Source organism: Artemia sp. Qi Xiang Cuo, chromosome 9 (genome assembly GCF_049724085.1).
Source record: "Artemia sp. Qi Xiang Cuo chromosome 9, ASM4972408v1, whole genome shotgun sequence".
Lineage (NCBI taxonomy): Eukaryota > Metazoa > Arthropoda > Branchiopoda > Anostraca > Artemiidae > Artemia > Artemia sp. Qi Xiang Cuo.
Genome location: NC_142802.1, coordinates 37,360,789 through 37,432,877, shown reverse-complemented (window position 1 = coordinate 37,432,877; position 72,089 = coordinate 37,360,789). Strand labels below are relative to the sequence as shown.

The following is a 72,089-nucleotide window of genomic DNA, read 5'->3' as shown; positions in this document are numbered from 1 at the left end:
TCCTGTGTTGTTTTTCTTACTCTCCTATTCAGAGATCCCCTGACAAAATAAATTTTATCGAAAAATTACATGCAAGTGCTGACTTTGTACTTTCAATATACCCAAATGCAGGAATTTTCCTGATGGGTGACGTAAATGATATAAAACTTGATTCTACATGTAATGCTTTTAATTTAAAACAGGTCGCTAAGGTCCCAATTACATAAGGCAATACTACTCTTGATTTAATTTGCATCAATCTTTCGAAGTTTTACAAACCCGTCTCCACTCTGCCCCCTCTAGGGGGTAGCTACCGCTTTAGCGTTCTCCTATCTCCACTGGCTAAAGTTAAACAGACGTTTTCTATAACTGAAACCGCTTATAGACCTCTTATTGACTAAGGACTACAATTTTGGCTCCTGGATTACTACTGAAAATTGGTCCACTGTGTATCAAACAAATGACGTTGACTGCATTGGCTTTGTCCCTCCATAATTTATTGAGGGATAATTATGAATCCCACTTTTCTGAGAAAAAAAAAATAAAACGTGTTCTACAGATAAGCATTGTGTTATAGAGTCTTTTAAAAAACCTTATAAGAAAAAAATATCAGTTTTTTCAAGGCAGTTTGTATTACTGAAGCTAATAGTGTTAGGAAGTTCCTATAGAAAAAATTAAGAAAAACAGCTTCTGATTATTATAATAATAAAGTCAAAGATTTATATTCTAACAAGCCCAAACAATGGTGCAGAAAAATTAAAGAAATATGTGGAGAAGTCCTTCTGAGGTTAATTTTCATCTCCCTGAACCCCCTCATAAGACTGCCAACGATTTGAACTTGTACATTGCTTCCATCGTTGAAAGTATCCCCCCTTTCACTGTCTCAACTCCAACTAGTCCTCCCAATACCTCCTTCCCCTTTATTTCTCCCTCTGGTGTTATAAGTAAAATCCTAAAGCTTGTAAAATCAAGTACTTGTCCCTTGGACATCCCAGTTGACTTAATTAAAGCCTTTTCAGACAAAATTGCTGAGCCTTTATCAAATATTTTCAAACACATCACAAAATTCGGTAAATTCCCAAGTTGCTGGAAACAAGGAATTATGACACCTGTCTAAAAAAAATGCACCAGTCTGACTTTCGCCGACATTCACCCCATTACACTCACTTCAGTTTTTTTTTCAAATTTTATGAAGGTTTCCTCTGTGACTGGCTTAAAGTTAAAATTTATCCACGTATTGACACCCGGTAGTTTGGTAACTTAGGGAAAACTTCCACCACCCATTACCTTGTGCACTTAATACAAACAATCGTAAGTAACCTTGTTAAACAAATGTTTGGCAGAACCTTGTGTTAGTTTATTTCCAAAAAGCTTTTGAGCTGGTTGACCACACCACCCTAATTCGTTCACTACTGGTTAACTTTGAACTTTATCCTCTGTTAGTAAATATTGTTATATCGTTTTTTTCAAATAAATAAAATTGCAAAATACAAAAATATTTTCTCTACCCCCCTCCCTATATATTGTGGAATTTCTCAAGGAACTTTATTGGGATCACTTTCATTTCTAGTTATTATTAACCATATTGGTAAGGATTTCTCCCAAAGGTGGAAATACGTGGATGATTTGTCGATCCTTGAAGCATGTCACAGGAATATTAAAAGTGACCCCCTCGAAATTCTAACCCATAGTTCGGATAAAGCTAAGAACCTAAATATGAAAGTAAATTCCACTTAATCAAATATGATGACGATAAATTTCTTGAAATGCTCTCCTTCTTTCCTTGATCGTATCCCACCCGAAATGCTTGAGAAACATGTTAAACTCCATGGTTCCACAATTTCAAATAATCTTAAGTGGGACATGCATGTTTCAAATATTATTGAACAAACAAATGTTTCATTATTCTATGTTAAAACCTTTAAACAAATTTAATTGGCCTAAGATGCATTCCCTCCGTGTTTATTTATCATTTATCCGAGGGGCTAATAACTTACCGTCACAGGTGTCCCTTCCTTCGTGCCTCCGGCTGTGCCTCCGTGCCTCCGGCACACCTGAAACAGCGTGTTACTGGACGCGAAGGAACACAGTTTTATCTTTGGCTTATGGAAAGCGTTTGGCGCGTTTTTTACGACGCAAACTTTATACTAGTTACAGGTTACTTTTAACTTGTCGTTTTATTAACTTTGTTTAACATTTTAAATCCTTGTTCGTTAAAAGCAAAAATTATGCTTTTAGCAAGAAAGCTAGAACCAAACGCACTAACCATTGTCTCGAGAAAAATACGCATTCCCTAGTGCTTCTCATTCGTCGATTCAAACGGCTTGGGCTCGAACGTCTTTTCAAACTCTCCGACATGAATAGCCAACCGTGTGAAGATTTTTTTAGGTAGATGCGGTCTCAAACCAGCACTTACAGCACTGTAATAAACTTTTAGTTTCTCCAACTTCTACATCGAATTCGTCGATATGAAAGTATAACAGATTTTGAAGCTCAATATTCTAATGAACAGTTGTCCTTGCCCAAGGCCAAACGAGTTAGATCTATTGGTGTTGTGTCTGTCAGTTCCGATTTTTCTTTGCCCAGGAACGATGAAATCAAGCTCGAGCTAGGGCGAGTTCGTATTGAAAGCCAGGGAATAATGAAAGCCTTGATACCCGACGACGTACTTTCTGCTTTCGGTCACCAAGTACCGAATGTTCGTCTTTCTGTACTTCACGACAGTGACTCAGACGCTGACTCAGAGGAAAATACTCTGTCCGATAAGCAGGAAAAGGCTTCCGTGACTGACACTGATTCGGGCTCGGAAAGTGACGGCATCTTTGAAGATTTGCCAGTGATTGCTCAGTGTGTGAAACACCAAGTTGAGAAAAATTGGGTTAGTGAGCCTGTGACAAACATGAAGAATTGTAGGTTTTGTCTTGTCAAGACTTCTGACGGCTCCATAACACCAATAAAAGAATCCACGCTGTTGTGAGGGAAAGCTCTGAGAAGCTGAGTAGTGACCAATTAAAACGGGTGATGGTACAGGGCCGACAAGTAGGACTAGGTGAGTCGCCACAAACCAATGCAGAGGTTGGTGTGAAATCGGAATTGCGTATCGGTGAATTGTGCGTTTACAGACCGGTTGGCAGGGGAAAGAAAGTATTAGTTGGGCGGGTCACACAGTTTGGCTAATTGTCTGGGCGAAGATGCCACTCTGTTGACACGCACAATATGGCGATGCCGTTCCCTGACGACATAGGAATTCTGTGCCAGTGGTTCCGGCTGAATGCTGATCTCACATTAACTGCCGCATTGGTAGACCAGGGTTCCTGTGACTCCAGCCTGTATATCATGAATTCAGCAGAACCCGTTTCTATGGAAATCAGCACCAACATTGTCTTTGGCTTTGACTCAGACGTCTTCATAAAGCTGAATTCATTTATCCAGAAGAAAGGATTCCACTTTTTTGATGTCTTGTCAGCATCACAATCATCATGTTAAAAATGGCCCCTAAACACAAAACTAACCTCAAGACCATAACCACCACCATCGCCATGTTCTGTGTGTCAACAGAAGGAATTTTGTTTAACATTTTTCAGAGGTAGTTGTTATTTTTTTTTCCTCCCCTCTTCCTCTCTACTCGGTGATATTTTAATACAAAAACATATAAATCTTACAACTTTATACATTATCATATTACCTAAACTTCAAAAAAAAAAAAATTATTATATACTAGTCAATGTATTAGTGGACATGAAGGCATACTGCCCTTTAACTTTTTCTTGCCAAATATTTATCGCTCCCCCCGTTCCAGGGTGTCCTTCCCTCTCTAGGAGACGCTTTTCCGGTGGCATTTTTACTTCAATTTCTTAAAATTCATATCCTTCAATTTTCACGAATACGAATTCGAATTTTAAAGGTGGTCTTCCAAAAGGCTTACTCTTACACCTTTAAAATTTTTTAACACAAAAAAAAACTATTTGCTCTCCCGTAGACGGGGCGTCCTCCGTCCACAAGAAACCCATTCTTGCGGTGGCACTTTTTTCCTTCTTTTTTTTTTTTTTTCAGCCCTTTTTACGACCAAACTTAATCAACAAAAAAAAAAAAATATAACCAACCCATCAACAAAAAACCAAAAATAACCTTAATACCGACGTGCATGAGGGCACAGAACTGAACAGAATCTTGAACCTTGTCTCCTACGGACGAGGAGGCCACCCACGGCGGGGCTGGTCTTTCCAGCTCAAGTGCGTGTGCCCCTCGTCCCCCATTCGCTTGAGTTCTTGATATAATTTTATGAGTCTCAAATACATTCCAAAATCTAGGGCAGCGGAAGTGATGAATACCATCGGAAAACTTGTTATGCTCAGTAGAAGACTTAGTAGTAGAAGACTTAGTGTTTATACTTGTGCTAACCGAGCTTAGTTGGATTTACTGAAGCTCATTTGTCCATTTTCTTAGGGTTGTCATTTGAGCTGTGATTATCGATATGATTACTGAAACGTACCAATAAATATCTGAGAAACTAGTTATTTTTTTTAGTTGGTTGCTTTACTTAGCGCTTTTTACGAATAACTCGGTAGTAACAGTTTTTCTGACCGTTGCTTTGCAGTTTTCTCTTCAAATACCCAAAGTCCTGGGTTTAACACCAAGAAAGTTGGATTCTAAATACATCCGGGAAAAAGGCATCTGTGTTTCTTCCGGAATCTTTCGTGTCAAAGCAGCAGATTCCTTTTTTTTAGTATAATTAAGAATCCGAGATCCAACGGTGCGTCATGGCACAGCCTCTAAACAGAAAAGCAGGTATGATAAAAGGGAAAGGGACGTGTGAAGACGTGATAAAAGGCAACTTTTACCGCTGGCCAAGCCATATTGAATAGGGCTGCGAAGCGTGACGTCAATTCTTGGGTGGGAAATTCAAATAACGATGAAACGTGGATGCGTAGACACGTTTTTTCGGAACTTTGGCGAATTGTTTTGGCCTAAAATATTTGTCGTAGATCCTACTAATCCACCAGAACGTTTTCACGCCGAAATAATACTAGGAATATTGACAATCAGTTGTTAGTTACAACTAGAAACCACTTTTCACGGTACTTTGAATTTCGCACCTTGCTTTTTACGTCATCACCGCGCAGCCCTATGTTGCATAACTTAAAAACCGTGTCCCGGGATTTTTTTTTGGAAATTTCGGGATTTTTTTGAAGAAAAATCGGAATTTTATTTTTGAGCTGGTGGCAACGCTTCATGTGTAATAGGAAAAAGTGACACCATCAGTGCCATCGTAGGGTTACCTAGTTTTTGCATGGATATCAACAACTTGCAGTCCTCCGTTCTTCTTCTTTAGGTATATATCAGTTGTTTTCAGTCTTGGGGGTTCTTTTCCTTGCCAAATAAACCCGTAAATGATTTTTTCCAAGTTTTAAAAGATCGCTTTTGAAGGTGCTGAAATATTCGACAGATACCGAATAACAGGCAAGCTGTATATATTTACATATTGCGCCCTTTGAAATATGCCTCCAGCGTGCCTCCGGAGGCATGCCTCCGGCGTGCCTCCGTGCCTCATGCCTCCGGGTGTCCCTCAAAATGTCCAGTTGTTAACCCCTCGCTAATAAATGAACCCCAAAACAAACTGGAATTACAATGTTTAACCGAGTCAAACTCAAAACGAGCAAAATTTAATCTGAGTAGGGCTGACAACCCCCATGCCTTCTCAAGACCAGAACATAATTTGCTCTTTAGTGAAAACAAAATACATTTTAGATAATTTCACTTGTCAGATTTTAATAAGTAAAAATTATTAAAACTTTAAGGAATAAATATCGGTATATGTATAATAAACTGACAATCCACGGTCATTTCTTCTTTTTTTTTTTAGTTTAAATTATGTTCTGGTCTTGAGAAGGCATGGGGGTTGCTCGTTCTGATTTTGAATCGGTTATTTATTGTTATTTCTGTCCATTTTTGGTTTCATTTATTTATTGATGATGATGTGTGGTAGTTTCGCGCTTGGAAGACTATTTGACTGAATTTCTGATTGTTTTGGTTTAATAGAACTCTTTACTTTTCTTTAAGACACTTTTTCGCGGAATTTTTTTTGAAAATTTACTTCTGTTCGTTTTTATTGAAATTATCTTTTTCATGGAAAAATTTATTTTTATCTTTTCGTTTTTTTAAATAGTGCGTGTTAACGAACTGTAAGTAAGGAGCGACTCGGCTCAATTGTAACCGAAACTCTAAAACCTGGAAATTTAATACCAATAGATACATCAAAAGAATCAGATTTTATTGTTGATTTAAAATATAAGTTTCATCAAGTTTACTCCTACTCATCAAAAGTTACGCGCCTGAGAGAATTTTCCTGAATGTCGAGAAAAGTGGAAAAACCCCTAAAATTCAGAGAACCTTAATGAAAATAACACCAACAGATTCAGCATATCAGAAAACCCTATCGCAAAGTTTTCAAGCTCCTATCTGCAAAAATCTGGAGTTTTGTATTTTTGCCAGAAGAAAGATCACAGAAGCGTGTTTATTTGTTTATTTTTTTCCCAGGGGTGATCGTATAGACTCAGTGGTCCTAGAATATTGCGGGTGGGCTCATTCGAACGGAAAATAAAAGTTCTAGTGCTCTTTTTAAGTGACAAAAAAATGGAGGGCAACTAGACCCACTCCCACGCTCATTTTTTCCCAAATTCACCCGATCAAAATTTTGGGATAGCCATTTTGTTCAGCATGGTCGAAAAATATAATAACTAGGCGTATGTCCTTGAGAATGATTTCATCACCCACAGTCCCCGGGGGAAGGGCTGCAAGTTATGAACTTTGTTTAAATATAGTATTGGTTATTGGGAAGTATACAGACATTTTCGGGGGGGATTTTTTCTGGTGGGGAAGGGGACGAGGTACGTGGGAGGATCTTTCCATGGAGGAAGTTTCCATGGGGGAAGGGGCATTGATATGAAGGGGGTGCTGGATTTCCCAGCATTATTTTAAAAAAAACATCAGAGATCAAATGAAAAAAACAACAAGTTTTTCAACTGAAAGTAAGGAGCAACATCAAAACTTAAAACAAACATAAATTAATACGTATATGATTAGTTTCGCCCCCTAGTCAATACCTCGCTCTTTACGCTAAGTTTTTTAGTACTTTCAGAAGAGCTATTTATTCAAATTAGCGGCCTTTGTGATTAAGAGGTCATTTTTAAAGAATTGGAACAGAATTTGAACTTTAGCGTAAAGAGCGAGGTATTGACTAGGGGGCGAATCCCCTAATATACGTATTAAAAATATATGAATATAGAAGTTCGTTACGTAAGTTAATTCGTAAGTTACGTATATTTATTACTAATAAAAACGTTCGTAAATAAAATTAAACAACTTTCGAGAAAACCATTTAACCAAAAAAAGTAAAATATAATACGCAAATTTCGTTTTAATTATTCATGTACGGTGAGCCAAAATCAAAACCTGTATTAATTCAAAAACGTTCAGAAACTAAATAAAAAAGTTTTTTTTAACTAAAAGTAAGGAGCAACATTAAAAGTTAAAACGAGCAGAAATTATTTCATATACGAAAGGGGCTGTCCCCTCCTCAACGCTTCGCTCTTTATGCTAAAGTTTGACTCTTTCTCAAAACTCTATTTTTTAAAACAATAAGAAAACTTTAGCGCAAAGAGCGGGGTGTTCAGGAGGGGACTTCCCCTTTCATATACGGAATAATTCCTATTCGTTTTAAGTTTTAATGTCGCTCCTTACTTTCAGTTAAAAAAAAACTTGTTTTTCTTCTATTTAATTTTCTATAAGATTCAATAATTCGAGTTGCTAATTACATGTCAGAGAAACTTTTCAAGAATTTTTAATCCTGACACAAATAGTATTGTTTAATTCAATTTTATACCTCCTCAAGCTGACCTGGAAAACAAAACTAAACACTATTCCCAAAATATTATAAGTATGATCTTTGACAATCTGGATATACTCACGTGCTTTTGATTTGTTTAAATTTAATGGGCGGAAGTAGTAATAGCAGTAGCCCTGAAAGTTACAACTTAATATCCCCAGTCGTTCTCAATATATTGCTGAGGTGTTTTATTAGCACCAACACACACAGTGCCTCTGTATTTGATTTTAAAGCAACATTTAGTTTTAAAGCGTAATGCACCACATGCATAATTTAGGGAGTTGATCCAATATCCCTAGAGACATAGTTACTGGATTGTTCTACTGTTCTAAAAAAAAGGCTGTCTCCAAATTTTGACTGGAAGTGATTGGAAAATGAATGGGGTTGGAAGAAGCGCTGCTCGATTTTGCACATTTAAAAGCTTCAATGATGTTTTTCGTTATTATAGAGTGGTGCTGCCTATGATAATACTTATATGCTCTTTTGAAAACCTGCATGCATATAATTTTTTCGTGTAATTAAAATCCCTCTATACGTTCCCTAAAAGTTTTAAATTGATACCCTAGCGTCATTAGTTACATTAACTCTAGTTGTAATGTTAATAGTATACACATAGTGCCTTCTGGCTAGTTCAAAATCCGGGACAGCTTACCCTTAAAGGTCTAACTTAATAATGTAAGCCGTTATTGAGATATTGCTTTGTCACGCTTTTTAATATCTACATGGTCATAGTTTTTTTTTTAATTTAGTTCAACATCCACCTAAATATTCCTTGAAATCTTCATCATAACACACTTAGCCTGTATAGTACCAATAGTTGTAGCAGCATTAGTGGCAGTACTTGCATAGCACCTTTGATTTCTTCTTAAGTTTCAACTTAATACCATCAACCGTTCTTGAAGCATTTCTGACACGTCCTCTTGACAACCTGTGTGGGCATAGTGTGTTTCATTTTATTCCCATACAGTTCCTATATTTCCTAAATTTTTCACCTTAATACCCTTAAGTTTGGTAGCAACAGTAGCAGTATCAGCAGTAATAGTAGTAGCAGTAGATTCAATAGTAGTAGCCTTTCCTTTAATGGCAGTAGTAGTAGTAGAAGTAGTAATAATAGTAACAGTAGTAGCAGAATGAGTAGAATCAGTAGCACTAGGATGCAAATACTTTCATTTGGTTAGTTCAAGATTCCCTACAACAAGCCCTGTTAGTTTCAAATTCACACACCTAACTGTTCCTAAGATATTGTTGCTACGCCTTTTTGAGAACCTGCATACCCAACCTGCTTATGACAACCAGTAGTCGTAAATGTAGTAATGACATTAGCATTACTAGTAGCGTTGATATTGTCTTTTGGTCACATGATCTGCCCCTTTAAGCATTCTCTAAGAATTCCAAACTAATACCCAAATCAATTCTTGAGATACGCTATTTTGACAAGGTGGATCCACATAGTGTCTTTTGATTTTGTTTCAGATTTCTCAATATTGTAATTGCAGTTTAGTAGGAGTAGTAGTAGTAGTGGTAGCAGTAATAGTAGTGGTGGTTGTAGTAGTAGTGGTGGCATGCAAATATTGCCTTCGTGATCATCTCCTTTATCATTTCCTGAAAGTTCCAAATTAATATACTCAGTCATTTCTGAGCTACGCCCTTTGACAATCCGTATACCCATTAAGTTTTTTGATTTAGTTCAACACTGTCATCAACATTCCCTGAAAGGCTCACCTGAATGCCCTCCTTTGTTTTGGGACGAGAAGTTCAAACATGTATCCCTTTGTCAATAACATGTACTATATGAAAACAATGAACGAGCTGCCTAAATGACATTCCTTGCCATGAAGACTGTATGGAGGATGACGTCCCCAAGGACATAATTACTGGACTTTTCAACAATGCTAAACAAAATTAATCTCTTGAAATTTTGATCGGATGTGTTTTGGGGAATGATTGGCTTGGAGCGGGGGACTGGTTGCGCTCCATTCACTTTTGACTCTGAAAAAGAGCACTAGAACTTCCGATTTTCATTAAAATATGCCACATACAAAGTTTATCAAACCACCCGTTTGATAAGAACCTTATTTGCCCCCGGGCATAACTTACACGATTGCCCCTGGGCTTTGGGGGGGGTATCCACCCTCGAGGCATTGTTGTATGTTCTTTGAACTATTGTGAACAAAATGGCTATTTCACAATTCCGATCAATTGTTTTTAGGAAAAGAAAGGGTCGAGGAGGGTTTGTTAGTTGCCCTCCATCACTTTTGACTCTTGAAAGGGAGCTAGAACTTTACATTTTCAATCAAACGAGTTTAACCTAAAATTTACAGAACCATCCTTCCATAAACAACTTTACAAGTCCCAGGGTATGACTTGCAACCCCTGCTCCCAGACTTGGTGGGGGGGGGGTGTCAACCCCCCGAAAGCCTTGTTATGTGACCTTTAGATTATTTTTTGAACAAATGGCTCTTTCAAAATTTCTATGTGATGCATTTCGAGAAAATAGGAAGTGAAGGTGAGGGCTAGTTGCCCTAAAATTACTTTGACTCTTAAAAAGGGCACTAGATCTTGTGATTCTCAATTCAACGAGCCTCAGCCGAATTTTAGACGACCGCCCTATCCCTAATAATCTTGCATGCCCAGGGGCATAACTCACAATCCTTTCCCTCAGGACTGCGGGGGGTTGTCACTCTCAAAAACATAATTTTTGGACCTTTCAACTATGCTTAACAAAATGGATATCTCAAAACATTGATAAGATGTGTTTGGGGAAATGTGGGGCGTGGGGGGCTGGTTGCCCTCCAATCACTTTGACTATTAAATTATTATATATTATTAATTAAAAAAAATTTCTGAAAAATATGTTTTTCAAAGAAAATTAAAGGCCGTTTTAAGCTTAGGCTAAGCATATAACAATAAATTCTAAAATTCAAACCCGAAATGACCAGGAATTTTTATTAAAAAATACATGAAGCCAGAAATTAAGATAAATTAGATAAACAACCACAGCAAAAAACATACTACAAGTAATAATATAAATGAATAAATAGATCTTAAAGCGAGTAATGCTTAGATTGAATATGAAAATAAAGCTTAAAACGAGGGCAACTATAAGCTAGTTGCCCTATATGAGTCTTGAACAGTCTTGGAGAGTATAAACAAAATAAAATTGAATATTTCATATATAATTATATTAATTGTTGAAAGATCCATCTGTTCAAGTTTTTTTTTCCCCTGTAATTTTTATTTTCATTTTCAATGCTGTAAGAACTGGAAAAGAATAAATTTGTAATATACGAGTAATTCGTTTTCAGTGAATCGCCAATGACGCAGAAGGCTTTCGGTTTTTACAGTTAAAGAAGGGGGCAGTATCCAAAATTTGTTTGTACTGAAACTATATTTGTCTTGACCAATCTTGGAAAGAACTAAAAACTTAAACTGAATATTTTATGTATAATAATATTAATTGCTGAAAGCTCATCAGTTCAAAATTTTACTGTAATTTTAATATTTATTTTCAATATTATGTGCAAAAGAAAACATTTGTAATATAATTCGTTTTCAGTAAAGCGCCAATGACGCAGTAGGTTTTAGGCTTTGCAGTGAGGCGATATCCAAACTCTTGTTTGTAGTTATTTTTATTCGATTCAAATTTGATTTGCATATTCAATTTAAGTTTCACTTGTTTTAAGATTTATTTATTCATTTACATTAATATATACTGTATGTTTGTTCGCATTGATTGTTTTTTTAATTTCTGTTCGTTTTAAGTTTCATTTATACTTTAATAGCAAACTATTTTTTTTCGTTTTAAGCTTAATTTTCAAATTCAATCTAAGCATTACTCGCTTTAAGATCTATTTATTCATTTATATTATTACTTGTTGTTTGCTTTTTGCTATGATTGTTTATTTAATTTCTGTTCGTTTTGGGTTTCATATATTCTTTAATAGTAATTTCTGGTCGTTTTGAGTTTGAATTTTAACAGGTATTTGTATCTCCTGAGCTAAAGTTTAAAATGACCTTTACTTTTCTTTGAAAAACTTATTTTTCGGAAAGTTTTTTTTAATTAATTTTTGTTCTTTTTTGATTGCAAAAAGTTTCAAGTTTTCATGGCATAGGGAGGGGGGGTTGCTTACTCTCCAATTATTCTCGACTTTAAAAAACAGAACTAGAACTTTCAATTGAAATCAAATGAGGCTTTTTTTTAAAGTTTATACGATTACCTCTTTGATAAAAACCTTATATATGAACAATAGACAGTTTGCATAACTTGTGGACAGCGATTGACAACAATGAATGGATTGAAAAAATAGCAAGTTTAATTAACGCAATCTTGCGTTAATAAAGTAAATTACATTACTTTAGACTACGTTAGGGGGGCCCCCCCTCACCCCTCCCCTGGATCCGCCACTGCCTTACACTCTCTGTGTCTTTCCTTGTTAGGGAGAAGAGCAGATGCCTATTAAGTGTGTGTTAATACCAAAACAGTCCAACTCTCATTCGGCCTTCAGGTATAAACAGAATTAGTTCAAAGGAAGGTGTGGGGAAAAAGGGCGTGGGGGGTTTATTTGCCCTTCGATCAATTTTGACTCTTAAGAGCTGGACTAGAACTTCAAATTTCCAATCAAATGAGCCCTCTCTGAAGTTTATACGAGAATCCCTTCCTGCCCCCGGGCCCTGGGGGGTTTTGTCGACGCCAGAGTTTTGTTACTTAACCTTTCAACTATTTTTAACAAAATAGTATTTTTAACCCTTGCATATAAAGCAGTTCTGGGGGAAAAATAAAAAAAAAATATTGAAGCTATATAAGATTTATTCATTTATTTATGTTTGCACCGGTTATCTTTATCTTTGTAAGATAGTTAATTTTAATCTCTGTTCGTTCGAGGTTTTGTTTATTCTTTAATAGTAATTTCTGTTTGTTTTTTTTAGTTTTAACCATTTTTTTTTTAGTTTTATAGGAATTAATTTCTGCTGGTCCTGAGTTCAATATGGCTATTTAATCTTCTTAGAAAACTTATTTTTATGTAAGTTTTTTTTTTTAATTAACAATAATAAAACATTGAAACCTTATGACCTTTGCTATAGACAGCTTAATTACATGCCTCTGAAAATCAAACCTGATTTTTTCACGCAACAATGAATGGATCAAAATAATAGCTTCTAAAAACAATAGCTAGATTATTCCATTTGTTGATGCAGATAGAACAGTTGGTGTCCCTGTATTTACTGATCTTATTGCAAAACTAAAACCATTACAAAATTGAAACCTTATTGCCTTTACAGCAATAAGGAAATCCTTTTATATGGAGGAAAAATCTACAAACAGAAAAAATTCTTTTAGTATCTAGAAAGAATTATATAATCGTTGCAGTATATAAACCTATCCTCCTATTTGCGCTGCAAATGGTAGGATATTAGGGGGTCAGGTTTAATGCTAAGGGGTGGGCGAGCAGGGCTGGCTGTGCACAACAAAATGAGGAGTTTTTGGAAAAAGACCCAATAAAAAATTATGGCCCTATGGTCCTTACGACCTTTGGTTTTCTATTGTCTAAAACTTAGTAACAGAAACATCTTAATTAAAATAAACTAAAATAACTATACGAAATACATAACCATTAACAAGCAGTGTATAGAGCAATCCTCCCATTTGCGCTGCAAGTGCGGGGATATTACGGGGTTGGACAGACCTATCCTCCCATTTGCACTGGAAATGGAAGGATATCAGGGCGTCGGGATTAATGCTAAGGGGTGGGCAGTCAGGGCTGGCTGTACACAACAAAATGAGGAGTTTTTAGAAAAAGACCCAATAAAACATTAAAGCCTTAAGGTCTTTTTGACCTTTTGTTTTCTATTGTCTAAAATATAGTAACAGAAAAAAATTACTTAAAAAAACTAGAATAACTTTACAAAAAATGTAAAAATTAACAAGCACTATATAAGGCTATCCTCACATTTGCGCTACAAATGGGAGGATATTAGGGGGTCGGGTTTAATCCTAAAGGGTGGGCAGACGGGGCTGGCTGTGCAAAACCTTAACGTTGGTGGCCCTGTTTTCACTAATCTTAGTGCACAACTAAAAAACAATAAAACATCGAAACCTTATTGCCTTTATGACCTTTTAGTTTTCTATTGTCTAAAACTTAGTAACATAAGAAAATTAATTTAAAAAAATTAAATTTATTTATTAATTTACATTAATATATATGGTATGTTTGTTTGCATTGATTGTTTATTTAATGATTGCTTTAACGTTTATATGCCCCCAGGGCATAACCTACAACGCCTACCCCCGGGCCCTGGTGGGCTCTGTCGACACCGGAGTTCTTTGTTATCAGAACTTTCAACTATTTTAACAAAATGTCTATCTCAAAATTTTTATCTGATGCATTTAGGGTGTGGAGGAGGAGGGGGGGGGGCTAATTGCCATCTAATCTCTTTTGATTCTTAAAAAGTGAACAAGAACTTTCAATTTCCAATCAAATGAGCCCTCTCTAAAGCTTATATGAACAACCCTTCCATAAAAAATAAAATGAAGGATTTGGAGAATCCTTAAATTACAACCCTTGCCCTGCGGGCTGTGGGGGAGTTGTCATCCTCAAAGACCTAATTTCCAGAACTTAAAACTACGTTTAATAAAATGGCTGTCTCAAAATTTTGATTGGATGTGTTTGGGGAAAAGGTGGGCGTGAGAGGGGGGTTAGTTACCCTCAAATCACTTTCGAATATTAAAAAGGGCACTAGCCCTTTGAATTTCCAAACGAATGAGCCTTTTTTCATGTTTCTACGATACCGCCTTCTATAAAAACCTCATATGCCCCCAGGGTATAGCTTAAAACCCTTGCCTTGAGGGTTGTGGGGGAGTGTCTTCCTCAGAAACATATTTTCTATCTTAAAATTAACTACGCTGAACAAAATGGCTATCTAACAATTTTTATTGGATCTGTTTGGGGGAATGATGGGCGTGGGGGGGCTAGTTACCCTCCAATCACTTTCGACTATTAAAAAGGGCACTAGCCCATTGAATTTCCATTCGAATGAGCATTTTTTTAAGTTTCTACGACAACGCTTTCTACAAAAACCTTATATGCCCCCAGGGCATAACTTAAAAACCTTGCCCCGACGGTGGTGGGGGAATGTCCTCCTCAAAAACATATTTTCAATCTGGAAATTAACTACGCTGAACAACATGGCTATCTGAAAATTTTGATTGGTTGTGTTTGGGTAAAGGATACGCGTGGGGGGGGGGCTAGTTGCCCTCCAATCACTTTCGACTATGAAAAAAGGCACTAGCCCTCTGAATTTCCAATCGAATGAGCCTGTTTTGAAGTTTCTACGACAACGCCTTCTATAAAAACCTTATATTCCCCCAGGCCATAACTTAAAACTCTTGCCCTGAGGGTTATGGAGGAGTATCCTCTACAAAGACACATTTTCTATGTGTAACTCAAATCCGCTTGACATAAGCGCTATATCAAAATTTTTAGTGGGGAGGTATGGGCAACTTATGGGCGTGAGTGGGGGGTCGTCGCTCTACAATCATTTTCGAATATGAAATAGGGCACTAGAACTTTCGATTTCCAATGGAATGAGCTCCCTTTGAAGTTTCTACGATGACCCTTTCCGTATGAAATGCCTCTGGGGAAAAAAATAATAAATAAATAAATAATAAAACATTGGAGCCGTATGGCCTTTACTATAGGCAACGCTACAGCGTTGCCTCTGATAACCTATTTGACTATTAGATTTTGCCCACATCGCTCTTATTTTAGGCAGCACTATGACGCTGCTTATCATAACATTACTGGTTTGTATATACCTGAAAGATTCCCATCCCTGCTCACAACCAAGTGTGGTACTGTGAAGTGGCGTATGAACAGAGACGTCCGAATAAAATTTTTCATGAGAGGTTTTCTCCTCCCTAGGATGATTCAGTAGGTTCTAAGGACTTAACTGTACAAGTCACAATTTGATTACGTTGTTTTACTTGGAGGATTGAAATATAGGAGTCAGTAACCCTACACTCCATTATATTGCCATTCAATACTGGTGGCAACTTTTGATGCTGGGTCATGTAAACAAATACCATTAAAAATAGCATTAATGGACAATATGAAACATCAGTCACTTTTATTCTAACCGCTTGCACGGAGATTGATTTGGAGGTGAATGTGAAAAAAATTTATTATTTAGAAATTACGCACTAGAGATTTGTACATTAGGCCCGTGTCCTTTGGATGTGGTGCTACCTGTTTGCTCAAGAAAAGAGTTAGACCTTAATCGAAAATGCTAAACCTAACCAGTAAATGATCATGCTTAATGTTATTTGACGAAAACTTTCAAAATTTATTCCAAGGCAACTCTGTCCATTAGAAACCCACAATTTTCGAAATGAAGTTTACATACTGTTTGCTTAGAAAACTAAAGCCCAATTCCTATAAATATGCTAATTTACCTGAAAGGTACATTGAAAGAGCCATGGAAAAGGTAAATAATACAAAAATTATTTTAATATCCAAAGTCTTCAAAATTGGCTTATTGTAAATGAAAGTGATTTTAAAATAGTCCTAGCCTAAAAATTAAAAAAACTGGGATTTAGGTCAATTGTATGGAAGAAATCTGGAGAGAACAAAGAAATAGGCTAAATCATTCAGTTTTCCATTCAATACTCTTTCTTGTTCTCCTGATAAATAGGGAGTTGTTTTCATTACTCTGCTGAGCAGAAGGTGAACAACTTGATGTCTCTTTTTGTACTCTGTCCAGGTATACTATTTGCTTTCTTTGAAAATTTCATTTTGAGCCCTTAAAAGGACATATTGCTCCTTAGTCAGGGGTGTCCCAAGGTGAGGTGGGGTGAGGAGGGGCATGCTGCCCCTCCAATGTTTTTGGCATTTGGTAGTTTTCACTAAAGGCAAAAATTTTGGCAGAAATTTTGCAAAATTGCCTGAAATCTAGCAAAATTCTTGATTTCTGGAGAAAATTTAGCTTAAATCAGGTAGCATTTACAAAGATTCAGTAAAATTTACAAAGATTGCCCCTCCAATGAAATGAGCCTTGAGACACCCCTATCCTTAGTAGGCTATTTTACAGCAAAAGAGTGCATTATCATGATTGTAACTATTATGTTTTGAAAGGGTATTACTCTTTTGTTGTTATAATGCTAGGCTATCTTAGAAGAGCCTATGGTAAAATTCTTGACATTATTTGCCTAGAGAAACAACTGGAGAGAATGAACCATGTTAAGAAAACAATTCCTACTTCACAATATGCAGAATAATCAAGGCCTACTTCACACATTTTGCATACAGCCTGGCTATACTTACCCCAAATCACCTTAATATACAAATATATAGCCCAAATTATGTATTTCCTGTCATAAGAAACCAATTCTTACTTCATAATAGGCTATGCAGGATAGGGTAAAATTCTACCTTAGCTACTTTTGGCTATCTTGGAAAGGGGTTAGCCTAGGTTAGGAAAATAAAACTTTAAGGGATGGGTCTACAGGCTAAAGTATGTCCCAGGAAGGTATTTTGAAGTAACTACCCTCTCTCTTTCTCCCTATAGTGGGTCCTGAAATTTGCCTACATGACAGGTTTTCTTATACAAAAACAACATTTTACCTATATTTTCAGTTATCAGTCTCTTTTTCTCTGGTTTTAGTTCTGAAAGTGCAATTCCTGTTGTTTGAGTAGAATTTTAAGCCATATCAATATTTTTTTTTCAAAATTTAGGAAATGTATTTGTATATCTTTTAAACCTTATAAATCAGGATTGAGCTAAGTTGTGAAGCTGAAAACAATTTTGTTGTACTTCATTTAAGCAGAAAACCTATTTTGCAAGGTTTCACTTTTGTAACACACAGATTTTTAAAGGTCATCAAAGGTAGGACCCTCTTGACAGAGAAGGAGTAGAGGTAGGTACTTCAAATTACTTTCCCAGGACACACTTTAGCCCGTTGACCCATCCCTGAAAGTTTCATTTTCCTAACATAATCCCTTTCCAAGATAGCCAAAAGTAGCTAAAGTTGAATTTTACTGCAGAATCAGCCTAATCATAGATAACACATTTTGCATGCAGCCACACTATATTTTGTACCTCCCCCCCCCCCGGATGTGCCAATATAGCCCAAATAATATATTTGCTACCTTTCCAAAGTGTCTCAGTTGTTTCAACCCATATATTTATAAATTAAATGTTCTGTGACAAAATGAAAATGGGAAAAATAAATTATGGGTGGCAGAATGCATTGAAAATTTGTAACTTGACTTATATATTTGCACATTAGTGGGGGGGGGGGTAAGGTATAGCAAGGTTGCATGCAAAGTTTGTTAACTATGATTATTCTGCATATTATAAAGCTCAAATTGTTTTCTTAACATGCTTCCTTCTCTCCAGTTAGTACTCTAGGAAAATGAAACTTTCAGGGATGGATCTACAGACTAGAGGGTACTTGTGCATTAATGGGTACACACCCCTATAGACTGTGTCAACAAAACCAGACACAAAACCTGCAAACCAGTATTAGCAATAGAGAAATAGAATGCAAAGTGTTGTTTTCATTGAGATTACAATATTGAACCTGTTGTTTTTTGGGATTTAGGGGGGGAAGTTACCTAGGTTGAGTTAGGTTACACATTTAATATATGCCATGCTTTACATTGTTTTGTCAAAAGTCCAATAGGTGTAGACCAGTCAAGTAGGTAAATTTTCAAGGCTTAGAAATTGGAGAGGTTAATATAGTAGCTTTGTGGAGTATTTTTTTTGCCTTGGATTCATTACTAGAAATAACCAAAGCATGAAAATTGGACTATCCAAAGTTATAGGGTAACATCTGGTATGATTTGAACCCTAGAGAAGTGGATGGAGGTTCAAAAATATTAACTTTTCATTACTAAAAATCAAAAACGCATCCTTTCCTATCAAGGACCATCTGATAATGAACACACCCACCTATTCTGTGGTCTCCATCTGCATGAAAACGTTAACCTCAAAGACGAAAGGATTTATGACCACTTCTCTGAAAACATGCTTTAGAGGAGTGATGCTGGAGAAAAATGGTAAGTTTAAAAAAAAGTCTCATATTTAAGTCATTTGTTGTCTTTTCAAAGTTTTTCGTTTTGGATACACCTGATTGGTGGGTGCTCAATGTAAGGGAATGAATGATCACATAGCAGGTGCTAGAATTGCAGAAAATCTTGATTTTCTGGAAAAGGTTTGAATGGTCTGCTAAGGTTTAAATTTTTTTTGCTCTCAGATTCATAATTTTAGCAGTCTGTGGAAGGCTTAGCTCAAAATTTTAATGAAAGTAAGTGATGAATTTAACATTTTTTGTCCAGTAGCAATTACCAGTTCTCTTCTAGAGAAGTGGACCCTGTTTAAAAAGTTTTGGACAGTTTAAAATGACAGAATTTGAACTTTTTATTGCTGTTTTGATCTGTTGCTGACAGGTTCAAAAAGGGTTCGAATAAATACCAGACAATTTTACTTGAAAGAACAGCATTCTGGAAGGTTTTGAAATTTAGGAAGGGTTCAAATCTTGGGTTCGTTTTTAAATTTGCTACATTGTTTTCTCTCTTTATGCTTGTGCTGAAACTCATTTTTCACAATTTTCCTACCCTCAGCAAAAAATAAGTGTTGTTAAGAATGTAGCCCAGTGAAGATAAAAAGATTGACCCACTTTGTATGGAAAAGAAAACTTTTGTTAAAGGTTACTGAAAACAGATTTGACTTTGACTTTATTGACTTTGTTGTTTCTAATCTGTTTTTATTTTGGACAAACTAGACTGGGGCAAACTAGAATTTTGGTAAACTATTAAAGAGAATAGTGAAGTCAATTGAAACACGCTATATGGATGCAGATTATTAAAAGGCCATAACAGTTACCTCTCAGGAACAGCTTAGATTATTAAGTTGAAACTTTTAGTGCATGTTAAGGGTAATGTTGAACCAACCAAAAGGTGATATATGTATCCTACCCCTACCATGCTTTCTGAAGACCAGAACATAATTTGCACTTCGCTGAAAGCAAAATGCAGTTTAAGTGTTTTCACTTTTTTAACTATAATAAATCCAAGATTATTAAGACTTTAAGGAATAAATATCAGTATATGTATATTCAACTGTCAATCCACATTCATATGTTGTTTTGTTCAATAATCTTGGTTATTATATTTTTTTTTTATTATGAGAAATTTGAACATTCAGCTCAAAATAAGGATTGTTTTCAGTAAAGTGCAAATTATGTTCTGGTCTTTAGAAGGCAAAATAGTTTTTCCAAGGAAAAGTAAAGAACTCCATTAAACAAAAATGGAGAAAAATAGAATCAAATAATCTACCAAGCATATAACAACCAGAAATTAGCATCAATAAATAAATGAAACCCAAAACGAATAGAAATTACAATAAATAACCAAGAACATAACGTGCACTTTACTTCTACTACTACTACTAACAAGTCACCACAGCACTAAGCCGCCTGAGGCCATGACAGCTACACACGCTCCTCCTCCATTCCAATCTTTTCAAAGCCTCCTTTTTGCACCCCACAGGAAGTTCCCATTTTCTTTAAATCTTTCTTTATGAGGTCCTTGCACCCCAGATGAGGGTGACCTGATTTTGGATTAGCCCTAGACGTCTGGCTGAAAAGGGCAATCTTTGACAATCTGTCATCCTTCATCCACAAAACATGCCCTAGCCACCTCAACCTTTCTTTCATTATAGCCCTTGAAAGCGGAATTGAACCACATTTTCCTTACAGCCTACTGTTTGACATACCGTCAGTCAGCTGGGTACTCAGAACAATCCGTAAGCAATTTCTCTGGAAAATATCTAGCAAAGCTTCATTTGCTTTTTGGAGCACCCATGCTTCAGAGCCATATTTGACCACTTTCATTACTGTAGCTACTAATATTCTAATATTGGTTTGGAGACTTATCTTCCTATTCTTCCAAACTTTTTTCATCTGTGAAGAAACACCCTGAGCCTTGGCTATTCTACTTTTAACATCTTCACTGTTACCACCATCTTTACTAATAATACTACCAAGGTAACTGAAGCTGTCCACCTGATCAATCATTTCGTTACCCAACATCACCTTTTCATCTTCACTTATTCCTAGCCTTAGTGACTTAGTTTTCTTAACATTAATTTTTAAGCCTATTATAGCACCCTGAACTTGCAAGACCTCTAAAAGTTCATTCATTTTGCTCACACTTTCTTCTAGGATGCTTAAATCAATAGCATAATCTAAGTCCAGGAGACTTTTCTCCCCATTTGACTCTGTGGTCTCCCATTGCCTTTCCTGTCCTCCTTAAGACAAAGTCCATCAAAATAATTCATATAAAGGGGGATTGAACATAACCCTGCTTAACTCCTGATTTAATACAAAACCAGCTGCTAACGTCATTCCCTACCTTAACTGCAGCAGTGCTATTCTCATACATAGCACTAATCACTTTAATGTATTTGTCTGGTATACCATACAAGCATGGGCACCCATAAGCTGAATTCCAGGGGGGGTAAATCTCATCTAATTGGCACTTTTAATGCTATATAATAGAAATCTCAGAACAAAAATATAAAAAGACGGCAGCATCCTTCAGCCCGGGGGGGGGCGGGAGCCCCCCCCAGGCCCCCCCATATGGGTGCCCATGCATACAAGGATAAAACCTTTGCTAAAGCTTTTCTATAAACAGAATCGAACGCTTGCTCATAATCAATAAAACTGAGGATCAAAGTTGTTTTACAACTCAGGCGCTTCTCAATTGTTAACATAAGAGTGAAAATTTGGTTGACACATCCTCTACCTTTACTAAAACTGCACTGTTCTTCTCTTAAAACTTTGTCTACAGCATCTCTCAGTCAATCAGTCTCATATTTCTAAGTGATTTGCTACTTACAGAGACCAGACTAATGCCTTGATAATTACCACACTCACTCTTATCATGTTTCTTATAAAGAGGCTTAATTAAGGTTTTCCTAAAATCGTTAGGTACTCTCCCTTTTTCAAAAATCATATTCATAATCTTCAGTAGCTTATTTCTAACCTCAGAGCCACCATATTTAAGAAATTTCACTTTACTGAAAAAATACAAATGAATGTGCATTGTCATTGTCAGTATACTTATGCTCACATTTTTTTTTTTAAATCTTAATTATTTTTGATTTATTAAAGTAATAAAAGTGAAAACATTTGATTTTTGTTTCAGTAAAGTGCAAACTATATTCTGGCCCTCAGAAGGCATAGGGGTTGTGAGCCCAGATCATGTTAGTTTTTGCTTGTTTTGAGTTTGACTCTGTTATCTATTGTAATTTCTGTTCGTCTTAGGTTTCATTTATTTATTGATGGTTATTTTTTGGTAGTTTTACATTTTGAAAATTATTTGACTTTATTTCTGCTGACATGTGGTCAAAAACTAGCGCCGGGATTTTTAAGGAGCCCAGTTACTACAAACAAGTGCTACTTACTTAACTGCACTACTAAACATAACTTGTTTTCCAAACATACCTCATATTTGCAAGGGAAATGCACCCCGTTTTTTCTTGCATACAAAATGTGCTTCTTTGCATACAATGTATTTATAAGTAGATTATCTTAATTTTGCTGTCCAAAAACTGTTTATCATGTAAACTAATTATGGCATTCTCAATATTATGCTAAAGGAATGTTTCTGCTCGCCAAAATTTTAAATTCCTGCTTGATTACGTTCATTACGCCCTATTGAATGAATTTTAAGAGTGATTTAGATAAAAGTAATTTTTTTGATCCTAATAAAGTAAGAATTCTTGCTATTAGAGAGTTTAGTTCGGAAGAGACAATCAACTGCATTTTTTTTTTCAAGAAACAACAGATAATAATGAATATCAGTGAAATATTTTTGTTTTTGCAACAGAATTTTTCAATTTGAGGATGCCTTACAGGGGGTTGGGTGGGGAACTCTTTAGCCACAGGCCTGAGCATGGCTCTTGGCAGCCAAAATCAAAAGAAGAGCTAAATTTGCCGCTCTTTAAGTAGCAAAATGTCATCTTTGCCAGTTGTTTTTTTTTGGCTTGTTGTAATGACAGACTTTTGCTTAATGATGCACTTTTGTTGTAATAAATAATACGTTTTCTAATTTCTTTTTGAAATAGAATAGATATTCCACTTTTCGAATAGAATGGATACAACATTTTTCTTTTTCTTTCTTTTTCATTAAAACATGATTTGGGTTTTGGGATTCTGTGTTCTGTTATGACCAATTATAAATCAAAATTGGAGTCTGGAGATTTTTTTTCTTCTTCTTTTTTTGCTTTGAAGGAGTATGAATCTGCCATTACTTTGGTCGAAACTCTTAAGCAATTCCTGGAAAATATTCAGATGTCTGCCATTCAAGCTCAGCCACAATGCTGTTTTCAGCAAACCGTAGTTCATAGGGCATAAATTTTGTGGAAAAAAAAGACTCAAGACTTAAAATTTGAAACTGATCAAATTTGAAAAAGCAAGAAACTCCTCAGCTAATGTTGGATATTAGGATAATTGTTGGGGAAAAACTTCCTTTATGTGAGCTTGGCGCAATAGTACATTTTGTCTTTAACTTTCCTTACAACTTTAAAGAAATCTTGTCAGAAAAAAAAAGCAAAGATATGTTTATCCACCAAGGGAACAAATATTTACAGGACAAGATGTCCAAATATTTATATTTGGGGATGGTTTTCTTTTCCTTTTTTTCAATTTGGGGTAAATATCCTTGGATTCTTCATTTTTATCTCCTTGCAAAACTATTAGAAAGACGCAAATACTCTGCAAATTTGGGGTTTTAGCTTAAAATTATTCTGTTTGTATATATCAGACCCTAACCTTTGGAAAATCCTTTAGGATTTCCTCCTAAGGTTAAAAGTGTGTGCGCTTATTTTTGTGGTAGATTTCACCCGCTACCCTCTGTGATTAGCAGTGGGGCCAAGAAATATTCATGAATATTTTTTCTAAGGTCAACTCCCCCCCCCCCTCCATCTCTTCTCCTTTATTATCGTAGGATATGTTGGTTGTGTTTTTTGTTTATCAGGTACTGCTTGGGGTTGTTGTCCTACACCTTGCAGAGTCATCGTTAATGGTAAAGAGATGTCAACAAATACATTAATTTGGTTTGGGAGATTATATTAGCTAAAACGTATCAATTATTTCAGGTCTACTTTAGATCACCAAGAGGATTCCCACAATTTAGAGAGGTAGATCACAAGAAAAAAAGCTTCTGGTTTACTATGAACCGGCCTTGGACAGAAGAATTTCAAAGAGACAATAATGTCCATCATGACATCCCAATTCAGCCTTTATTAGAGTGGTCATTTTTTAGAGGAGATCTTGTGAGTTTTTTTCTTTTTCTCCAAGACACGATTGACATTTTGTATGAAACAAAATTCAGTTCAACCGTTGTCCTAAAAGAATACTTTTCTTGGGCTTTTTATTTGAAAATGGTAAGAATCAAGCCATTTTTATCATAAGCTGTAAAAAAAAACCTTGAGTTTTATCTTGCGTTTTGTGTGTTGTTAAGTTTCTCTGTCAGTTTAAATTTGCTTTGCAGATTAATATATAATATAGTTAAATATAGACCCCGGTGCCACGCCGGCGCATCGACCAAACGCCGCCAACGAGAGGCCAGGTTGACCACCGCCAAAGTGCCGCAACGCCACCGGTGCGCGGCATGCCTGCCGTCGTCGGCAGAGGCGGCAGCGTTTGGCTGACTGAATTAATTTTGCGGCAATTCTTTATTGCGTCAACCGCAAAGTCGGAGCTTTTCTTTTCTTATGTGTTTAAGCATTTTGATTTTTCACGGCTAAACTCAGTCAGATCCTCCGCGATTCTCGAATGATCGGGGATTTCGCCAAAAACATATGCACCACCCCGAAAAAAAATTTGATTCCCTGAATCCCCGAAAATTATCTAATAATGGTGCCACCCCTATTGGTGTATCGCTAGTGACTATACATTCAAATTTTACTTTGTATACCATAATAATTCTTCACTACTCTCTTGTTCGTTAATTTTCGTCTCTTGTGTTACTTTGCATATAAACCAGACAGATACAATTGCAATATACACGGTTCTTCATATGTTGACAAAAGTATTGTCTTTATGAAATTAAATAAAAAAAACAAGTTTTTTTAACTGAAAGTCAGGAGCGACATTAAAACTTAAAACGAACAGCAATTATGCCGTACATGAAAGGGGCTATCTCCTCCTCATCGCCTCGCTCTTTACGCTAAAGTTTTTATTGTTATAAAAAGTAGAATGGTGAAAAAGAGTCAAACTTTAGCGTAAAGAGCGAGGCGTTGAGGAGGGGACAGCCACTTTCATATACGGAATATGCTGTTCGTTTTAAGTTTTGATGTCGTTCCTTACTTTCAGTTAGAAAAACTTGTTTTCTATTTAATTTCTGAACGTTTTACAGCTAATACAGGTTCAAATTTGGCTAACCGTATAAGAAAAATTAAAACATAATGTTTATATTGATTAGGATAGATTTAATCCGGATACGAAGGATCGCCCCCTCTTCAAGACCTTGCTCTTTATATTTAAGTTGTTAAATCTTTTAAGAGAGCTTCCAATAATAATCACGAGGCCCCCGTGTTTACATTTATGCGACCGGAAAAAGTTAAGTGCAAAAAGTTAGGCATTGAAGAGGGAGCAACCCTTCATATATGGAATAATTTCTGTTCGTTTTTCAAATAATACCGGTAAATCTGGCTCACCCTCTATGAAATATACCCCTTCCCCTCACGGAAAACTTCTCCATGGAAATGTCATCCAACGTAAAGTGCACCCGCCCCCGTCAAATTCCCTCCAGACAGTTCCTGCCTTGCTGAGAATTCCCCCTCCCTGTAAAATTGCTTGTGGATGATTCAGCCTGAAAAATGCACCTTAGTATTTATTCATTTGAACAAGATTAATATCTAATCGGTTCTCGATCACTCCAGAAATGCACCCTTCCGTGGAAATTATTTCCCTGAAAACAAAAAGAGCAGAAAAAAAACCCGGATAATTCCCCCAGAACATCTTCATATAAAAAATTTGGCAGAGAAAGTGTAAGACAATTAAAAAGGATTTCGTATAGTAATTCTGTCAAAACCCCCAAGTGTAACATTTCCCCTAGAATATTCACTCATCAGAAATTTCTCTCCCAAAGGAAGATTCTCCCTATTTGAAATCTACCCCAAGCACCCCCCCCCCCCCCCCCCCCAAAAAATAAAATGGCTGTATACTTCCCAATAACAAATACTATATGTAAATAAGGGCAAAGTTCACAACTTGCAGCCCTTCCCCCGGGGACTGTGACGGGTCATTTTACACCTAAAGACATAGTTATTATATTTTTCGACTATGCTAAACAAAATGGCTATCTCAAAATTTCAATCCGTTGACTTTCGGAAAAAAATGAGCGTGAAAGGGGGCCTAGTTGTCCTCCATTTTTTTGGTCACTCTAAAAGGGTACTAGAACTTTATATTTCTGTTCAAATGAGCCCTCTCGAAATATTCTAGGACCACGGGGTCGATACGATCACCCATCGGAAAAAAAAATAATAAACATGCATCCGCCAGCCGGTGTCAACAGTGGTTTCATCCAAAACGTGCAGGCATTTCTATTGAGGAGAGAAAACAATGCGGTGAGTGGCTATGTTGAAACTGCCAGTCCCCCCGTTCTTTGAATGATGACCCTGAAACACCTTTAACACCACTTTCTCTACCCCCTGGCTCTAAACCACGCTCTACACCCAAGTCTGCCACAGAACCTACAACCCCAAAATCAGTTAAAATAAAATCAAGCTTCCCAAGTCCCCCCTTTTGTTGACTGTGTTAAACAAATCAAACAGCTGGCTGATTTCCGAGCTAAATACAATTCCCAGTTAGAGAAGAATTCAGAGCATGAAGTAGCCATAGAAGATTTGAAAAAACAAGTTGACATTTTTCTCAATGACCAAAAAATTGGTAACGATTTACTCCATGAATGTGATCTTGAAATTAAAAATTAAGTGAAAATATCAAATCCCATAATTCCCATCGCCTCCTTATGAAGATGAACTCTACAATCTAGAAAACAATCAAGTGACTCTTAAATCGAAAATCACCAGATTACAAGAGGACTTAAAAAACAACGAAACACTTATTACAACACTAGGGGATTAATTATCAGAGTTCAGCAAATCCAGCATTAGTTGCAAAGTATCCCATGAGAGCCTACAGATACCTTCGTGTAGTATGACTACTGATGACGCCCTTGAGTTCGGGAATAGTCCAGCGCCTTCCAGTTTTTTACATAAATTATCAGGTGATAATAAACTAAACAAAAGGATTAATAAGGTTATGGAGACGTCATTACCAGACGATGACATTGTTATTTTTTTTGAAAAAAATTACGATAGTGATGGATAAAAGGGAAACAAATTTAAAAATAAGCAGACAGGAAAATGTGATCTGCAAGCATTTTGATAGTGGTTTCTCTAAGTTTCGCAAACAATGCAAGTTTCTACATATTTGTCGTCATTTTATTTCGGGAGTTTGTGTGTCTGATAAGTGTATTTTTGACCTTGTTGATCTCAGGGGTGGCTCGAAGGGGGGGGGGGGTGAGGGGGGTGATACACCCCCTGCCTCTTGCTAAGTTGTATCAGTCGTTTATTTTGGCCTCATCCAGGTCCCGGGCGCTCATCTCAGTCAGTGACAGTTCGAGTCGTTTTTCTTCCTCTTGGAAAGACTTTCACTCAGAGACAAGGTCGTTTAAATTAAACCAGATTTAATGACCCTTTCAGGTATCTGGTCAAATGATTCCCAAAGGAACTGAACTGGCAGCAACTCGCTTTGTTTCAAAACATCTTCTTACTCACATCTATATTTTGTAACATGGTTACTGTACTGGCAGCATCTCGCTTCGTTTCTAAACCGATTCTTGCTCGTATAGAGTGTTTGTCTTTCTCAGATAGTTCATTCAGATTTAGCCTGTCAACATTATTGTAGACTAGTTGCTAAAGTTAAGTCTGATTGGATAACATGAATAAACAGAAAGTGAGAGACAAGGTTACGTGCATGGACTATGGGTCAAACTTTGACTACGAGTGGAAAAGAAGGCATGAAATTTCTAAATACAATGGAAAAGCAATCAGAATTCAAATGACAGGAGCCCCGCGAAACCCCTTTTAAGCAAGTGTATCTAGGACAGTGAAAAAAGCTCGATCACAAAACGAGTCTGAGGTTGAGGTAGATACAGCGCTTGAGAAGGACAAGGAAGATTTGGCCATGTACCCAGAATTTGTTTCCCAGGGCAGGGGTAGTTCTGAAGACGCTGGAATAGCTCATTCAAATCGAGAAGTAAGTTTTTGGCTACGACTCTAGTGAAATATAGTTACAAACTCGGCTTGTCTGCGAAAATTTCCGTGGAGATGTCCCCATAACATAATTTCCTCTTGGCAAACGCCCCCATGGCGAAACATCACCAAACATAAATTTAGTACTTCGCCTTGGTCTTAAGGTGCATTCTCGTTAAATAGCAGCCTAATTTGTTTTTAAAGTGAAAAGAAGAAAAGGTAAATTTAAAAAGTGTTATCATTATAACTTTCTTCGATGTTTTTTTTTTTTTTGTTTTTGCGTATATATTATGGTGGTTTCTTGTGTTAAAGAAAGTTATAATGATAGAAATCTTTCTTTAAGTTTTGTTATTGTTATTAAATTTAATAGTTTGCTTTAGTTCCTTTTTTTTGTGGGGGGGGGGGGACATGACGGGTAACTATTTGGAAAAGTTTTATGAGTTGGTAAGAGATAGCCACCGTAAGAAGAGTTTCCTGTGGGGGAACGACACCCTTTTCTACGGTTAAGGCAATTTTTTTATAATGGAAAAGTTTCAGGTAGTGTATGGTGACTTATTGTGTGTCCAGTTCGGCTGCTAATTGATATTTAAAAAAGTGTAGGTGACGCGTAAAAGTTAAGAATTAGATTTGTTGCTTAAAGTAAATTTATTGTCCACTTTAAATGGAAAAAATAATTAGCTTTTTGGCATCCCTGCTTTGAATTAAAAAAAAATTGAGGTATTATCATTTAGAAATTATAGCCCCCTATCCCCCCCCCTCCTATAGGCAATAACATATAATTTTCTTATAAATCGCATTTTTGGGGTCACTTCCGTTTCAATTTTCATTTCCCCAATCTTGTACATAGTCTATAGCTATTTTGTCTCAATTGAAGGTTTTTTTTTTTTTTTTTTTTTTTTTTTTTTGGGGGGGGGGTAAAATTTTTTCAGAAAGAAGATTTTATTTTATTTAATCTATCAGGCGTTCAATAATTATGTATTAAAAGTTAATAAAATTTATCTAGAAATAGCAAAAAAAAAACAACAGAATTCTTCAAACTTACAATTCAGCTGTCGCAATAATCTGTGAGCTATCAATTTCAAAATCCAACTGAACCTGTATAGTGTATAAGTTCCCTTCAAATTCAAATTAAAATTCTTGACTACGAATGATGCAAGAATCTTATAGCAATTGGGAAACTGCATTCGAAATGGTTTAATCTCATCTAAAAGTTCGTGATAACGAACTCTAAGTAAGGAGTGACCCGGTTTGATAGTAAACGAAACTCTTAAAAACGGATACCAATTTGGACACCAATAGTTGCATCAAAAGAATTGGATTTTTATGCTGAGTTCAAATATATAAATTTCATCAAATTTAGTCTTACCCGTCAAAAGATACGAGCCTGAGAATATTTGTCTTATCTTCGAAAAAGTGAGAAAACATCCCCTAAAGTCATAGAATCTTAATGAAAATCACACCATCAGGTTCAGCGTATCAGATAACCGTATTGTAGAGATTAAAGCTCCTATATGCAAAAATTTTGAATTTTTTTCTGCCAGAAGAAAGATCACGGATAAGATAAGATATTTATTTAAAAAAATGACTATCACAAGCCCCGAAGGGCCGAATTCGTTTTTCGGGGTCATATAATAAAAAAAAGACATAGAAATAGCACAACAACTAAAAAACTGGCTAAACAATACCAAAAACAACAATATCAGAAAGGCAAAGACGTTCATTAGTCTAAAAAACAAAAAGTGTCAAATATAAGGCAGTTATAAAGGCACAAACTAAAACAAAACCAAAAAAAAAATGAGATAAAAACAGTGTTGAAAAGGTTTAAAAGAGACCATATAAAAAGGGGAGGGAACAGAAGAACCAAACAGACACAAGCATGGGTATCCCCAGTACAACAAAAACAACAACAACAAAAAAAAAAAAAAAAAAAAAAAAAAAACTAGTGGTTTATTTGATCAGTAATGAAGGGGACAACGTTTTTTTCATATCTGGAGGTTAAAAAACGGATGGGGGACAAGATAGGGACGGGTTCAGAAACAGTACGTGGCAGGCGGTGTCTGGATGCGGAGTGTCTTTTGGGGAAAATGTTTTCCGTGCGAGGGTTTATTATAGCATTTTTTGCAAAACGGAGGCCCAGCGTTCCTCTCCTGTGCTCAAGAGTTTCCAGCTTGGACTTTTTTTTAGAAAGAGTGAAGGAGTGAACCAAAGTTTCTTTAAAAATTATTCTTAGGGCTCTTTTTTGAATAGATTCAATTTTATCTGATTCATCACGGGAGATGCCAGGATGCCAAACTGGACAAGCATATTCAAGATGCGGGTGGACAAAGGAGGTATAAATCCTTAAAGAATGGGATGGGGGGACGTTAAATTCATTCAAGAGCTTAAGGAGAGACATGGACGCATTAGCTCTACGGACAATTTTTTTTTTCACGGGGATATCCCACTTTAAATTAGAGGAAATTGTAACCCCAAGTAATTTAAAGGAAGACACATAAATATCTGGGGGGATAGGGTCAAGGAAGGCGGGAGTAGATTTCAAGAAATTTATCGTCATTATATTTGATTTTGTGGAATTTATTCTCATATTTAGGTTCTTAGCTTCATCCGAAATGTGGGTTAGAATTTCAAGGGGGTCACTTTTAATATTCCTGTGACATACTTCGAGGATCGACAAGTCATCCACGTATTTCCTTACCAATATCGTTAATAATGACTAGAAATAAAAGTGATCCCAATAAGGTTCCTTGAGGAATTCCACAATATATAGGGAGGGGGTTAGAGAAAATATTTTTGTATTTAACAACTTGAGATCTACTTGAAAGAAACGATATAAAAATATTTAATAAGAGAGAATCAAGTTCAAAGATAGCCAGTAGTGAACGAATTAGGGTTGTGTGGTCAACCAGGTCAAAAGCTTTTTGAAAATCAACCAAAACAAGGTTCAGCCAAACATTTGGTTTCTCAAGGTTACTTACAATGGTATGCATTAAGTGCAAAAGGTAATGGGTGGTGGAAGTTTTCCTTAAATTAACAAACTGCTGGGTGTCAATACACGGACAAATTTTATCCTTAAGCCAGTCACAGAGGAAACCTTCATAAAGTTTGGAAAAAACAGAGGTGAGTGTAATGGGGCGAATGTTAGCGAAAGTCAGACTGGGGCATTTTTTAGGGACAGGTGTTATAAAACCTTGTTTCCAGCAGCTTCGGAATTGCTGAGCCTTTATCAAATATTTTCAACCACATCACAAAATTTGGTAAATTCCGAAGCTGCTGGAAACAAGGTTTTCTAACACCTGTCCCTAAAAAATGCACCAGTCTGACTTTCACCAACATTCGCCCCATTACACTCACTTCTGTTTTTTCCAAACTTTATGAAGGTTTCCTCTGTGACTGGCTTAAGGATAAAATTTGTCCGCGTATTGACACCCGGCAGTTTGGTAACTTAAAGAAAACTTCCACCACCCATTACCTTGTGCATTTAATGCATACCATTGTAAGTAACCTTGATAAACCAAATGTTTGGCTGAACCTTGTCTTAGTTGATTTCCAAAAATCTTTCGACCTGGTTGACCATACCATCCTAATTCCTTCACTACTGGTTAACTTTAAACTTGATCCTATGTTAGTAAATCTTCTTATATCGTTTCTTTCGAACAGACATGAAGTTGTTAAATACAAAAATATTTTCTCTGATCTCCTCCCTATATATTGTGGAATTCCTCAAGGAACCTTATTGGGACCACTTTTATTTCTAGTCATGACTGACGATATTGGTAAGGACTTCCCCCAAAGGTGGAAATACGTGGATGACTTGTCGATCCTCGAAGTATGTCACAGGAATATTAAAAGTGACCCCCTTGAAATTCTAACCCACATTTCGGATGAAGCTATGAAGCTAAATATGAGAATAAATTCCACAAAATCAAATATAATGACGATACATTTCTTGAAATCTACTCCCGCCTTCCTTGACCCTATCCCCCCAGATATTTCTGTGTCTTCCTTTAAATTACTTGGGGTTACAATGAATTTAACGTCCCCCCATCCCATTCTTTAAGGATTGATACTTCCTTTGTCCGCCCGCATCTTGAATATGCTTGTCCAGTTTGGCATCCTGGCATCTCCCGTGATGAATCAGATAAAATTGAATCTATTCAAAAAAGAGCCCTAAGAATAATTTTTAAAGAAACTTTGGTTCACTCCTTCACTCCTTCTAAAAAAAAGTCCAAGCTGGAAACTCTTGAGCACAGGAGAGGAACGCTGGGCCTCCGTTTTGCAAAAAATGCTATAATAAACCCTCGCGCGGAAAACAATTTCCCCAAAAGACACTCCCCATCCAGACACCGCCTACCATGTACTGTTTCTGAACCCGTCCCTATCTTGGCCCCCATCCGCTGCTTAGCCTCCAGGTATGAAAAAAACTTGGTCCCCTTGATTACTGGTCAAATAACCTACTAGATTTTTTTGTTTTTCTTTTATTTTTTTTTTTTGTACTTGTGATACCCATGCTTGTGTCCGTTTGGTTCTTCCGTTCCCTCCCCTTTTTATATACTCTCTTTTAAACCTTTTAAACACTATTTTTATCTCAAATTTTTTTTTGGTTTTGTTTTAGTTTGTGCCTAACTACCTTACATTTGACACTTTTTGTTTTTTAGACTAATGAACGGCTTTGCCTTTCTGATATTGTTGATTTTGGCATTGTTTAGCCAGTTTTTTAGTTGTTGTGCTTTTTCTTTGTCTTTTTTTTATTATATGACCCCGAAAATCGAATTTGGCCCTTCGGGGCTTGTGATAGTCATTTTTCGAAATAAATTTCTTATCTTATCCGTGATCTTTCTTCTGGCAGAAAAAAATTCAAAATTTTTGCATATAGGAGCTCTAAATCCCTACAATACGGTTATCTGATACGCTGAATCTAATGGTGTGATTTTCGTTAAGATTCTATGACTTTAGGGGGTGTTTTCCCGCTTTTTCGAAAATAACACAAATTTTCTCAGGCTCGTAAGTTTTGATGGGCAACACTAAACTTGATGAAATTTATATATCTGATATCAGCATAAAAATCCAATTCTTCTGATGCAACTATTGGTATCCAAATTGGTATCCGTTTTTAAGAGTTTCGTTTATTATCAAACCGGGTCGCTCCTTACTTAGAGTTCGTTATCACAAACTGTTTGATGAGATTAAACCATTTCGAATGCAGTTTCCCAATTGCTATAAGATTCTTGCTTCATTCGTAGTCAAGAATTTTAATTTGAATTTGAAGGGAACTTATACACTATACAGGTTCAGTTGGATTTTGAAATTGATAGCTCACAGATTATTGCGACAGCTGAATTGTAAGTTTGAAGAATTCTGTTGTTTTTTTTTTGCTATTTTTAGATAAATTTTATTAACGTTTAATACATAATTATTGAACGCCTTATAGATTAAAGAAAATACAATCTTCTTCCTGAAAAATTTGTACCCCACCCCCCCCCCAAAAAAAAAAACAAAAACAAAAAACAAACCTTCAATTGAGACAAAATAGCTATAGGCTATGTACAAGATTGGGGAATTGAAGATTGAAACCGAAGTAACCCCAAAAATGCGATTTATAAGAAAATTATATGTTATTGCCTATAGGAGGGGGAGAATAGGGGGCTATAATTTCTAAATGATAATACCTCAATTTTTTTTTATTCAAAGCAGGGATGCCAAAAAGCTAATTATTTTTTCCATTTAAAGTGGAGACGGAATAAAATGATATCAGATTGACCCACGGCCCCCATTGGGAATTTTTCATTGTCTTGGGCATTTTTGGATTTCTCATTGGCTACTGGCCTAATTTAGTTTTTGTATGTGGTCCCTTTTAATTAGATTCCATGGATCTTATTGAACGCCACGGCGAATCTATTATCTATTATTTCAACTATTATGCAAGGGTTCTAAAACACCACAGCCATTTCGTTTTTACCAGATTTCTACTTCTCTTGATGAATAACGAAGAAGACCAGCGTCCAGCCAGCGACTTGCGAAGTTTGTAACTCATGAATAGGGCCGAATCTTTTGTAGATTCAAGCTGGGATTTGCGAAAGACTGATGAAAACATTAATGTTTGCGGTCAACATTGATCGCGCCGGCGGCGCGACGCCGCTGCTAGTTTTTGGTCCCGCCGGGCTTTCCTTATCGGTGTGGCGCCGGGGTCTAGTTAAATCTATCAGTGGTGATATCTCAGGCCTCTCTGGCTTGAAGTTCATCCGTACCTCTAACTCCTTGAAACTCCAAAATTTAACCAAATTTTTGCCTTTTTGTGCAGCTCACATTTTGGTAATAGTCATCAGTCCTATTAAGGAAAATGAGAGATAAAATTTGTCACCATAATCAGCATTAGTACATGCAATTAACCTTCTAGAAAAAATTATCTGAAGGTTGTATTTGTGATGGGAAGGATCATAAACAGATGACCATTCAACGGTCCTTCAACGGATCTCCTCCCCCCTCCTCCCCTGTGCATATGTCATAGAAGCACGTCTGGATGGTCCTCCCCTGGGAGCCAAAGACGAGCAAAATGTATTTTCTGTAAAGGTAGCTGTCAAATTTGAAAAGTCCATGACAACATTGTCTTTGTTTGGCACTATTTAAACTTTGCTTGGCTTATAAAAGTTTGACGAAAAACCAAGTATTATAAGAAAATCAAGATGTATCCTCAGTGCATGGAATATCCCATAGTCAATTGATCAACATTGTCATGCAACTCAACTAAAAATGTACAAACTAAATATGAATTTGTTTGTCTAATGGTTCATATTTCAAGCTAAAATGCCATTCATGATTGTAGAAAGTAGAAAAATTGCGTTTAAAGTAATTGTTTTGTATTACGATATGTTTTTTCTTCTAAGGAAGAATAAGTAAATAAATCTGCCAATCACTCTATATAGACTATTCTCTGCTTTCTCATGTGTTTCCGTATTTATTCTAATTTTTGTTTTATTTCAAACCAATTCAAGGTGGAAATAATGGTAGGATCTGACAAAGGAAAGCAAGGACATGTGAATTACATAGTTGAAGAGCGGAATTGGATCTGTGTTGAAGGACTAAATTGCAAATATTCAACAATTGGAAAGGAGAAAGATTACCCTGGTATGATGGTAAAAGAAGAAAAGCCCCTTTTGGTGACAAATGAAGTCAAGCTTGTCGATCCTTCTGACAAGTAGGTTGTATGCCAATTTAAAATTCGACAGTTTAATATTCGACAGTTTAAAGCCATAATTTTGTATATACCGAGGATAAAATATGCTCAGGAGTTTCTATTGTATCAAGCTAGTAATATTTGGTGATTAATAAAAAAAAAGTTCCCGAAAAATAAGTTTTTCAAAGAAAAGTAAATGCCTTTTTAAACTTAAGCTCAGCAGATACAAATATTTGTTAAAATTTAAACTCAAAACGACCAGAAATTGCTATTAAAGAATAAATGAAACCCAAAACGAACAGAAATTAAATAAACAATCATAGCAAATGAATAAATAGATCTTTTAGCCATTAATGCTTCTATTGAATATGAAAATCAAGCTTAAAACAAAAAAAAAATATTTTGCTATTGATGTATAAATGAAACTTAAACGACAGAAATTAAATAAACTATCAATGCAAACAAACATACAATAGATATTAATGTAAATGAATAGTAAACCTTAAAACGAGTGAAACTCAAATTGAATATGCAAATCAAACTTAAAACGAACAAAAATCACTACAAACAAGAGTTTGGGTATCGCCTCTTTCTCTCACTGTAAAAGTCTAAAACGTACTGTGTCATTGGCGCTTAACTGAACACGAATTATATTATAAATATTTTCTTTTTCAGTCCTTACAGCATTGAAAATAAAAATAAAGTTACAATGAAATAAACTCTTGAATTGATGGATCTTTCAACAATTAATATCATTATACATCAAATATTCAATTTGATGTTGTTTATACTTTCCAAGACTGTTCAAGACGTATATAGTTTTCAGTCGACCCCGGAGTTTTAATATCTGATGTTTGAACTATTTTTATACAAAATGGTCACCTCAAATTTTTATCGAATGGGTTTATCCATCTGGTAAACCGAAAGGCATGGAGGGCGAAAGGGGCTAGTTGCCCTACGATCTTTTTTTACTCTTAGAAAATGAACTAGAACTTTTGATTTCCATTCAAATGAGCCCTCTCCGAAGTTTATACGAGCATCTCTTTCATAAGAACTATATACGGCCCCAGGATATTGCTTACAATGCCTGCCCCCGGGCCCGGGGGGTTGTGTCGACACCGGAGCTTTTGTTATCGGACCTTTGAGCTGTTTAAAAAAAATGAAGATCTCAAAGTTTGTATTGGATGGGTTGGGGAAAAAAGGGTGTGTGTGGGGGGGGGGGAGTTGCCCTCGGATATCTTTTCACTCTTAAAAAGTGAACTAGAACTTTCAATTTCCAATCAAATGAGCCCTCTCTGAAGTTTAAACAAGCATCCCTTTCAATAAGAACCATATACGCCCCGAGGACAACACTTACAACGCCTACCCCCCGGACCCTGGTGTGTTGTGTTGACACCGCAGTTTTTGTTATCTAATTTTTTTGGAGGGAAAATAGCCCCCCCCCCCCCCCCCACGCCCATCATTCCCCCAAACACATCCAATCAAAATTTTGAAATAGTGATTTTGTTTCAGCGTAGTTGACTCCAGATAGAAAATATGTTTTTGAGGAGGACACTCCCCCGCAACCCTCAGGGCAAGGGTTTTAAGTTATAGCCAGGGGGCAAATAAGAACGATGTTGGCACAATGTATTATTTCTGTTTTTTTTTCCTTTAGAGCAGGGCACTTCGTATCGAAGAAGTTGTCGTAGAAACTTCGAAAAGAGCTCATTCAATTGGAAATTGGAGTGGCTTCTTCCCTTTTTAATAGTTAAAAGTGATTGGAAGGCAATTAACCCCTTCCATGCCCACCATTTCCCGAAACACATCCAATCAAAATTTGGAGTCATTTTGTTCAGCGTAGTTGATTTCCAGATAGAAATTATGTTTTTAACGAGGATACTCCCCCATAGCCTTCTGGGCAAGGGTTGTAAGTTATGCCCTGGGGGCATATAAGGTTTTTATAGAAGGTATTGTCATAGAAACTTCAAAAAAGGCTTGTTCGATTGGAAATTAAAAGGGCTAGTGCCCTTTTTAATAGTCGAAAGTGATTGGAGGGCAACTAGCCCCCCTCTCACGCCCACCTTTTCCCCAAACACATCCAATCAAAATTTTCAGATAGCCATTTTATTCAACGTAGTTTTAAGTTCCGGAAATTAGGTCTTTGAGGATGGCAACCCCCCCCCCACAGCCCTCGGGGCAAGGGTTGTAACTTATGCCCTGGGGGCATATAAGGTTTTGTATAGACAGCGCTGTCGTAGAAACTTCAGAAAGGGCTCATTCGAATGGAAATTTAAATGGCTAGTTCCCTTTTTAATAGTCGAAAGTGATTCTAAGGCAACCGAACACCCCTTCCACGCCCACCATTTCCCCAAACACATCCAATAAAAAATTTGATATAGTCATTTTGTTCAACGTAGTTAAACGTTCTGGAAATTATATGTTTGAGGAGGACACTCCCTCCATAGTCTTCAGGGGCAAGGGTTATAAGTTATGCCCTGGGGGTATTTATGGTTCTTATGGAAGGAATGCTCATATAAACTTCAGAGAGGGCTCATTTGATTGGAAATTGTAAGTTTTAGTTTACTTTTTAAGAGTCAATTGTAAAAGTCAGGCGTCAAAAGATATTGGAGCTTAGCCAGATAGCTATTTTGTTAAAAATAGTTCAAAGATCATGTAACAAAAATTCCGGTGTCGACACAACCCCCCAGGGCCCGGGAGCAGGCGTTGTAAGTTATGCCCTGGGGCATATATGGGTCTAATGGAAGGGATGCTCGTGTTAACTTCAAAGATGGCTTATTTTTATTGGGAATTGAAAGTTCTAGTTCACTTTTTAAGAGTCAAAAGAGATGGGAGGGCACCTAGCCTTCCCCCCCCCCCGACGCCCTTTTTTCCTCAAACCTATCCGATAAAAACTTTGAGATAGCTTTTTTTTAAATAGTTCAAAGACCATATAACGAAAACTCCGGGGTCGACACGGCCCCCCAGGGCCCGAGGGCAGGTGTTGTAAATTATGCCCTGGGGGTATATATGGTTCTTATTGAAGAGATGCTCGTAAAAACTTCAGAGATGGCTCATTTGATTGGAAATTGAAAGCTCTAGTTCAGTTTTTTACAGTCAAAAGAGATTGGAGGGCAGCTAGCCCCCCCCTCCCCAAGCCCCTTTTTCCCCAAATGCATCCAATAAAATTTTGAGATAGCCATTAAGCTAAAACTTGCTCAAAAGTCAGATAAAAAAAAACTCAGGTGTCGTCACAACCCCCAGGGCCCGGGGGCAGGCGTTGTAAGTTATGCCCTGGGGCATATATGAATCGTATGAAAGGGATGCTCGTATAAACTTCAGATAGGGGTAATTTGATTGGAAATTAAAAGTTTGAGCTCACTTTTTAATACTCAAAAGAGATCCGAGGGCAGCTAGCCCCCCCCCCCCCACGCCTTATTTTTCCAACCCCATCTAATGAAAATTTTGAGATAGAAATTTTTTAAAATAGTTCAAAGGTCGGATAAGAAAAAATCCGGTGTCAATACAACCCCCCAGGGCCCAGGGGAAGGCGTTCTAAGTTATGCCCTTAGGGCATGTATGTTTCTTATGAAAAGGATGCTCGTGTAAACGTCATAGAGGGTTCATTTGATTGGAAATTGAAAGTTCTAGTTCACTTTTTAAGAGTCAAGAGAGTTAAGGGTAACTAGCCCCCCCCCCTCTTGCTCTTTTTCCCCCAAACCCATCCGCTACAAATTTTGAGATAGCCAGTTTTTTTGGAAATATTTCAAAAATTAGATAACAAAAACTCCTCCCAGAGGCCGGAGATAGGCGTTGTAAGTGTTGTCCTGGGGGCGTATATGGTTCTTATGAAAGGGATACTCGTATAAACTTCAGAGGGGGCTCATTTGATTGGAAATTAAAAGTTCTATTTCAATTTTTAAGAGTTAGAAGATATCAGAGGGCAACTATCCCCGCCCTCCCCCCCCCCCCGCACACACACATCCATTTTTCCCCAAGCCCATCCGATAAAATTTTTATAATAGCCATTTTATTAAAAATAGTTCAAAGGTCAGATAAGAAAAATTCCTCTGTCAATGGAGCCTCCCAGGACCCGGAGGCAGGTATTTTTAGCAACTTTCTTTGGGCATGGATAGTTTTTATGGAAGGATTATTCGCATAAATTTGAGAGAAGCTTCATTTTATTTAAGATTGAAAGTTATCCGTAACTTTTTAAGGGTCAAAAAAGATCGGAGGGCAACTAGCCGCCCCCCCCCCCCTCCTCCACGCCCTAAATGCATCAGATAAAATTTTTGAGATAGACATTTTGTTAGAAATAGTTCAAAGTTCTGATAACAAAAAAACACCGGTGTCGACACAGCCACCCAGGGCCTGGGGGTAGGCGTTGTAAGTTATGCCCTGGGGGCATATATGGTTTTTATGGAAGGGATGCTCGAATAAACTTCCTAGAGGGCTCATTTTATTGGAAATTGAAAGTTGTAATTTACTTTTTAAGAGTCAAAAGTGATTGGAGGGCAGCTAGCCTCCCCCCACACTCCATTTATTTTTTTTCCCAGAAGCACTTCATATAAAAGGGGTCGTCGTATAAACTTCAAAGGGGACTCATTCGACTGAAAATCGAGAGTTTTAGTGCCCTTTTTAAGAGTCAAAAGTGATCGGAGGGCAACTGGCCCCCAAGCCCTTTTTCGCCAAATACATCTGATAAAAAAAAATTTAGGTAGCCATTTTGTTAAAAACAGTTCAAAGATCAAATAACAAAACTCTTTTACGTATGGCCATATCGTTAAATATAGTTAAAAGGTCCGATAAGAAAAACTCCCCCAGGGCCTGGGGAAGACGGTGTAAGTAGTGGTCTAGGGGCATATATGGTTCTTATGGAAGGTATGCTCGTATAAATTTCGGAGGGCTCATATGATTGGAAATTGAAAGTTCTCGTTCACTTTTTAAGAGTCAAAAGAGATCGGAGGGCAACTAGCCCCCCTCTCCACGCCATATTTTCCTCAAACCCATCCGATAAGAACTTTGAGAGAGCCATTTTTTTCAAAATAGTTCAAAGATCATATAACAAAAACTCCGGTGTCGAACCATCCCCCCAGGGCCCGGGGGGCAGGCCTTGTAAGCTATGTCCTGGGGCCGTATGTGGTTCTTATGAAAGGGATGCTCGTATAAACTTCAGAGAAGGTTCATTTGAATGGAAATTAAAAGTTATAGTTCATTTTCTCAGAGTGAGAAAAGATCGGAGGGCAACTTAGCCCCTCCCGCCCTCTACGCCTTTGGGTGTATCGGATGGATAAAGCCATCCGATAAAAATATGAGGTGACCATTTTGTTAATAATAGTTCAATCATCAGATATTAAAAATCCGGTGTCGACACAACCCCTCTAGGCCTAAAGACAGGTGTTATAAGTTGTACTCTTGGGATACGGCATATATGGTTCTTATAGAAAGGATAGTCATATAAACTTCAGAGAGGGCTCATTTGACAGAAAATAGAAAGTTCTAGTTCACTTTTAAAGAGTCAAAATAGACCGAAGTTTAATTAATCCCCACACGCCCTTTTTTCCCAAACCCATCCGATAAAAAATTCTGAAATAGCCATTTTGTCAAAAATAGTTCAAACATCAGATAATAAAAACTCTGAGGTTGACACAAACCCATTTTTTCGCTTTGATATTGTTACTTTGATACCAGTTTTGATACTTTGATGAATATTTGATTTATTTTTTTTTTAAGTTTGATTTTGAAAAAAGAAATTTTTAAAAACTTGAAATTTTTTGCAATAAAACCCGAACAAAAATTAATTTAAAAAACTTACCCCAAAATAAGCTTTTCAAAGGAAAGTAAAGGCCATTTTAAACTTAAGCTCAGCAGATATAAATACCTTTTAAAATTCAAACTCAAAACGACCAGAAATAAATATTAAATAATAAATGAAACCCAAAGCAAACCGAAATTAAATAAAAAATCATAGAAAAACATACAACAAGAAATAATAGAAATGAATAAATAGATCTTAAAGTGAGTAATGCTTAGATTGAATATGAAAATCAAGCTTGAAACGAAAAAAAATATTTTGCTATTGAAGCATAAATGAAACTTAAAACGAACAGAAATTAAATAAACAATGAATGCAAACAAACATGCAATAGATATTAATGCAAATGAATAAATAAATCTTAAAACGAGTGAAACTTAAATTGAATATGCAAATCAAGCTTGAAACGAACAAAGATTACTACAAACAAGAGTTCTTCTCACTGTAAAAGTCTAAAACCTACTGTGTCATTGGCGCTTTACTTAAAACTATATGCCTCTTGAACAGTCTTGGAAAGCATAAACAACATCAAATTGAATACTTGATGTATAATGATATTAATTGTTAAAAGATCCATCAGTTCAAGAATTTATTTCACTGTACTTGTATTTGTATTTTCAATGCTGTAAGAACTGGAAAAGAAAATATTTGTAGTATATTCGTTTTCAGTTAAGCGCCAATGATGCAGTAGGCTTTTGGTTTTTATTTACAGTTAAGCAATGAGGCAGTATCCAAATACTTGTTTGTAGTGAAACTATATTCGTCTTTAACAACTTTAAAAAGAGCTAATAAATTAAACTGAATATTTTATGTATAATGATATTAATTGCTGAAAACTCATCAGTTCAAAACTTTACTATAATTTTAATGTTTATTTTCAATATTAAGTACAAAAGAAAATATTGGTCATAAAATTGGTTTTCAGTAAAGCGCCAGTAACGCAGCAGGTTCTATACTAAAAGATTATTAAAGATTACTATAAGATTATAACAAGATTATTACTTGTTATATGTTTTTGCTATGATTGTTTACTTAATTTCTGTTCGTTTTGGGTTTCATTTATTCTTTAATAGTAATTTTTGGTCGCTTTAAGTTTGAATTTTAAAAGGAATTTGTATCTGCTGAGCTTAAGTTTAAAATGGTCTTTACTTTTCTTAATCTACCAAGCGTGAAACTACCACAAACCAGCATCGATAAATAAATGAAACAAAAAACGAACAGAAATTAACTTAAGTTGGTCGAAAAACCCCTATGCCTTCCCAAGGCCAGAACAATATTTGCACTTTACTGAAAAAAATATAAAAGTTCTTACTTTTTTAACTTTAATAAATCAAATAATATTAACATTCTGATTACTAAATATCAGTATATGTATATTAAACTGACAATGCACATTCATTTATATTTTTTCAATAAAGTGCAAATTTAAATCTTTATACTTTAAATCTTTACTTTAAATCTTTTCGTTTTTTAAGACTTTATAGTTTGGCCTTCTATTTGTATGCTGGAGAAAAATTTTCAGCAATTTTCAACAACATACACCCTTTTAAAAATCTGGACACAAATAGTACTGTTTAATTTAGTTCCATACCCCCTCTAGTTGACCTGAAATGGAAAACTTGATACCATTTGCAAAAAAATCTTTTTATTTTCTTTGATAGCTTGGATACACTTACGCTATTTTGATTAAGTTAAATTCTGAAAGCAGAAGTAGCCCCGAAAGTTTGAACATAATACCCTCAGTCGTTCTTGGGATACTGCTGAGATATCTTATTGGGTATTAGCATTATCACAATGCATTTTGGTTTAATCTTAAGGCAACATTTGGTTTTTAAACATAATGGGAAAATGGGAGGGTGGGTGTAGGAGGGGGATTAATTACCCTCCAATCACTTTTGACTATTAAAAAGGGCATCAGACCATTCTATTTTCAATTGAATGAGCCCTTTTCGAAGTCCCCTTGACAACTCCTACGATACGAAGTGCCCTGGTCTAAACAGCAACAACAACAAAAAATAATAAATTATGCCCACATCGACCTTCACTATAAAAATGTAAACTCTTACAATCACTTTCGACTCTTAAAAACGCAACTAGGCGTTTTGAATTCGAATTAAATGAGCCCTTTTTGAAACGACTACGGTGTCTATAAGGATCTTATATGCCCCCAGGGCATAAATTACAACCCTTACCCTAAGGTCTGTTAGGGTGGTTGTCATCCTGTAAGACCGAATTTCCAGAACTTTCAACTACGTTAAACAAAATGACTATCTCAAAATGAGTGCTGGGGGAGGGTGTCATTCTCAAAGATCTACTAACTTTCTACTACGTTGAACAAAATGGGTATCTGAAAATTTCGATTGGATGTATTTGGAGGAGTGGTGGGCGTGAGAGGGGGGCTAGTTACCCTCCAATCAATTTCGACTATTTCAAAGGCACTAGCCCTCTCAATTTCGAATTGAATGAGCCTCTTTTGAAGTTTTACGACAACTCTATCTATAAAAACCTTTGGGGCTCTGGGGAGTTTGTCATCCTTAAATACATAATTTCCAGAACTTTCAACCACGTTGAACAAAATGGCTGTCTCTAAACTTTGATTGAATGTTTTTGGGGAAATGGTGGGCGTAAGAGGGGGGCTAATTATTCTCTTCTCACTTTTAACTATTAAAAAGGGCAATTTCAATTTCCAATCAAATGAGTCCATTTTGAAATTTCTATGACAACTTTCTATATAAACTTTAAATGCCCCAGGGCATAACTTACAACCCTTAAACTGAGGGCTCTGAGGGGGTTATCATCCTAAAAGACCTAATTTCAAGAACTTTCAACTACGTTGAACAAAATGGATATCTCAAAATTTTGATTAGATGTGTTTGGGAAAATGATAGGTGTGAGAGAGGCGTTAGTTGCTCTCCAATCACTTTCAACTATTAAAAAGGCACTAGCCCTTTCAATTTCCAAGTGAATGAGCCCTTTTGAAGTTTCTACGCTTTCAATAAAAACCTTATATGCCTCCAGGGCATAAACTTATAGCCCTTGCCCTGGGGACTGTGGGGGGGGGGGGGAGTTGTCTGCCTTAATGACCTAATTTCCAAAACTTTCAACTACGTCGAATAAAATGGCTATCTAAAATATTGATTGGATGTGTTTAGTGAAAATATGGCCATGAGAGGGGGGTTAGTTGCCCTCAAATCACTTTTGACTATTAAAAAGGGGCACTAGCCCTTTGAATTTCCAATTGAATGAGCCCTTTTTCAAGTTTCTACGACAAAGATTTCAATAAAAACCTTATATGCCACAGGCTATAACTTAAAACCCTTGCCGTGAAGACTATGGGGGGAGTGTCCTGCTCAAAGGTATAATTTCCTGAACTTTGAGCTGCGTGGAACAAAATAGCTATCTCAAAATCTTTATTGGATGTGTTTGGGGGAATGATGGGCGTGCAAGGGGTGTTAGGTGCTTTCCAATCACTTTCGACTATTAAAAAGGGCACGAGCTATTTCAATTTCCAATCGAATGAGCCCTTTTTGAAGTTTCTACGACAAAGTGTTATATAAAAACTTTATATGCCCCCTGGGAATAATTTAAAGCCCTTGCCCTGACGGCTGTGGGGGGGGGGGGGGTCGTCATCCTCAAAGACCAAATTTCCAGAAATTAAAACTACGTTGAATAAAATGGATATATAAAAGTTTTGATTAGATGTCTTTGGGGAAAAGGTGGGCGTGAGAGCCGGGTTAGTTGCCCTCTAAACACTCGACTATTAAAAAGGGCACTAGCCCTTTGAATTTCCAATCGAATGAGCCTTTTTTCAAGTTTCTACGACAACGCATTCTATAAAAAAAAAACTTATATGCCCCCAGGGCATAACTTACAACCCTTGCCCCAAGGGCTGTGGGGGATTTTCCTCAAGAACATAAATTTTAACTAGAAATCAACTATGCTGAACAAAATGGCAATCTCAAAATTTTGATTGGATGTCTGTTAGGGGATAGTAGGCGTGGAAGGGGTTTTTGTCGCCTTCCAATCACTTTCGACTATTCAAAACGGCACAAGCCACTCCAATTTCCAATTGAATGAGCCCTTTTCGACGTTTTTACGATAACTTCTTTGATACGACGTGCCCTGCTCTAAAGGAAAAAATTAATAAATAATACACTGTGCCAACATCGTTTTTATATACCCCCAGGGCATAACTTAAAACCTTTGCCGTGGGGGTTGTGGGGGAGTGTCTTCCTCTTTACTTAGTCCCCGTTCCTTGTCTCGTTCTCGAGTGCCCCCGTTCTTTACCGAGGCAGCGCGATCGCGCTGCCCATGATTTATGCAACAACTTTCTATATAATTCTTATATGGTTGTAACTTATTCCCAGGGCATAACTTACAACCCTTGCAGTGAGGGCTCTGAAGGGGCTATCATCCTAAAAGACCTAATTTCCAGAACGTTCAACTACGTTGAACAAAATGGGTATCTCAAAATTTTGATTGTATGTGTTTGGGAAAATAGTGGGCGTGAGAGGGGCGTTAGTCCCTATCCAATCACTTTGAAATATTAAAAAATGTACTAGCCCTTTCCATTTTCAATTAAATGAGCCCTTTTGAAGTTTCTACGACAACGCTTTCAAGAATAACTTTATATGCCCCTAGGGCATAACTTACAACCCTTGCCCTAAGGGCTGTGGGGGGAGGTGTTGTCAACCTTAAAGACGTTATCTCCAAAACTTTCAACTACATTGAATAAAATGGCTATCTAAAAATTTTGATTGGATGTGTTTGGGGAAAAGGTGGGTGTGATAGGGGGTTTAGTTGCCCTCAAATCACTCTCGAATATTAAAAAGGGTACTAGCCCTTTGAATTTCAAATCGAATGAGCCATTTTTAAAGTTTCTACGACAAAGATTTCAATAAAAAAAACCTTATATGCCCCCCAGGACATAACTTATAATCCTTGCTCTGAGGGTTGTGGGGGAGTGTCCTCCTCAAAAATATATTTTCTATCTGGAAATCAACTACGCTGAACAAAATGGCTATCTCAAAATTTTATTGGATGTGTTTGGGGAAATGATGGGCGTGGGGGGGGGGCTAGTTGCCCTCCAATCACTTTCGACTATTAAAAAGGGCACTAGCTCTTTGAATTTCCAATCGAATGAGCATCTTTTGAAGTTTCTACGACAACGCCTTGTTTAAAAACATTATATGTCCACAGGGCATAACTTAAAACCCTTGCCCTGAGGGTTGTGGGGGAGTGTCCTCCTCAAAAAGATATTAACTATGTGGAGAAATCAACTACGCTGAACAAAATGGCTATCTCAAAATTTTGATTCGATGTGTTCGGGGGAAGGATGGGCGTAGGGGGGGGCTAGTTGCCCTCCAATCACTTTCGACTATTAAAAAGGGCACTAGCCCTTTGAATTTACAATCAAGTGAGCCTCTTTTGAAGTTTCTACAACAACGCCTTCTATAAAAACATTATATACCCCCAGGCCATAACTTAAAACCCTTGCCCTGAGGGTTGTGAGGGAGTGTCCTCCTCAGAAACATATTGTGTATCTGGAAATCAACTACGCTTAACAAAATGGCTATCTCAACATTTTGATTGGATGTGTTTGGGGGAATGATGGGCGTGAGGGGGGCTATTTTCCCTCCATTCACATTCAACTATTAAAAAGGGCACTAGAACTCTCAATTTTCAATCGAATGAGCCCCTTTTGAAGTTTATACTACGACATCTTCCATATAAATAGCCCATCTTTAAAGAAAAAAAAATAACATAGTACATTATACCAACATCGTTCTTATATGCCCTCAGGCCATAACTTAAAACCCTTGCCCCGAGGGTTGTGGGGGAGTGTCCTCCTCAAAAACATTTTTTATCTGGAAATCAACCATGCTGAACAAAATGCCTATCTCAAAATTTTGATTGGATGTGTTTGGGGAAATGATGGGCGTGGGGGGGGGGGCTAGTTGCCCTCTAATCGCTTTCGACAATTAAAAAGGGCACTATCCCTTTTAATTTCCAATCGAATGAGCCTTTTTTGAAGTTTCTACGACAACGCCTTCTATAAAAACTTTATATGCCCACAGAGCGTAACTTAAAACCCTTGCCCTGAGGGTTGTGGGGAGTGTCCTCCTCAAAAATAAATTTTCTATTTGGAAATCAACTACGCTGAACAAATTGGCTATATAAACATTATTTTTGGATGTTTTTGGGGGCCGGATGGGCGTGGGGGGGGGCTAGTCGCCCCCAAATCACATTTGACTAATAAAAAGGGCATTAGCCCTTTGTATTTCCAATCAAATGAGCCTGTTTTGAATTTTTTACGACATCCCCTTCTATAAAAACCTTATATGCCCCCAGGGCATAACTTAAAACCCTTGGCCTGAGGGTTGTGGGAGAGTGTCCTCCTCAAAAACATCTTTTCTAACTGGAAATCAACTACGCTGAACAAAATGGCTATCTCAAAATTTTGATTGGATTTGTTTGGGGGAATGATGGGCATGGGGGGCTAGTTGCCCTCCAATCACTTTCGACTATTAAAAAGGGCACTAGAACTCTCAATCTCTAATCGAAAGAGCCCCTTTTGAAGTTCTACGGCGACCCCTTCCATATGAAGTGCCCTGCTCTAAAGGAAAAAATAACAAATAGTACATATTGCCAACATCGTTCTTATATGCCCTCGAAACCCTTTCCCCGAGGGTTCTTTGGGAGTGTCCTCCTCAAAAACATATTTTCTATCTGGAAATCAACTACGCTGAACAAAATGGCTGTCTCAACATTTCTATTGGACGTGTTTTGGGGAATGTTGGGCGTGGGAGGGGGGGAGCTAGTTGCCCTCCAATCACTTTCGACTATTAAAAAGGGCACTAGCCACTCCAATTTTCAATCGAATGAGCCCTTTCCGAAGTTTCTACGACAACTCCTTCAATACAAAGTGCCCGGGTGGAGACAAAACAAACACACATTGTGCCCATGACATCTGCCTATGATTTAGAGGTTGATGCCAGAGGAAAGTCGATTTTTCAAGCTTTTTTTTTCGATATAGCTGTTCTATGGAATAACATTGTTTCCATTGCGCCTGATAATCCACCATCTTTGGTTGGTCGCCGTCGTGGTTTTACCAAGCAGTTCGTACTAACGAACTGTAGGTAAGGAGTGACTGGACCAATAGTAACCAAAACTCTAAAAAAGGAAAATTTAATAAGAATTAATACATTAAAAGGATTAGGTTTTTCCTATGCTGATTCCAAATATAAAAAGAAATTATTAATTTAATATTACCCATCAAACTTTGTAAGCCTTGGAAAATGTGTCTGATTTTCGAAAAGAGGGGAAAACCGACCCAAATGAGCTAGTCATGTCTTGGAGCTGCAAGGTGACAATCTTGAGGTGGTTAAAACAACATCAACAACATCGGTCCTTTGGAACTCATCCCTTATAAACAAAATTTAGGCAGATAAGAGTATTCGCAGTTTTTCAAATCTGTCGGAATTACCAGAAATGTTTCAAGATGATATTATTGTATCATATGTGACTCACTTGGACGCATGACGCAAGACGTTTGTTAAGAGTTTGGAGGATATCTTAGATTTAAAAATTTATCAATGGAGATTAATTCTGTACAATATCACAGCCATGGAAGAAGTGATTGTGAAAGTGCAGGACGAGTAGGTCACCATCAGCACAGACGAGGAGCTTAAGCAGAACCACAACCAACGTTACAAAATTTCTGGTTGCAGCAGAACGTTGAAACACAGTATCCTGTATTGTGGAACATTGGTCAAAAATATCTTATAACTTTTTTATTGTCATACCTTCTTGGAAACGGATTCAGTGTGTGTTGGGGTTCCACCCCTTATTTTTTCTTTTCAGGCAAATGACCTATTTTCTTTCCCATAATTACATTTGCTTGAATGATAATTTCCACTATAAATTAATTTTGTCGTCGAGGAAACTCTATTATAAAAGAAATTAAATTGCTTGAATTATAATTCAGTATTAGCCATACCATGGGCTTGCTACAATTCAAGTCATTGATTCTGAAAATACGTGTAGGACAAATTCAATTGAGGGACCTGCCATATTTGATTTGGCCGCGTCTCATTGAACAACACCCAAAGCGTCAAGATCTATTAAGTGTTCAAATATTATTCAGTTAGTCTGTACTGAGAGTCTACGCGGAAACCCCGTTTAGGGAGTCTGTTTTTTTCAGAGTTTATATATGTGTTTTTGTAACTTCTTTTTGAACAATATAAGTAAGCTCTTTTCTATAGCTGTCTAGACTATTTTTTCCATGAGCACAGCAGGGTAGGAAAAGAGTTGCGAGAAATACCGTCATTATCTTATCTACAGTGGGGGGGGGTTCAGTTTACCTTCCAAGGAGATAGCTAGAGATTCGAGTGATGACCAGGGTTGGGTCACCCTTGGCCTTAGAGTTTGGCCATTTGACCGTTCGAACACGTTATCATACCCTGGGACAGGGTATATTGTAAATTGGGTATTAACATACCCTATATTTACAGAACCGTGGTGGTAAGCGCAAACATTCCATTATAATATTTGGCGCCTGTGGGGCTTTCCCCTCCAGTATGTTTTGTAGCATAATTTTTGCACCATTAAGTGGTGACACCCGTACCTTACACCCGAATACTGGTGGCAGCAAGAAAGGTCCTATCGGTAAAACTGATAGTAAAGAATTCCGTTTTTTCGAAGAGACTATTTAATTTATTCTACAAAGTAGCCTATTGTGATTACATATGAAGAAAATCGCGGAGAGAAGAAATAGGAAATTAATTTAAAATATTATGAAGATCTAAATGGGCTGTGCCTAATTAGATAACAATAAGAAACAAAATTTATAAATCAATTTATCACGCGACTAATTAGCTTGTGAGACAAGGGAGGCTGAGCCACCCACTTAAAATCGGCAAATTAAAACGCAACAATTTTTCACAAAAGACAAGAAGAGATATTGGTAAAAAGATTTTCAGTTAGATTGAAATACTAATTAACACTAACGAGACCTTGGAATAATGACGGAAAGACGGAAAATTCACACAAGGTCAGAAAAGGGACAGGAGTTGATAGAATTGGATATGAATTCGAAAAAAACTACCGCGGCAAACCAAAAATCGTATTCAGACCCACAATTGTATGCGACTCCCGCTGGAAATACACTAGGAAAAACACCATCAGATGGAACCACATTTCTCTCCGGGGATGAAATAAACAATTCTGATACGTATGAAGGGGGAAACTTCAAAACACGATCAAGAATAGGACGATCTCCAGTATAAACCGTAGAAAGAGAAAAGAATGTACGGCAGATTCGGCAGGAATTATTCCCAGATAGAGAAGCCCAGATAAAAGAAACAAATATGGGAGTAGAAAGAATACAATCGGGAAGGAGCTCACCCAGTAATATGAGAGAACATGAAATAGAAACAGTGCCGATAATACACGAAGAAAAATCATAGTATGAAAATACTAGTAAAACAAAACCTAATCACCTTTCAGGTACTGTGCAAATTGTAGGGGAGTTGTAGTTGAGACAAAAAAGAATGATAGAACGGATAGACTCAGAAAACGAATTAAGAGGATATAGTGACAGAGAGAATCAAAATAGGCCGAATAGCAGGAGTAGTAGAAGCTCAATTTCCAGCAGGGGCTCTCGAAAAAGTAGTCAGAGAACGAAAAGATAAGGAAGATAGAGAAGAAAGAGAGAATATCAGAATAGCAAGAGAAAAAAGGAAGAGGCTGATGGAATAGCCAGAGAACGAAAGGAAGAGGCAGACAGAGAGGATAGAAGAGAACTAATGTAAATAATTGCAGAGGAAAATTTCCAGGAGCCTCCAGGATGGTTCACAGTAAATTTAATACACGCAGTAAATTTTCAACCAATGAATGAGAATGAAGATGTACATTTGTACCTCTACAATTTTGAAAAAACGGCGGAATTAAACGGATGGTCGTGAGACATTTGGGTGGCAGCAAAACAGCCCTTCATTAACCCTAAAGCACAAATTGCATATAAGGCATTACCGATGCACTACTCAAAAGATTGTGAAAGGTGCCATTTTGAAACAAGCTATTTTTGAAAAGTTTCAACTATCTCCCGAGCACTTCCAAAGAAAATTTAGAAGCGAAAGGAAACGAGACAACGAAACTCACCAAGAATGCGGGTAAAAAATAAGACATATGTGTTTAAAATAGCTAGAGTTAGAAAACTATAGAATGTTAGAAGACCCAGAGGAGATAAAGGAAAAATTGACAGAAGTAATAGATAAAACAGTAATGGAACAATTCTTAGAAAATAACCACAGAGAATTTAAGATGTATTTGAAAGAAAAGAACCCAAAAACAAGCGAAGAAATGGCGGAAATTGCAAATAGGTAGACCGAAATAAGAGAGGAAGTTGAGGACACATATATTGAAATATTTCAATATAGAGAGTATAACAAAAATATGCACTATAACACAGCGTAAGGAGAATTAACTTGCTATAACTGTGGTACTACGGGACATTTTTTATGAAATTGCCCCAGTAAATATGACCAAAAGCCACATAAAACGACAGCCTGGGCCATGAACCATAATAAGGGACAAAATTGCGCATTTGCAGAGTCGCATAAAATATACGGAAAATTGAACGGGGAATTAGTTGAAATGGCAATTGATTCTTGCAATGACCAAACTTATGGGCGAACTGAGCTAATTAATAGAACGGAGAGATACCATAAAAATAAGATTACAACATTATGTTATTATTGAGATAAGCACCCATGCCCGTTTGCGTGGGTTAAAATAGAAAATGCACAGAACGACGATACAGTCCAAAGAAAAACGATAAAAGTAGGCTTAGTACCTACTCTGGCAGTGGATGTTTTAGCAGGAGGAGACTTGAGGATATCGGAAATCTCCTTTCCTTAAAAGCGACTTCTTTAACAGTGGGAAAATTACAAAACTACACTAAGACGGAAAAATATGCAACTTCGTTAACAAGGTGGGGAGGGGGACCGGCCCATAAAATAACTTGGGAGGTTGAGCCACCCTGTCGAAAAAACCAAATGCTTGATACTCTTGTTCGAAATGTTAATAATCCGCAAAAATGGGATGCGGAAGTAAAAAGACCACATAATATTGAAAATACGACGCGCAAAAATTTTGTTTCTATTTTTTTTTTTTTTTAGAAAACAAAAAACTCCAAAACACTTATACCGAGTATGAGATACCGACAAGTACATATCAAGGTGAAACACTCACTGTGCCAGAGAAAAATAAAACGAAATTTATTGTACGCGCTTTTCCTCGCAAAGTTCGAGAAATTTTAATACAATATGAAAAACCAAATATTGGAGTTCAGTTCCCATTTAATGACGAAATATTTGTTTCTGTTGTAAAAGTAAAGCAAAATAAAAGAGAGAAAAAAGACGCAATGCGGAACTACAATAAAGAAAAGCAATCACGTTATCATACCCTGGGGCAGTATGTATTGTAAATTGGATATTAACACACCCTGCATTTACAGAACCGTGGTGGTAAGCGTGGGCATCCCATTATAATATATGGGGCAAGCGGGGTTTTCCCCTTCAGTAAGTTGTGTAGCCCCATTTTTGCCCCAATAAGTGGTGACACCCGTACCTTACCACTCGAATAGTCTGGTTACAAACATTTTGACTAAACAAAGAAACCGGGGTAGATTTGAGGCTGAATCTCACCAATATTGAACCAGATGAGGCTGAATCTCACCAATATTGAACCAGATTTAGCTAGATTGGTAAAAAGTCACCGTTTTCTTCCGTCACACTGAGTTTGAACCTTTTTTGCTTTTACATTGCGATTTTAATATTTGGTAAAAAACAATTATAAACTTTAGTAACTTTACGTAATTTGTATTAATAATTATCAACTGTACTTGATTTCTTCTGAACTTTTTTTTTGTCTTGTTTAATTTTAATGAGATTATGATTTCAATTTAGTTCATACACCGTTACACCAATTCAGGCAAACTAGGAGTAAAACTAATGTTGGATAAAATATATAGTTGAAAAAGAAATTCAATCTTTCATTAATTTCTGATGCAAAGCATTTTTGAATCTTAATCCATAGCCTATTATTATCCAAATGGAATTAGTTGAGATGTAAACCAGAAAAGTCAAAATATCGTTTTAAAAGGGGTAGCAATTTTTTGTCCCGTGTTTTAGCTTTACCCTGAGCTTGACAGAGCTACAAAAAAGCTTTGGCAGAGCTACCTAATGTCGATGTTTCTTCACTGAGACGACTAATTTTAAATGAATCACAGTTTATTTACTATAATATGCCTATGGCGGAGCTGCATTCATAAGAAAAGTATGTTATCTTAATTACGATAGTTAAGCCGAAACGTCGTGAAATAGCAGTGAGTTTAGGATAAGTACAATTAATTCAGTAGACAAACCTAATTTGATACTGGTCTTATAAACTTGTGAAACTGATGCCATATTACTTACTTACGTTAATAAAAGAATACAAAATAATTAATTATTGTGTAACATGTGAAGCATCTAAATCTAGCGAAAGGTTTTTTTGGTTTTTTGCATGAGGTGGCCTGCCTTCCAAAATGCTATTTTGAAAATTCACCACATTGCTATTAAGGGGCATTATTGCTTCTTTTTTTTAATGATAACAACGAACAGAACAGAGACCTTATAAATTTAAGTACAAAGGTCTTTTATGTCAATTTTTTAATCTAAAATCACATATTAGCAAAAGAAATTTGAAATATTCATAGACGTAAGAATCTCCACTTAGAAAAATAATACGATGCGTTTTTGGGGACCGAAACACTAAAAAAGGGATGTGTATGTTTGGTGGCTATTTCTGATTATTCCTGAATTTCTCCTGGGAGAGTGGAGATCCTCCAGACAATCTTGAAGGGACTCTGTTCTTCTCGTGTGCAGGTAATTCAGCGTAAGATGGTTATTTCATTTATGATAATACATTCTTAATGCTGATTCTCAAATTAGAAGTCTGTTATTGTGCTAGTCTGAAAAATCTGTTATTGAAAACGTTGTCTTCCATTAAATTGACGTTGAATTATAAAAGAAAAATAACTAAAAAATGAGAATTCACAATAACTGGTAATGCTGACATGCATAACATTTAAAAGTCAGCTAATTTCTAGTGACGCTATTTGTAAGCTCATTTATGTGTAAATAGATGACTAGATTTCATCCCCCTCAGATAAGTGCGAAGGATCCATACTGGCAATTGCGGGTGTAGCTTGTTAGACGTAACCAACTTAGTATCTTAGGCTTGGTTGTGTTAAGTTTATGCTGTACACGAAAATTACCGTCCTGTTTTTTCATGAAATACTAAATGGCAGTGTATTTCTTTGAAATAGAATTTGCTTAAGTTCTGCTCCTGTCATTTGTTGACAATAAAGTTCTCGTTATCAAAAGCAACATATTTTTTTTTTTTAAATACACTTGTTAGAATTAAGCTGGTGATTGAGGAATCAATCAACCACATTCTCCACTAGAAGACCTTTACCTCCAATAGTCCACTAAAACTACGAAAAAAAGGGCCAACCGTCGGCATTTGAGCAACAGAAATATCTTTGGCACCAAAATGCTCAGGAAAATTTGCTTAATAACGTGTGTAAAATCGGCTGGAATCGCCCTTGCGGGAATACCTTTTTTTTAGGGAAAGGGGGGGGGGGGGACTCGAATTTTAATTTCTACAATATATTTTGGACTAAAAAGTCGTTTCCTATTTTTTAAATCCGGGGAGGCTGAAATTGACATCAGCATTGAAAAGTTTCATCATTTTGTACCTCATTTCCACCTTAAACGAGGTCAGAGGGGGTGAGGGGGTTGGGTAGAAGTCCAAATATTAATTTGTGCATTATTCGCACGTAAATGAGCACCAATATAGAAAGAAGAAACGATCAAAAATGGAGTTTTTTAACGCCAAACGAAAATACCGAAACACAAAACGAATATTTCAAAAAGACAACACGAACAAAAAAAAATATTTAAGGGATATGCCAAAAAGGGGCAAAGGAAAACCAAAAAGAAACGCGGAGAGTCAATGTTATAAAAACAAACCAATAAAATCAATGAAAAACCAAACTTGAAAGATGAATAAAATTATTCGTTTTGTGTTTTTTCAGTATTTTCGTTTGACCTTAAAAACTCGCATTTTGATAGTTTCTTCTTTATATTATGGCAGGCCTATGTGGTTTAAGAAATTATCTTCAGTGAACACCAAAATGTTCGAATTTAAGTTTCTATAGTATTTTCTGGATCGAAAGGTCATTTCCTATTAACTCAGATCTGGAAAGACCAAAAATGTCATCGGAATCGGATTTTAGTACCCCATTTCCACCCTAAGCGAGGTCAGAATGGGGACGAAGAATCGGAGCCATAATTTGTGCAGTATTTGCAGACAATTCAGGAACGAAGTTAGAAATGGCAATCTTCACATGTTCTTATTTTGCAACTACCTGTGCTAAAGGGTGAGGGGGAAAATAATAGTGGGAAAGTCAAGACAGACCTTAAACAAAAATTAAGAAAATCTTCCGTTCAGATTTGCAATCTTTAACCCTGAAAAAAAAAAGAAACTTCCAGCAAAAGAATATCGTTGTAAGTAAAATTACCATCCACCTTTACCATTGATATCAGGTTGAGACTAATAGAGAGGCCCAATAGTAGTTCGCATTTGAGTTTACGGGCGTGAAACTGCAATAAAGCACAGTTAAAACCAAAAATAGGCCAATAGAAAAAAAAAATTTGCTTATACCCCCCTCTAACCTCACTTAGGGTGGAAATGTGAAACTAAAATGATAAAAAATTGTAATTCTGATATGATTTTCAGTCTCCCTAGACTTGAATTAATAGGAAAATACCTTTGAATCCATCCACCAAACACTGCACAAATCAAGCTTCTGATTTTCAATCCCCCTCTGAAGGTAAAAAGGTAAAGTATATGGCATTAGACTATTAAAGTCCAAACCGGCGGTGCTGATCTCCTTTTCAAGGTCATTCAGTTAGGAAGTGTAATGGGGGACTGAGGGCCAGCCATCCCGTGTTTTCACACACCCTTCCTGCTTACTTTCCCCCAGATTTCTCCAGTAGCCTAATCTGGATCCCCCTCTGACTTTGCTTAGGGTGGAAATCGGGTGCTAAGTGATGGAACTTTTCGATTTCGATGTCATTTTCGGTCTCCCTTGGCTTGAATTAATAAGAAAGGACCTTTCAATCCCGAAAATATGGCAGAAATTGAAATACGTGATTTTCCCCCTTCTTTCCCCGTTTCTCTGAAAAAAAGCATATTTCTGCACGGTTGATGTCGGCCGATTTAGGACGAGTTATAAAGCAATTTTTTCTGAACGTTTTGGCGGTAAAAACAGTTCTCTTTCTCAAATGTCGGGTCAAAACCGTATTTTAACTGGACTATAGGGCTACAATACCAAATAGACTAGTAAAGGCTGCAACCTAAGAGTTAACTTTTAGTTTTTCAAAACGAGTGAAACCGTCTAAACGTGCGCACTACCAAATGCTTTTAAAATTTTACTTGAAGAAACAAAAACTAGGAAATCCCACAAAAAAGATGCCCTTAGTTTTCTCCCCATATTATAGAACCATTATTAGACGATAAGAAGCTTCAATCCGGATTCCTACATTCTCGATAAAGTCCCTAAATTTTGAGTCCCATACCTGTTTGATTTAAGAGTTCAATAAAATATACTTTTGTAAGGGCGCCTAGGGTCATCCGACCCGATGTAGCCGATCTATATATGGTTTAATCAAGATTTATATCTATGTTAGGGACGATAGACAGCTTATGTAAAATATTAATTTCTCAAAACTAATTATATTTGACTTCGTCTTTTATTCCAAGCACATGAGAATAGCCAATAGTTCAGCCTTCTTGACGAACTAACAATTCCTAACCGACAATAATAGCAGCATATTGTATAAAAGCATTCTGATTTTTGACCTTTCTGGACCAAAGTTAGCGCACCTATTTAGTTTTTTTTTATTTCAAGTTGTTACATTTTATTATATCAAGACTTTTTATTCAATTATAATCTATGAATTTTCAGCAAGCCAACCGATGTAGAATGGAGATTTTTAGAAGATGGCAGTAAAATTCGTATATCAACTAGAACCGGCCGAGAAATCCCTATCCCTTTCCAGAATGAAGAAACAATTGACTATAAAACTAAAGCTACATATAAAGGTGAGGTGAAATCTTAAAAGTTTGTGACGTCCAGTATATAGTAATTTTCGTAATGATATATTCTGACGATCTACCGAAATTCTAGCGGAAAAAATCTCTTTCTGATAAATGTATCAACCTTATAAGTTGATGGTATCTTTCTGGTACAGACGAAGGAATTCGTGATTGCGAGTGGGGGGGGGGGGCTGTAAAATATTCGCAAACACCACGAAACGGAATGCCTGGAAATTATAGGAAAACAGCAAAAGGAATATTTGAATGTTATAGGAGATTATTTTGATAATCGTAAACGATCATGCCGTTTTGGGGGGAATGGATTGGGCTCCTAGGCCGTTGAATCCTGTGTATGTGCACATTATCTGTTTTTCTAATTTCCAGTCACAACAACAGCATGGCTAGGGGACTTGAGAAAGTGGTCATTGAGGACCGACCAGCCCAGAGGGAAGCTTAAATTTGGCTTATAAAAAATTTAAAACATGCCTGAAGGAAAATTTGTAATATCCCTTATTTACTTAGCATTAGTAGTCTGATGTCAGTAAAACAGTATTTTGTTTGTCTTGATTTATTATTTGAGACAAAAATATCAGAAATTTAAAGATTTCCAACTGTTTCGATGTGTCATGTAAGAATTTTGATTGGTAGCTAGTATCTACCTGTTTTGCGATTTGGGGGTGTCTCTAGAAATGGTGTGACATAAACAGACGATAAATCATCCATTAGTTAATATATTTGCCTATCTCAGACTGCTTTTTTGCAAAAAAGAATAAAATTATCGTTAATTATGTTATTTATTACCTTTGAGTGAATTAATTGCGTTTTTTCCGTTGTGAAGTTTAAAGGTTCCTTCACATTGAAAACGTAAGACTTTATGTTACGTTTAGTCCTAAGGTTGTTATGTTTCATGTTACGGGTCCTACGTTTATGTTCCTTCACATCGAAATTCTTCCCTTTATGCTGCAACGTTAATTTTCAGTGCTACCCATGCAAAAAAAATGGTTTTCCTTGTTGTTCAAGGAGGGGGGTTGTAATTTCTTTATTCTAGGTTTTCTACCGTACTGAACCCAACGGTACACTTTTCATTTTGATCTGTCGCCATTTTAGAAAGGTTTCAGCCTTTTTTTTAAATCACCGGTTTTCTTCTAAACGTGTTTTTTAACTTTTAGTTACTATGGGCCGTAGTTCACTCTTTAGTCATCCCTGTGGTTATCCCAATCCAATGTTAAACTTCTGGAAGTGAACACTGGCAAAGGGAAAGGGCACTGCACGGCAGTTTCTAAATTTTTTACTGTTTTCTGTTTAGTTACAGTTTCATGGCAGGCATGTTTTTTCACACAGTTTTAATAACTTTATGTTAAAAAACGTCTATTTACCTTGTTTTTCACCATCTCCCATAGAAATAAGATACCTAATTATAGCTATTAGATTATTTGTTTTCAAAGAAAATCTAAAACCAGTTACTACATTTCAAAACAAAGCCATAGAAATGTCAAAACTATTTTCTCGTATCATATTTTTACTCTGGTACTAGTGTTATTATTGTTAATTATTTGTATTGCTGGAATATTTGTTTAATTAGACCTACTAGTCATTTTTTTCATATAATTTAATGATTACATCAAAGAGAAAAAAAGAAAAAGCTTTATTAAGTTTGTCCATAAAACTAAAAATACACTGAATGACTAAATTAATTTTTTAACTGCCTTCGTGATCTCCATCTGCCACTCTAACTTTGAGTCATCTGGTACTTTATTCAGATGAGGTAACAGCGATTGTAGAAAGTACCACTCTAGATAATGCTGGTCATCACTGGGTTTATGTTTTTTTTTTTCAATTGCTCACTGTTTAAGATAGTCAGCCAGAGCTTCTTTCAGGTCTGATTGCTCTCTAGACCCTGTCTTTCTTCTTTTATGAGTTTTATTTTGGCTTGTTGATGCCTACTAGAAGCTTGGGAACTAGGGATATCTCTTTGATTGTTAATGCTAATCACCCTCATTCACCTCATCATAGTTATATTGTTGGCTGCTAACTGCAGCATGTAAAGCATCTTGATCAGGAGATTCGGCGAAAATACTTGTTGTATAGTCCAAGGGATTCTAACTGCACGTTCTGAATAAATTTCCCCTGATATATTCTGATCTTGAACAGTGGTCCCTGTTGTCTTGCAATTACTACTACTACTACTACTAACAACTCATCGCAGCACCAAGCCGCCTGAGGCCAACACAGCTACGCACGCTCCTCCTCCACCCCAATATATTCAAAGCCTCCCTTTTTACACCCGCCCACGAAGTTCCCATTTCCTTTAAATCTGTCTTTATGACGTCCTCCCACCCCAGACGGGGACGACCTGCTTTCCGTTTAGCCCTAGATGGTTGGCCGAAAAGAACAATCTTCGGCAATCTGTCATCCTTCATCCGCACAACATGCCCTAACCACCTCAACCTTTCTTTCATTATAGACCTAGAGAGCGGTATTGAACCACATTTTTCGTACAGCCTATTGTTTGAAATACGGTCAGTCAGCTGGGTACCCAGAACAATCCTTAAGCAATTTCTCTGGAAAACATCTAGCGAATCTTCATCCACTTTTTGGAGCGTCCATGCTTCAGAGCCATATTTGACCACTGTCATTACTGTAGCTTCTAAGATTCTAATCTTGGTTTGCAGACTTATCTTCCAATTCTTCCAGACTTTTTTAACTGTAAAAAAAACACCCTGAGCCTTGGCTATTCTATTTTTAACATCATCACTGCTCCCACCATCTTTGCTAATAACACTACCGAGGTAAGTGAAGCTGTCCCCTAGATCAATATTTTTATTACCCAACACCATCTTTTCGTCTTCACTTATTCCTAGCCTTAGTGACTTAGTCTTCGTAATATTAATTTTCAATCCAATTCTAGCACCCTAAACACAAAAAACCACTTAAAACTTCATTCATTTTGCTCACACTTTCATATAGGATACATATATCATCATCATAGACCAAGTCCAGGAGACTTTTTCCTCTGCTTTTGATATCATAGCCTCACATTGCCTTTCCTTTACTCCTTAAAACAAAGTCCATCAAAATAATCCATATAAAGGGGGATAGAACACAGTCCTGATGAACTCCTGATTTAATACGAAACCAGCTGCTAACCTAATTTCCTACCTTAACTACAGCAGTGTTATTCTCGTACATAGCACTAATCACTTTAATGTATTTGTCTGGTATACCATACAAAGATAAAACCTTTAATAAACCTCCTCTATCCACATAATAGACCGCTTGTTCATACTGTAGGAAACTGATGAACAACTGAGTTTGAAAACTTAGACACTTCTCGATTATTAAACTCAGAGTGAACATTTGGTAAACACCTCCTCTACCTGTTCTAAAACCGCACTGCTCTTCTCTAACTTTGTCTACGGCATCTCTCAGTCTAAAAAGTACCATATTACAAAGTAATTTTCTACCTACAGAGACCAGACTAATGCCTCGATAATTACCGAACTCATTTTTACACCTTTCTTATAAAGTGGCTTAATTAAGATTTTCCTAAAATCGTTAGGTACTCCCCCTTTTTCAAAAATCATATTCAAAATATTCAATAACTTATTTTTAACCTCAGAGCCACCATATTTAAGTAACTCATTTACTACCCTATCAGCACCTGGAGCCTTATTATTCTTTAATCCTTTTAGTACTGTTGCTAATTCCTCCTCACAAAATTGCAATTATATGTTCAAAAAGGAATTTCATTCTTTGTACAAGCTTTTGTTCTTCTGGCTTTAAGCTAACACTAGCACCAGATCCACTTGAAGATCTCCCTTTTTTCTTTAGGTGGACGTAAAGGTCTCTCAGGTTCTCAAGTTCCTCCATCTATTCATAAGCTCATTAACTAAAAAAAAAAAAAATTATTAATAAATTTTTCAGTTTTTAAACTTTAAACATACTCATTTTATAGCCCGATTTTTATTGCAGCTAATTCGTAAAAAATATTGTGCAAATTTAAGTTCATTTTTCTCCTCAATAGCAAGAACTCCATAGCTGATTAATTCTATGGAGCAACAAAAAAGAATATTTAGGGACCATAGAAAGTCAAGGATCACTTAGAAAAGAAGTAAAATTTACTGTGTCTTACATCAAATTTATTGAAACAAGTACTTTGCCTACACCCAATTACAAAACATTTGTTATTATACTAACTGAATTAATATCATTTATTTGCTACTACAATACCTCAAGTGCATAAATACTCAATAGACTGTACTGTATTTCCATTTGTTTATCAAAGTTGAGTGTGTCACTTAAAACCTGTTGGTCATGGGCCAAAAAACCCATGCATATTCAGTGTCTAGATTAGAAGTTTTAAAATACAGCCCAATTTGTTGTATTTGCCACTTCTTCATGAATGGAAGATCAACTTTTACTTGAAGACAATATCCACACACAGGTGTTTGGAGAAATGACATTGTTGTTTACTATTCTCTTTTCTTTCCTTTTTTTCAAAGTTCATATTTTTCTATGACATTTTCCTTCCTTCCAGACAAAGTTCTTAAAGATTACACATTACATAGATCTAATGACCAAAAATTAATTCTTTAATTAGTTTTATATCAACTTTCCCCAAAGATAGTTAAAGCAAGCCCTACTGGGGTAGCTTAAAACAATCTTTAGTAGACAAAGAGGGTGGTGAAATATGAAAGAAAGATTCTTTAGATCCATTTAGGCTACGTTTGTAGTCACTTAAAAAACTCAAAACTTGATACTCTTCTTATATCATACTATTATTGATACTGAGTTAAAGTGCTTGTAGCAAGTTTTTTTTTTTTTTTTTTTTATTTTTTTTTTTTTTTTTTTGATAAGAGCAAGACATATCTTTCTGTTTTTGTTTCTTAGCACTATGTTTGACAAAAGATTTGTAAATTGTTGTAGATTTGTTTTTAATTATTATATGTTTTTGCAATCTAAATGTACAATATTAGCAAATAAAGCATGATGAATCTCTAACCATGTTATTTTCTGATTTAAAAGGGGTAAACTTGTCAAAAGGATGAGGAGATTTATTCTTGGGATGACTGGGCTCAAAATTTATTTTTAATGTTGCATTTTCCTGTTACGCTTTCCTAATTTAAGTTTTACTAGCATTCTCACAAAAAATACATTCTATAATTGTTCAAGTTATTTTGTTTTAAAACTCAAGAAAATAAATTGCTGAAACAAGTTTTAATCAGGCATGAAATTGGAGTGAGTCACGAGAAATGTCTAGGACTACCAAAAAAATTACAAGTAATTTTTAGTTTTATTAATTGAGTTTTTATGCAAAATAGAGAGAAAAGCACATATGTGGATATCCACATTTCTTTTAGGCCCTTTGACATAAAGGTACACATTTTAATAGGCCCTGCAGGCTTTACCAAATGCAGTTTTATTGATTTCTTCACAGTACTAAACACAAAAATTATGCCAACAGCAAGTGGAATGATGCAAGGATAGAGGAAAAAGATACTGCTTTACTCAGCAAAAACAGAACAGAAAACAGACAAACAAAAACAGAAAACTATTTCTAAATATAAGTTTCACATGTTGGAAATGTAAATAAAGTGTTGTTGTAAAAAAAAAAAAAAAATTAAATATATAGCCTATTGCCTATGCTATAAACAAAACTTTTCAGATTATTTTTGCTTGTAATATTTTTGTACTTATTTCCAATCATAACTTAGGTCATATTGTACAATTTTATCATTTTAAGAAAAAACAAATAGCCCATATTGAACCCAATCATTGGAAATGGCAGTACAATGCAAGGTAGCATTGTAGATCAGCAGCTTCGTAGGATAAAACGGCGATTAAAAAACTTACGTTAAAAAGGCCATAAAACTTTAAAAATTACCATTAGATTCCTTATTTTATGCTCTTTCCACGTATCACATTTGTGTTTCTGGCAGTGCACCTTATCTTCCCTTAATGGTCCTGGATATATCCCTAAGGTAGCCGATATAAAACTACTACATTGCCAAAGAAATTACTTAAAGTCTTTATTTTTTCTCTATGATCCGAAATCTTTTTCATTTGAGAGGATGTTGTGAAACTAGATCAAACTATTTATTTAAATGTACCGAAGTAGGTTAGATCCTAATCTAATTTTAGATTAGGATCTCATAAAGAACATTTTAAATCCTGAGTTAACTTACAAAAATAATCTCTTAAATATCGTTTTAAATGATTAACTGTACCACATCAGGTTTTATTTTAACCTCAACTCCAAATAGAATTGAAAAACTAGCAATATTTATCAAAGCACAGCCTATCCTAGCCTAGGCCTACAATCAAGACAGTCTATACTTACTACATTCTTTGCTGCTGCTGAAAAACTTGGCTCAGACTTTCCAAAGTGTTTAGTTAAAATTGCTTGTCCTTGAAAACAGGGTCCTTTGAGTTATATAACATTTTCTAGCTTCTACAAACTCAAATAATTTTTCATCTAAGTTCCATTTTGCTTAAACGTAAGAAGTTGAAATGTTTTGAGCTTCTTCCGTCAGAGCTCTAGCATTGCGTTTTGAATTACGAATACGTTAACGTAAGGTCTTACGGAGGGTTATGAGCCTTACAGAAGACTTACGGAATCCAGTGTGAAGGGCAGAACGGAAAGCCAAGATTCAATGTGAAGGAACCTTAATACTTGTTTGTTTAAGGTTTTTCGGAGGTTATATACACCTTATTATTAAGGAGATATCCATAAAATTTTGAGATATCCATTTTGTTCAACGTAGTTGAAAGGTCTAGAAATTAGGTCTTTGAGGATAATGACCCCCTCAAAGCCCTCAGAGCAAGGGCCGCAAGTTAAGCCATGGAGATATATGAGGTTTTTATAGAAAGTGTTGTTGTATAAACTTAAGAAAGAGCTCATTTGATCGGAAATTGAAAGGGCTAGTGCCCTTATTAATAGTCGAAAGTGATTGGAAAGCAACTAACTCCCGTCTCACGCCCACCATTTCCCCAAACACATTCAATCAAAGTTTAGAGATAGCCATTTTGTTCAACGTAGTTGAACGTTCTGGAAATTATGTATTTGAGGATGACAAACCCCCCAGAGCCCCCAGGGCAAAGGTTGTAAGTTATGCCGTGGGGGCATACAAGGTTTTTATTGACAGCGTTGTCGTAGAAACTTCAAAAGGGGGTCATTCAATTGAAAATTGAGAGGGATAGTGCCCTTTTTAATAGTCGAAAGGTATTGGAGAGTAACTAACCCCCTCTCACACACACCATTTCGCCAAACACATCCAATCAAAATTTTGAGATAGCCCTTTTGTTGAACGTAGTTGAAAGTTTTGAAAATTAGGTTTTTGAGGATGACAACCCCCCGACAGCTCTCAGAGCTAAGGATGTAAGTTATGACCTGGGGGCATATAATGTTTTTATAGAAAGCGCTGTAAAAATCTTAAAAAGGGCTCATTCGATTAGAAAGTAATAGCCGAAAGTATTTGGAGGGAGATCATTTCAATCATTCCCAATCATTTCATATCAACATTTTGATATGGCCATTTTGTTTAACGTAGTTGAAAGGTCTGGAAATTATGTCTTTGAGGATGACAATTCTCTCCCCATAGCCCTCAGGACAAGGGTCGTAAGTTATGCCCTTGGGGCATGTAAGGTTTTTGTAGATAGTTTTGTCGTAGAAGCTTCAAAAAGGGCTCATTTGATTGGAAATTGAGAAGACTAATGCCTTTTTTATTAGTAGAAAGTGATCGGAGGGCTAATGCCCCCCCCCATGCTCATAATTTCCCCAAACACTTCCAATCAAAATATTCAGATAGCCATTTTGTTCAGCTTATCGAAACGGTCTGTAAATTATGTCTTGGAGGATAACAAAATCTCCAGCCATCAGGGTAAGGTTTGTAAGCTATGCCCTGGGTACAAATAAGGTTTTCGTAGGAAGCATGTTCACATAAACTTCGCAGGGGGCTCTTTGGATTGGTAATCAGAGACGCTACTGATCTTTTTCAGAGTCAAAGTGATCGTAGGGCAGCTACCTTCCCCCTCCCTCCCACACACACACACGTCGTATTGTCTCGAAATTCATCTATTAGAAATTTTCGAGATAGCTATTCTATTCAAAATGGTCTAAATGTCATATAACAAGGCCTTTGGGGTTGAAAAAATCCCCAGAGATTAGGGGCAAAGGTTCTGAGTTATGACCAGGGGGTATTTAAGGTTTTTATGGAAGGGATGGTTGTTTAACTTTAGAAGGGGCTCAGTCTTTCTCCTGAAAAATATTATGTCAATATTAAACGAACAGAAATTAATTTAAGAAACACTTTTTCAACATAATAAGTTTTTTTTTAAAAAGTAAAGAACTCCATGAAAAAGAAATTAGCAAAGATAGAATAAAATAATCTACCAAGAATACGACTACCACAAATTGGATTCAATTAACCCAAAACAAACAAAAATTAAATAAGTAAGAGTCAAACTCAAAACGAGCAGAAATTATTATGAGCAGGGTTCTAAATCCCAAGCTTTCTAAAAGCCAGAATATAATTTGTACTTTACTGAAAAAAATTATTTTAAATGTTTTCACTTTTCTAACTTTAAGATATTAAAAATCAATTAAGATTTTGAGGAATAAGTATCAGCATATGTATATTAAACTGTAGATTTTTTTCAGTAAATTCATTTGAATTTTTTTCTGCAAAGTACAAACTACATTCTGGCTTTTAGAAAGCTTGGGGTTTACAACCGTACTCATATTAATTTCTGCTAGTTTTGAGCTTGACTCTTATTTATTTTAATTTCTGTTTGTTTTGGGTTTTATTTATTTATTAACATTGATTATTCGTAGATTATTTGATTTTTTTTTTCATTTTCGTTTAATCGAGTTCTCTACTTAAAAAAAAACAACTAATTTTGTTGAAAAAGTTTTGTAATTAATCTCTAGTAATGGAGAGCTTGGTTCTGAACCTTATTTGTTTAATAAAAATTACTTTAAGGGCTATAATTTAATGTCGTTTTTCTTAACAGAGCTGTAAGGCTCCTTTGGATAAAACTACCATCCGCGCTCAAAATATATTTCCTGTAAAACTATAGTTTTGAATTAAACCCTAAGCTAAAAATACGCATCTGGGCTGGCAGTCTTTGCAAGAAGCAAAGACGCTAATACGCAAATATAATATTCCTTTTAAACTAGGCAGCAACTAAGTAAATTATTTCTTTTCCTTAAAAATTGCTTTCTTTGTAGAAGTTTTGTTGCACATAAACATTCTTATTAGTGTAATTTGTATCGTTGTATCCTTGTTAATCTAATATAATTTCATCACTTTCTACTTCTTTTTGAAGTTCACCTTCAATTTAAGCTAAAGGTTAAAGTTTGCGGAAAGGGTTTCAAGTTCCTAAGTTATATCTTTCGAAGCCGCAGGACCAATAGCTTAATGCATCATGCGCCTTGCCGAAAAATGGCCATAATCTATTTGGATTTTAGACGGCCAAAACTTTTCTTGTCCCTTAATTTTTATTTGTATGAACGACTGAGTAGACATATAGATATCTTTATTGAAACCGAAAGAGTGTTTGCAAATAGATATAAACAATTGGTATCTTTTAGCAAATAACACTCTAAGCAAAACCATGATAAACCGTTGTAACTAAGAGGCCCTATTTTACACAAGTGCGCTAAATGGGGTATTAACCCTTTTCTTGCAGAGCAACCGAAAGATACTCCCTCCAGTGCTGTTGAAAAACTAACCTTCAAACCCAAATTGGCAACTTTCGAAATGGATCTCATGGAAGAGTATAATATAAAGGAAGAAAGAGTACCAAAGCCAACATTCTGGTACTAGTCATTTTTTCCACTTTTTTAAAAATAAAGTTCATTTTTATTGTTTTAAATTAGTATTGGATTAATAAGAATGTTCACTTCTAAATTTAAAGAGTAATGGATTCAACCCAGAAGTCTTCAGAGAAACTCGTGCTAGGTGAGACAAGGGAGCTCAGCACAATTTGAATATCTCATTGCTCAAATCAGCATCGATAAATAAATGAAACCCAAAACAAACAGAAATTACAATAATTAACCGAGTCAAACTCAAAACGAGCAGAAATTAACATAAGTTGGGCGCAAAACCCCTACGCCTTCCCAAGGCCAGAACAAAATTTGCACTTTACTGAAAAAAATAAATGTTTTTACTTTTATAACTTTAATAAATCAAATAATATTAACATTTTGATTACTAAATATCAGTATATGTATAATAAACTGACAATGTACTTTCATTTGTATTTTTTCAGTAAAGTGCAAATTTTGTTGTGACCTTGGGAAGGCATAGGGGTTTTGCGCCCAACTTATGTTAATTTCTGCTCGTTTTGAGTCTGACTCGGTTAATTACTGTAATTTCTGTTGGTTTTGGGTTTCATTTATTTATCGATGCTGATTTGCGGTAGTTTCACGCTTGGTAGATTATTTGATTTTAGCTTAGCTTGTTTTTTGTTTAATGGAGTTCTTTACTTTTATTTGAAAAATTTATTTAGTGGAAAAGTTTTTTTAATTAATTTCTGTTCGTTTTATATTGACATAATCTTTTCAGGGAAAAAGAAAATAATACTTTAAATCTTTTCGTTTTTTAAGACTTTATAGTTTAGCCGGCTATTTGTATGCCGGAGAAAAATTTCACAAATAGTACTGTTTAATTTAGTTTCATAACTCCTCTAGTTGACCTGTAATGGAAAACTTGATATCATTCGCAAAAAAACTGTTAAGAGCAGAAGTAGCCCCTAACGTTTGACCATAAGACCCTCAGTCGTTCATGGGAAACTGATGAGATACCTTATTGGGAATTAGCATTATCATAGTGCATTTTAATTTAATTTTAAGTCAAAATTTAGTTTTTAAACATATAAAAATTTGATTTGAGGAATACTAAAATCTATTCTATAAATCATATACAGCAACTTTCTATATAAACCTTATATGCCTCCAGGGCTTAACTTACAACCCTTGCACTGAGGGCTGTGAGGGGGTTATCATCCTAAAAGACCTAATTTCCGGAACTTTCAACTACGTTGAACAAAATGGATATCTCAAAATTTTGATTGGATGTGTTTGGGAAAATGGTGGGCGTGAGAAAGTCATCGCTATCCAATCACTTTCAACTATCAAAAAAGGCATTTCCGATTGAATGAGCCCTTTTGAAGTTTCTACGACAACGCTTTCAATAAAAACTTTATATGCCCCCAGGGCATAACTTACAACCCCTGCCCTGAGGGCTTCGGGGGGGGGGGTTTTCATCCTCACAGACCTAATTTCTAAAACTTTTAACTACGTTGAATGAAATGGCTATCTAAAAATTTTGATTGGATGTGTTATTGGAAAAGGTGGGAGAGAGAGGGGGTTATTTGCCCTCAAATCAGTTTTGACTATTAAAAAGGGTACTAGTCCTTTGAATATCAAATCGACTGTGTCATTTTTCAAGTTCTTACGACAAATATTTTAGTAAAAACCTTATGTGCCCCCAGGGCATAACTTATAATCCTTGCCCTGAGGGTCGTGGGTGAGTGTCCTCCTTAAAAATATGTTTTCTGTCAGGAAATCAACTACCCTGAACAAAATAGCTTCTCAAAATTTTTATTGGATGTGTTCGGGGGAATGATGGGTGTGTGGGGGGGGGCTAGTTGCCCTCCAATCACTTTCGACTATTAAAAAGGGCACTAGCCCTTTGAATTTCCAGCCGAATGAGCTTTTATTGAAGTTTCTACGACAACGTCTTCTTTAAAAACCTTATATACCCCCAGGGCATAACTTAAAACCCTTGCCCTGAGGGTTGTGGGGGAGTGTCCTCCTCAAAAAGATATTTTCTATATGGAAATCAACTACTCTGAACAAAATGGCTATATAAAAATTTTGATTGGATGTGTTTGGGGGAATGTAGGGCGTGAGGGGGGGGGGGAAGTTGCACTCAAATCACTTACGACTATTAAAAAGGGTACTAGCCCTTTGAATTTCCAATCGAATGAACCTGATTTGAAGTTTCTACGACAACGCCTTCTATAAAAACCTTATATGTCCCCAGGGCATAACTTAAAACCCTTACCCTGAGGGTTTTGGGGGAGTGTCCACCTCAAAAACAAAATTTAAATCTGGAAATCAACTACGCTGAACAAATTGGCTATCTAAAAATGTGGATTGGATGTGTTTGGGGGATTGTTGGGCGGGGGGGAGGGGGCTAGTTGCCCTCCAATCACTTTCGACTATTAAAAAGGGTACTAGCGCTTTGAATTTCCAGTCGAATGAGTCTGTTTTGAGGTTTCTACGACAACGCCTTCTATAAAAAACCTCATATGCCCTCAGGGCATAACACAGAACCCTTGCCCTGAGGGTTGTGGGGAAGTGTCCTCCTCAAAAACATATTTTCTATCTGGAAATCAACTACGCTGAACGAAATGGCTATCTCAATGTTTTGATGGGATATGTTTGGGGTAATGCGGGGTGTGGGGGGATAGTTGCCCTTCTATCACTTTCGACTATTAAAAAGAGTACTAGCCCTTTGAATTTCAAATCGAATGAGCCTGTTTTGAAGTTTCTACGACAACGCCTTCTATAAAAGCCTTATATACCCCCAGGGTATAACTTAAAACCCATGCCCTGAGGGTTTTGGGGGAGTGTCCTCCTCGAAAACATATTTTATATCTGGAAATCAAGTACGCTGAACAAAATGGCTATCTCAAAATTTTGATTGGATGTGTTTGGGGGAATGATGGGAGTGGGGGGGGGGGGGGCTAGTTGCCCTCCATTCACTTTCGACTATTAGAAAAGGATACTAGCCTTTTGAATTTCAACTAGAATTAACCTTACTTGAAGTTTCTACGACAACGCCTTCTATGAAAACCTTATATACCCCCAGGGCATAACTTAAAACCCTTGCCCCGAGGGTTGTAGGGAAGTGTCCTCCTCAAAAACTTATTTTCTATCTGGAAAACACCTACGCTGAACAAAATGGCTATCTTAAAATTTTGTTTGGATATGTTTGGGGGAAGGAGGGGCGCGGGGGGCGGGGGGCTAATTGCCCTCCAGTCACTTTCGACTATTAAAACGGGCACTAGCCATTTGAATTTCCAATCGAATGAGCCTTTTTTGAAGTTTCTACGACAACTTCTATAAAAACCTCAGATGTCCCCAAGGCATATCTTAAACTCCTAGTCCCGAGGGTTGTAGGGGAGTTTACTCCTCAAAAAGATATTTTCTATCTGGGAATCAACTAAGCTGAACAAAATGGCTATCTTAACATTTTGCTTGGATGTTTTTTGGGGGATGATGCGCGCGGGGGGGGGGGGGCCTAGTGGCCCTCCAATAAAATTCGAATATTAAAAAGGGCACTAGCCACTCCAATTTCCAATCGAATGAGTCCTTTTTGAACTTTCTACGGCAACTCCTTCGATACGAAGTGCCCGGGTATGGAGAATAAACAAAAAAACAACACATTGTGCACACATCGTTCTTTACTTAGGCAGCGCTAGCGCGCTGCCTATGATACCAACTGAAAAACTACCTCTAATAGCCTACGTGTTTTTTAATTTCTCAAATAGATGTCACTCTTACATAAGCAAGAGAGCTACGACAAAGGAAACATACGTAACTTTGAACGGAGAATCTGAATCCGTGATTTTTGGAGATACGTAAATTTGATATCCAACCGACGATATTCAGGTATAATTTTGGCTATTTCAAGCATAACCGTGCGAGATGCTATGCTTAAGCCCATAATCGAACAATTAAAGAACCTATCTGTTCCTCTTTCTGACAAACTGCCACCTGTCAGCAGTTGTTCCCTGTCTTAACTCAGTAGACATAACTGAATTATGCTCATGTAACTTTTACTTAACTCAGTAGGAGTCATTAGTAGACACAAGTAGGCGTGTATTCTTCTTAGATGGTCTATTAAATCAATCTCTATCGGTGGTGCCCAAGAAAAACATTTCGATCACAAACAGAATTCACACCAGAAAGCAAAAATACAAGCATAGGGTAAGCTGCAATTTAAACGGCTACGCACGCTTCAACTCCATCCTAATCTATCCAAAGCCTCCCTCTTTACTCCCTCCCAGTAAGTTCCCATTTCCCTCAAATATTTCTTTAGGACATCCTCCCACCCCAACGGCGGACGACCTGCTTTCCGTTTAACTTTAAACAGTTTGCTGAAAAGGACGATCTTTGGCAATCTGTCATCCTTTATCCCCAGAACGTCCCCTAGCCATCTTTACCTGTCTGTATTTATAGCCCAAGAAAACGGGATCGAATCACACTTTTCGTACAGCCTACTGTTTGAAACACGGTCAGTCAGTAGGGTACCCAAAACAATCCGTAGGGAATTTCTCTGGAAAACATCTAGCAAATTTTCATCCGGTTGTCGGAGCGTCCATGCTTCAGAGGGATATTTGATCACTGTAGCTCCTGATATTCTAATCTTTGCTCGCAGGCTTATCTTCCTATTCTTCCAAACTTTTTTCAGCTATGAAAAAACACCCTGAGCCTTGGCTACTCTACTTTTAACATCTTCACTGCTTCCACCGTCTTTAATAATAATGCCAACAAGGTAAGTGAAGCTTTCCACTTCATCGATCATTTCGTTACCCAACGTCACCTTTTCATCTTAACTTATTCCTATAGCGACTTAGTCTTCTTGAAATTAATTTTAAAACCTATTCTAGCACCCTGAACTTGCAAAACCTCTAAAAGTTTATTCATTTTG

General features: G+C 36.5%; 1 protein-coding gene across 1 annotated transcript; it reads left to right on the top strand.

The window, feature by feature from the left end:
- The first annotated feature begins 16,209 nt into the window (after positions 1 to 16,209).
- mRpL24 (mitochondrial ribosomal protein L24) lies at positions 16,210 to 67,271 on the top strand. The gene is made up of 5 exons (XM_089094020.1): positions 16,210 to 16,345; positions 24,023 to 24,199; positions 35,179 to 35,381; positions 57,230 to 57,366; positions 67,051 to 67,271. Exons 1-5 carry the CDS (start codon positions 16,250 to 16,252, stop codon positions 67,185 to 67,187), a joined length of 750 nt encoding a protein of 249 aa, XP_088950146.1. The 5' UTR covers positions 16,210 to 16,249; the 3' UTR covers positions 67,188 to 67,271.
- Positions 67,272 to 72,089: the final 4,818 nt, after the last annotated feature.

Excerpts from the sequence above, each read along its gene's own strand:
- mRpL24 (XM_089094020.1), top strand. The coding sequence starts at position 16,250 with ATGAAGTTTACATACTGTTTGCTTAGAAAACTAAAGCCCAATTCCTAT. Across the intron at positions 35,382-57,229 it reads CTTGTCGATCCTTCTGACAA|CAAGCCAACCGATGTAGAAT; the intron begins GTAGGTTGTATG and ends ATGAATTTTCAG. Across the intron at positions 57,367-67,050 it reads AACTAAAGCTACATATAAAG|AGCAACCGAAAGATACTCCC; the intron begins GTGAGGTGAAAT and ends CTTTTCTTGCAG.